Genomic DNA, 72,089 nt, shown 5'->3' on the forward strand with positions numbered 1-72,089 from the left:
CTTATTATTGTCAATATTTTGTAATTCATGTTTGAAAATTATTGTTCATGTCTTTTCACTACTTACCTATTGAGAAATGGATTTTGGTGAAATATGTGTGCATTTAAGTTTGGGTATGTGGGTATGGGTGTGTATATATACCCACATGGTTACACATACAAACATATATGAGTAAATGTGTGTTTACCTACTTTCTATAGATCTTTGATAACAAATCCAAATGCTTTTCTTAGAAAACTGATACAAATACTTTCCCCCCCCATTCAACCACTTCTATTCTTATTCTAATCAGCAATTTTATTGTACTAGTTAGTAATCTAGTACTAGATAATAATCTAAACAGTAATTTTGTTGGTGGAGAAGCTTTGTTTTATCTAATTAAGGTTATCCATTTTATCTTTGCAGTTGGCTCTATCCTTTATCTTACTGAACATGTATCTTTTTTACATATAACTGAAAAAAAGGTATGTAAACTATTTTTCTTCTGATTTTTATGGTATGATATTTAATATTAAAGTCACATAACCGTATAGGTTTAATTATAGAATATGCTGTAATGTATTATTCTAAACCTAATTTCTGGCAAAGTTGTCTAGTTTTCCCTGAATTTTTTTTAAATTAAAGAAATACTATCATGAGTAATTTATATTTTCCAATCCATTAAACTCTGTTACTGAGTTCCATTGTTTCTGATTTTCCCCCTTTCTAACATATTCTATTAATCCACCTCTCTACTTTTTAACAAGCAACAAAGGAGTTAGGTGGGGCAATGGAATTCTGGAAAGCTTTGGAATCAGGAAGACCTGAGTTCAAATGTGACCTCATACAGTTACTAACTGTGTGACCCCAGGCAATTTTTTAAATGTCTGTTTGCCTCAGCTATGAAATGGAGATAATAATAGCACCCACTTCCCAGGGTTGTTATGATAATTAAATGAGATAATAATTGTAAACTACTAAGCATGCTTCCAGCCAGAGAGTAAGCATTAAATAAATGCTGTTCATTATTAGTAATAATAACAAAAAGTTGGAGGCCCTTTCTCCCCAAATTTTTGCCATTATTTCCCTTGATATTCTAGACTTTTGGTTCAAATTATTATGAAAGTATTTTTAATCAAGTTCTATAAAGGATTTCTTTGATAATTTGATTGGAATACTATGAAAACTGTAAATTTTCTTTGGTCATATTATCATATGTTTTATTGCTATTGTTAAATTGACATGGAATGTTTGTGAGCATTGAATATTTCTCCAATTACATAAGTTCTTCATTTCTTTAAGGAGCATTTTGCAACTGAATACGCACATAAACACATGAATATATGCATGTATGTATATATTTTTATTTATTAGAAATGGGATTTTCGGTTTTATTTTTGCTTCTTGGATCTTATTATTATACAAAAATGCTGTAGAATTCCAAGGGCTTGCAAGATTGCTGAAACTATTATTTGTCTCAATTAGTATCTTTACTAATTTCCTAATATTCTCTAAATAAATGATCATGTCACTAACAAATAGGAGGTGTTTTATTTTCGCTGTACCAATGATTTAATTTGATATACCTTTATTCCTCTTTCCTTATTTCCTTTTTTAACATTTCCTTAACCATATAAAAAATGATTGGGAGAATGATACCTTATTAATCCATTTATTAGGAAAACTTCTGGTGAATCTCCATTTAACATGATGCTATACACACACACACACACACACACATACACACACACATATATATACATATGCAAAACCTCTGTGTCTATTCTCTGTAGATGGTTGTTTGTGAGTAGTTTTTTTTTTTTAGTTGGGAAGTGTGTTTTTGTTTTTTATATAAATGATGAGTGAACTTTTTGAAAGGTTTCTTTGTATCAATTCAGAAACTAATGCAATTTCAAACATCTTTACTCTAATTTAATAATTAAGGTTTCTTCATGTGATCTGTCCTTGAACCTCTAGAATAAATCCAGTTCATTCATAATGAATGATTTCTTGCCTGAATTGCTGTAGTCTATTTGACAATATTTCATTTAAAGACTTTGATTCAATATTCATAAATGACATTGCCCCATAGGACTGTGCTTTATCTGTCCTGGCTTAGTTGATAGTATTATATTTGTCTAATAAAAGAAGTCTGGTAGAGTGCTTTATTTCTCAAGTTTGACAATAATTTTATAGTATTGGTTCTTTATTGGTTCTTGAATAGTAACTTTTAAAAAAAAATGTTTGATAGAATTTTCTTATGTATCCATGAATAACAGGGGTTCATCCAACCACCCATATGGTGGTTCCTTTATAACTAATTTTTTTTCTTTTTTCTTTCTTTCTCCCTTCCTTCTCTTTGTTTTTCTTTCCTTCCTTCCTTCCTTCCTACTTCCCTCCCTCCCTTTCTATTTTTAGGTATGGTTTTATGTTGAATTTCTAAATTTTAAATCTATATTTGGGGCAAGGGCAGAAGGAAGAAAATAGTTGATAATTTCATATATTTTAAAGGAATAGAAAGCTGTGCATAACAGATTTGTAGTCTGTAGAATCAAATATAAATTTCCTTGTTTTGATTTTAAATCCCTTCACTAGCTGGTCCCATACTATTTCCTTTTTGGACTTCACTGCCCTCTCTATACTTTAAGGTCCCCTTACACTGACTTTCTTGCTATTCCTCAAACATGACATACTTTTCACTTTGTCTCCTGTGGCTGGAATGCTTTTTATTTTCCTCCTCATTTCTGCCTTTTGACTTCCCTGGATTCCCTCTACATTCAGCTGTAATCTCACCTGCTATAAGAGGCCTTTCTCAGTCTCTCCTCTCCTTTTATCTCTCCTTTAGTGGTTTCCCTCAGAGATTACTTCCCATTTAAAGTTATATGTAAGATATAAGTAATATACATGCATACACATATTTGTTTGCATGTTGGTGCTACCATTATACTATGAGCTCTAAACAGGACCATGTTTTGCGATTCTTTGTAATCTGAACACTTAGCATACTGCCTGACACAGTAAATACTTATTCAATGTTCACCAACATCAAAATAACTTGCTAATACACAACTAGTGAGAGTCAAAAGCAGTATTCATAACCATGTCTCTCTTGACTCCAAGTTTAGTGTTCATTTCACCATAGCACACTGCTTCTGAATTTACCAAAGAAACACAGGAGCAATTAACTTTTGTGGTACTAAAATGCCCTAAAAATGTTTACACAAGTTAGAAACATCTTTAAATCTTTAAAGGTGCTCCTGTATTACAGTAATACTTTTTGCCACTTTCTTTATCTTCTTTCCTATTATGTAAGTGTTTAGCTATGCATTAAAGGCATGTCAACATTGTCCTGGCTGATGAGGAACCTGTCCATTTTAGTACATTGTTGTTGGGAACTTCCTGGTGAAGAAGCACCTTCTACTGAGAACATTCACTTCTCTAGCTCATTAGATAATATGCTTCTGTATTGCATGCAAAATATAATTTAATTGACCAAATACAGTTATGAATCACACTTAAGGAGCACTCCTGTTATGAAATGAATTATGTATGTAAAAAGCATAAGTGGCCTCATCTGTAACATGAGGTTACCAATCAAAGGGTAAGGAAGCAAATAATCCAACAGTTCATCATGACTCTAAAAGTGAGCAGCAGGAGCAAGCTGTTGAAAAGAGGAAGTGCTCCAGGGTTGAATCACCTCATTGCTGAGACTTCTAAGACTTTAAGGAACTGCTTGAAAGTTGATCTTTGGCTATTGTCCTGAATGGCATACGGGGGAAAGGTGGAACGACAGTGAAAGAGGGAGCCTCAACGATGATCTTCAAAGAAAAATGATGTTGATTGGAAGAGAGGGAAAAGTGAAAAAAAATGTAATCTACTGTCATAACTAAATATTCATTATGGATTTTTCTGTAGGCATCCTGCTGCAAAAGCTGGCACAGATGGCACAGGAAGCACAAAGATCATGGGGTATGGAGATTGCCCCAGAAGTCTAGTAGATACCTTCCTTGTGAGCTGACTATGTCACAAAGTACACCTTGGATGTTCAGTGCCTTTTCCAATATTGTGCAAATATATTGTATTCCAGAGAACCTGCTGAAAATGATAAGGACATAATATACCAACATGACTAATATCTGTTTACTGAATGAATAGGGAAATAAGTCAGTGTGAGAAAGAATGTGATGTAAAGGTACTGGTACCCCTTACTAGAAGTATTGTCTGTAGCTTGGCTCATAAGAAATTCTTAATCAACTCTAAGAGAAATGGAGTGTAAAGATGAAAAAAAAGTAAATAAATACAGGCCTAGCTCACCATAGTACACAACAGATGACACCAACCTGGCAATAAGAGGATCTTCAAGAGAGTGAAAACTTAAGAGAAATACAGTTGGTGGGGAGAATGGAATAAAAATAAACAATAACCAAATTAAAAGAAGAGAAGAAAAAGGAGAAATCTGAAGATACCAAAAAGGAGAATGGGTACAAAATTATAGTTGGTTCTGCTATAAGATAATATGTGCGTTCCTAAAAAGCACTGTGTTATGAAAAGTCAGGTTTAAAATATAACCAAAAAAGCATACAACTTATGGGGAAAATGGAGTTACCAGTAAAATACAATACTCTAAAATTTTACAAGTGACACGTAAAAGATATAGGAACCTAATAAAAGCTGTAGCAGAGTTTTATGCATTTTATATGATTAAGAAATAAATAAATGCTATAATACATAGTTCCAGCATCTGTGGCCTGGGCCTAATGCTCAATCTGCATGTCAGTTCTCATGAGGCCTGGGCTGAAAAAGTCAACAGCTACTGCCCAAGGGCCAACGTCATAGGCTGCAACTCTGGGGCCAGGAAGCCAGGCCTCGGTAGAAGCAGGGGTAGGGGCTTAGAGTGGAATGTACCAGTCCTTCCAGCCCAAATTAGGAAAAAAAATCATCCTGTCCAATTCATAATTCAAAATGACTAATGCTTGGAAATGATAGACAAATGATTCTCAGTTTTGAGTATTAAGTGAAACATGGCAAATAAATATGAAAAAACATAAGTGCTACAAGCCCACAAAATGTTGAACAAACAGCAGTTGTTTGCTGTATCATTATTAATAAAATGGCAGAGTAAGACCTGAGATGGAAAACTACTTGGGTATATATTTAGATGAAGCAGTTATTCAGTGCTCACTATATGATAGGCATGATAATAAGTTCTGGGGAGAGCAGCATAATTTTTAAAAAGATAGTCTTTACCTCAAGCATACATTCTAATGGCAGAAGACAATGCTTAAAGTAGAATCAGAATCATGGGAGGGGCAATGGAGAGCATCTTTTCAGAAGCAAGGCTGTTGAAAGAAGTGAAGTCTAAAGACGTAGGGGTGGAAGCAGGACTGAAACAAGCATAGTTTAAGAGTCTCCTGAAATGGCATTCCTCAATCAAAAAAGAGGGCCACAATGCAGAGGCATCTCCAGGATGGAAAGGTTGCTAGTGAGGAAATGCAAAAGTCCAATAAATGAGGCATGGATTCAGGAGTAACAAAGAAATCAGAGCCTAAAAAATATCAGAGGAGTTCTATATTCACAAAATAGATTATAAAATCCCAGAGTTGAGAAATAAACATTTAAAACAGCTAGTCAAATTTTCCCATTTTACAGACAAGAAAACTGATTAATTAAAGGATGAAGACACTCAGAAGATCTCTAAGAAGCTACAGAAAATGGAATTAGGCCAAAGCTGAGATGCCCAATTTGTTACATGACAAACTATTGTCAAAATCAATATAAAATTCTGGTATTAGAGCAAGCCCACCTGGCCTCAAAAAGGAGGGTGTGGGTAAAAGTCTTGGGAACACCCAGTCTTTTCAGTCTAACAATCAAATTTTAGAGCCAGTTGGCCAAGATTATGGGGGAAAAAGTGGTCAAGCTATAGCTAGAAAGATTTTATAGGGCCTCATTAAAAATAAAGGAGAAAGAGAGAGAGAACAAAGACTCACGATCTCAGGAATAAAGACTCACTGGAATAGCTGAAAGACCCAAGCTTTTAAATATGTAAAAGAGAACTTGCCAGGAGGTAAAAATGAACCACAGTATAGAAAAGGGGAAGAAGAAATAGGAGAAGAGAAAAAAATAGCAATGCGAATCCAATGGTGTTTATAATGAATTGATACACAATAACAGTGAAATTTTGTTTGGTGGGGATTAAATCAATTACAGTTAATTAATACATGCACATATAATAATCATTTTTCTTCCATGAGTATAATAAGATGATCTTTCTTTTTCAGTTTTTAAGAGGAAAGTACTTTACTATCTTATTTCAGTGCTATATTTCCTAGTGATGTCTTAAAGCACCACCCAGAGGTAAGGCAATCATATTTCCTCCCCTTTTCTTTTATTATCCCTTCAAAATTTTTATCAGTGTTCATGTACACTGTGGGGAGAAACCACGAGTAGGATTTCTGTCACACTGGAAAATATTCTGATCCAATCATTGAGAAGAAGCAATAGAAATCTAGGTAGTCCTTGGCATAGATTTCTCTATTCACACTCTCTGCTATAGTCTCTATCTTGGAATTTTTGTAGCTAAGGCCAACAAGGAAATTACATACTAATCTCTGCTTTTGGATGAACTGTTACTATTGTACAGAGGATTCCACTGTAGCCCCCCTACCCAACTGGAGGATCACCATGCCTCCAGAGGATTTGGCAAATACTGTGGGCTGAACATAAGAAAATTGTAGTCAAGAGGCTTTGGTTGCATTGTTTTCTTGGTGGTGAGGTATATGAAATATTGGACAAATTGAAAGGTCAAACCATAAACAACTGTTTCCTCCATAAACTTGTCTCTCTCCACCATTCGTGGTCAAGACCGGCAAAGCCATACTTTGAAGCTTGAAGATACTTTCTTGATTTGTCTTGTAGTGAATGTGACATACAAAATGGATTATGGCTTTCCTTAGGTCTGTGAAGCATTTCAGATTACCATCCCATTTTCCTCATGATAACAAATTTAGTCTATATTTAGCTTTTTTTTTCACATCATAGTTTCTGAAGTTTTTATAGCTTTGTAAAACAATAAAAAATAAACAGGAAAAAAGATTTAAAGAAGGACAAATAAGAGTTCAGCAGATTTTCCAAAGGAATATAAATTTACCCTGCTTTTCTTTCCAAACCACATCTTGCATTTGATTCTTCTCAAAGTATTTGGAGGAACCAAAACGACAGGTTAGTCTGGATATAATATTTCTTTTGGAGAGAATTTACTTGCTTTTCTCTCTTCTTTTCTTTGATCTTAGAGAAAGTTTGCCAACTACAAATCCTAAAACTAAACCAATATGGCAAGAAAGGCTTTATGTTTGGAATACTTATCAATATTTTTAGAATGTTCCTGAATATTTCTTTGTCCTCTAATATATTGCTTTATAAATAATTTTGAATCTCTCTTGTGTTGATGGAATAAAAGTGTAATGAGATACAATTGTAATCAGTAGTATGTGTGAAACCAGATTATAAATACCTGTGGAAAAATGCAAAAAGCAGAATTTTGGACTTAGTAGTATATAAAAATAATCCTCAGTTAGCCCGACTTGAAGAAAGATTGTGAAGGAGGTCAAAATATCATGATTTGACTCCCATGATATTCTATCTCTGTACCTTTTTCTTTATTCCCCATGCACCCACAATGCTTCAAAATGCCAATCCAAGAGGGGTTATTGGTATTTGGTGGCACAGAGGATAGATAAATCATTGAGCCTGGGATCAGGTGTAAATTCAAATTAGGCCTAAGTTACTTTCCACGTGTGTTACTCTGGACAAGTCACTTAATCTATTTCCTCAACTGTAAAATGAGGATAATAATAGCACCTACCTCAAAACTCAAAAAAACAAATCCCAAAGCTTTTTATTGTTTTAAACATGATAACTGGCAAATAGTAGGCATTATGTAAGTGTTTATCTCTTCTCCTTCCCCCTACACTTTATACTCAAATTTTGGAGAAAATTCAGAATGTGCTGAGTGGTTTAGTATAACAGAAAGTGCTCAAATTGAAAATTAATCTATTGACTCCATGAAAAAAAAAATAAAACAAAGGGAATGAATATTCTCACATTCGCCCCCTGAGGGATGTGTATGAGGCAGATTACTCCTGGCAGTCCATAAACTCAATCAGTCTAAACTGGTACAAGCTGGTCTAAACTGGTTCATGATTTTAGTCTGATTCAATCTGGTAGAACTCCAACTCTAATTATAATTCTAAAGTACCTAAGTATCTAATTACTTTATTACCTAATTACCTGCCTAAGTACCCTAAGTTCCCAAGTGTCAATATCCCTAAGTACTTAAATGTCTAATTACCTAAATGCCTAAGAATCTATGTACTTATCTGGGTGCCCATTTGCCTAAAAAAGTAAGCCTTTAATTACCCTACTATCTATTTAATTATATATTTAAGTACCTATGTTCAATCCAATTTAAGCCTAAAAGTGTTTATTCAGGTTAGAAACTGTTATTGAAGTGTCTCTATTCCTAATTTCTTGTTAACTAATTACTGAAGTACTAATGGTGCTGTTATTTTTCGGTTGTTTCAGTCCTATTAGACACTTCCCGAACCCATTTAGGGTTTTCTTGGCAGAGATATTGAAGTGATTTGCCATTTCCTTCCTCAGTTCATTTCACAGATAGGAAAACTGAGGCAAACAGAGTTAAGTGACTTGCCCAGGCTCACACAGCTTATAAGTGCCTGGGGTCTGATTTAAACTGAGGAAGATGAGTCTTCCTGACTTCAGGCCCAGCACTTTATCCACTTTGCCACAAAGCTGCCCAAGTATTTGATTATCTAAGTACCTAGACCCAATCATAGATTCTTACCTTTTTTTTTTTTAGCTAAAAGTTCCCTTTTATTACATTGAATTCATTAATACTTTTCTAGACATTTGTAGTTTTTCCAGGAACTATTGGATTATGATCATGTTTCTGTTTACAAATATAACACATAATTTATAGAATAAGATTTCATACTTTCTACAATGCCAAACCCCCCAGGTACCTTTCCTAGTTATGGTCTGTTCTCTATGCTTACTATCAATCAGCTAAAATATGCAAATAAATACCTTTACAAAAATATGAAACAGATTTATCAAGAGGAAATGCAATCATCATCGTTACTCTTGTTGAGGAAGGAAAACATCCTCTGTATTCCAAATACCTAGCAATGATAAAAGACTACATACTTCAGTTTTGGTGTCAGCAACCACTTCATTTCATTTATAGGTAGACTGTTATATTTGTGCTTCAAGTTTTCTGGGATTCATTTTGGTATTATCACCCGACTTGATACTTGATGCTCTCAGATAAATACTTAGTACAAAATCTGACCAACAAAAAAATCTTTTCCTCAGCACTACGAATATTGCCTGTATTTATAAATAAAAAATCCATGTGTATGCTATAAACTTGTTTCCTGTTGTAAGTTAATTTTTATATTTCAGTTTAAGATCTATTAACCAAATCAATAATGTGACATTTGCCTAATTTACAGTTAATTAAGAAGGTTATATTAGACTAGTCAAAGTATAATCTTCTAAACAACTTTTAAAGCCAAAATAATTGTCAGGGCATTTCATCCAGCATTATTTATAAAGACAGTATTTTTAAAAAGCATAACCTATTTTAGTTGAATTACCTACAAAAATGACAACAAAAAATATGCTATAGTCTTTCTAATTAGAAAAGAGGTTAATTTACAGAAGTTTTAAAAGCAGAGACTAGATACAGTAAGTGTGATTGGCTCTTACTTGTATATATATACTATGACATCACATATTTAAGAAGTTTTCTGTATTCAACTTAGAAGGTATTTCTTCCCAAGAAATTGGACTTTTCTGTCAAATGCACTTGATCGAATAGGTGAATTTGGTTCATAAAACGGATTCATTGCAGACTTTATATATATATATATAAATATATATATAACAGACCACTAAAGAAGTTCTTAATTGGATCTTCTTGTCTTACATCATGAATCTCATATGGCCTTCTGTAATTAAAGCAGCAACAAACCACTCATTGAATTTGTCCACAGCTTTCAGGTACATATTGTTAGACAGTCACATATTTTCATCTACTAGGTCAAGGGCTGCATGAGGTATGACCTGGTTCAAATGACGATGATCATCCTTAGATTCCACTCTTTCGGTGGTAAAAATTCCATTTCAAAAACTGAATTATCATGATGGCCTACAATTACAAAGTAGAAACTTCCAGACACTGTCTCCACTGTACAGGTTCTGTGGGCAGGACAGGGCACCTACACCGACTCCACCAGCCACCAGCTTCCCTCAGTCAGACTCCAGCTAGAAGCTGGAGTAAGTAATTCTTGTGGCACTCCGTGGCCTTCAGTTTCTTTCTCTTTAAATGCTTCTTCACAATCCACCCTCCATGGTTAGTGTTAATTTTGTTCAGAGCTAATTTCTGCTTTAACCTATCCTTCATCTTATTCTTCCATCATCCTTCTTTTTCTTTGCTATTTCCCTATTGAGGAAAATGTATTCCACTCCCTCCTCAACTATGTTTCGGCGTACTCTTCCCTTTTTTGACCAGTTCATATGAAAGTGAGGTTTAAGTTGTCCCTACTCACCTCACCTCTTCCTCTATGTTTAATTAGGCTTCTACTTGTTTGTCCAAATTATATAAGATCATTCCCCCAACTTTTCCTTTTCCTCTTTGCTCCTAGTATATTTCTTTCCCTCTAACTTTCCTTTTTTTTTATCTTAGATATTAAAAATAATCAAAGAAAAAACTCCTGGGCCCTATGTCTTAATAGATGTTCCACATGACACCTGATAATGACAGGGTTCTAAGGGACATCTATAATATATTGTTTAGTTCCTCATGATTCTTTGGTCATGTTTACTTTTTTCATGTTTTACTGATGGCTATGTTTATATTTCAAAGCTTCTACCCAGCTCTGGACTTTTAGTTATTAATGTTTGAAAGTTTTCTATTTTATTCAAAATTTATTTTTTTTCCTTTTATAAAGCTGTATTCAACTTTGCTCACTAAGTTATTCTTTGTTTTAAGCCTATACCTTTTGTCTTCTGGAATAATGCATTTAATGTTCTCCACTCCTTTTATTGATGGTTGCTAAATTTTGAGTGACTGCTTCCTAGGACTTGATTTTTTTTTTCCTTCTGCCTCCTTGTGTTACTTTTTCTTTGATGGAGAGATTTTTAGAATTAAGGAGTTTTTAATTTTGGGTTTGACCTTGGTTTTAAGACATCAGGTTGTTGCTTTTTTTTTTAATTTCTTGAAATATAATGATTAGGTTCTTTCATTTTTCTATTACAACTATTAAGTAGTCTAACGATTCTTAAATTATCTGTCTTTAATCTATTTTTTCCAGACTAGTTGTTTTTGATGAGATTTCTCATACTTTCTTCTATATTTTCAAGTCTTTTATTTTGTTTTAGCATTTCTCTTGTCTTACAAGGTCATTAATTTCTATTTGTTTCATTGAGATATCCAAGAATTCTATTTCTTTGGTAATGTCTTGCTTTTGTTGTTTTTTATTTCTTTTTTAAAGTTCCTAATTTTCTTTCTAGGCTATCATTTCTTTTCTAAAATTTCTCCTAGCACTCTCACTTTTTTTCCAAATATTCTCTCTAGCAACCTTCTTTAATTTATCAAATCATTTTTTGTCTTCCCTCTCTTCCCCCACAAAAGACCCCAGCAACTCTGTTTTATCTCTTCCAGGAATTCTAGTTGAACTTCTGCCACACTAGGTTTTGCTCTAAGGCTTTGCTGTAGATGTTTTAGAGTCATTCTTTTCCCCTAGATTAGTATCTTAAGCATCCCTGTCATAAGAGCAGCACATTATGGTTAGATTTCTGTTTGTTTGTTTTCTCATTTTTCCAGCCTTACTACATGACATCAGTCTCTGTGTTTGAGCCAAACTCTGAACACTTGTACAAGGAATTATTGGTCCTTGGTCCTGTTCTGTGTTCTCTTAGGGAATTATCAACTCCCTCCTCAGTTCCTTGTCCAACTCAATTTCATGTGACAAATACTTACAACACAAAGCATTAAAGCATTTTTGTGTATGTGTGTATATGCACACACACATACATATACATGTAAAACATATACATCTACACATAAACATGTGCCTATACACATATAATTACATTTCCATATATGCATACACACATACGTGTGTGCATATGTGTGTTTGTTGTTGTCCAGTTGTTTCAGTCAAGTCTGACTCTTTGTAACCTATTTAGGGTTTTCTTGGCAGGGATACTAGAATAGTTTGCCATTTCCTTATCCAACTCATTTTATATGTGAGGAAACTGAAGCAAACAGGGTTAAGTGTCTTACCCAGGATATCGTATCTAGTAAGTTTTTGAGGTCAGATTTGTTCTCAGAAAGATGAGTGTTCCTGTCTCTAGGTCTAGCACTCTATTTACTGCACTATCCAGCAGATACACACACACACACACACACACACACATACTTACATACATGCATGTATATATGATAGTATATGACTGTATTATATATAAATATATATACACATGCATATACACACATGTACATATATCTATATATCATCTGAGGAAAGAACACTTAGGAAGAGGAACAAGAAAGCCTTCAAAATATACTTAACGAATTTTATAAATCTAAAGTGTTGTGCAGACCTAGTTTATCATAAAAATTAAACTTTTTAACGCTAAAATATTTTCTGCAATGCTACATGACTGCAATTCAGAGAACGTTACAGTGTCTGAAGAATGAAAAATGCAGGTGACCAAAAAGACAATTGAGAACTCTATGGTGAGCATAAATAGAATGCAGCACATTACTAGTAATGACTATTATATTTGAAGTTATATAAAAAAATATCACATCTACGTGATATATGATTAAAAAGAGAAGCTGCCTAGGCATTTTGTAAGATAGAGAGATGACAGATGGACAATCAGATGCTACATTGATACCCATGGAATGTTAAAAGTCATAGCAGAAAGCCCATTTGGTCAAATCACTATGAAAGGTGTTGGAGAACATATTTTAGGGTAAGTTAGGTAGTGCAATAGATGAGTACTGGGACTGGAAGACAAAAGACTGGAGGTCAAATACTGCCTCAGATAAATAGATTTGTGACTCTGGGAAAGTCATTTAACCTCTGCCTCAGTTTCCTCATCCATAAACAATGATAATAGTATTAATTTCAAGGGTTGTTATTGAAAATCAAATGACGTAACATTTCTTAAATACTTTGTAAACTTTAAAGCATTGTATAAATCCTATTATTAATCATTATTACTATTATTATTCATGCAGGATGAGATTACTGTGATAGCACAGATGAGTTGTGATATGTACCTTGGTTTGGCGTATACACAGTAAGAATATCACAGGTCCATTTTGACATATTAAATTATAAGTAGTAGCATTACCATTTCACACTTAAAGCTAGGAAGAAACTTATAGGGCATATATTTCAATAGTCTTATTTTATAAAGTGCAAAAATAAATATCAGAGAGGAAGTATATTGTCCAATGTCACACAGACAGCTGGTGGTGGGATTGGAATTTCTATCCAGGTCCTCCAACTCTAAATGCAGTGTTGTTTTCACTGGGCATGGTGACCTCAAACTCTTCTTGTTTTGTACACTCCAACATGTATCATTTACTCTAGCTAGGGATTCTGGACAAGAAGTTTATGTTCTGTTGACCTTTCTCAAGATACTCTTTTATCCTCAAGTTTTGTTAACCTGATTTGTGTAGAAAAATTGAAAACCTGTGCTTCCTTCCACCCCCATCAGTTTAAGGTTGAATGGATAATGTCTAGTATAATTTATTATGCATAATGGTCAATTTCTAAATGACTGTTATGGTTTTGTTCCAAACAAATGACATCTGGACTTTCAAGGAAAATATTTTCTTTAGTGCTTGTCTTACATCTCCCAACCCCTTCCCCACAACCTGTATATGTTTGTTTAAGAGTTTGCAGACTTCTACTTTTCCAATGGAATAGATTTATTATTTCTAGGTTGCTATAAATTGCAATGTGTTTTCTCCAGTCTTTTTTTTAACCACGTTGCCAATCTCTTTCCCCCGTGGTTTCTATCTCAGAATCATTACAGTGTCATTTGACAAATGGCACTATTTGGGCACGTGCAAGGGGAGCCCTCCTGTGCCATTTTGATTTTATTGTGGCCAGCTGCTCAATAGATAAACAATTCAAGTAAGGGTTGATTTTGCACAATAAGTAGCAGCTATGGTTACTAATAATTAAGAAAATCTTTTGGTTATGCCAGAATTATAATAACTAGTAATGATTTTTATCATCACTTACAACGAAATAGAAAAAAAATCCACCATTTCTTGAATGTTTATTATGTACAAGATGTTGATCCTTCCCACTATAACACCTCTGACACTTTAATCTGTTTATATCTAAGCAAATCACTCAATCACTTTGGGTTTCAATTTCCTTGACTGTAAATTGAAGACGCTAGAGAAGATGGTCTCTAAAGTCTCATTCAGCACTAAAGCTTAGATCATATAAATACACCATTTAAAATAAAAGATATAGCCAATCATAAAGTAGCTATTTAAAGATAAAATAAAATTAATTGTTAAGATAAATAAGTTCAGAGAAAAGTAAATGAAGTAGAATGACATTAAAATGTATACAAATTGCTACATAACAGTCATAGGTGATTATCCCAACTATACAGTATAGCACACATTTAGGTATCTAATACATGGAATCTACAGAAACATTTCAGATGAAAGCATGCAGAAACACATAGAAACATGATGCATCCTGTATAACCAACAGAACATATGAGAATAATGCATACACTAGACTAGAACTATCTCATGCAACACTTTAGATACAAAATTTAATGCAATATACCAAATGCATAGTTCATACGAAGAAATATAATAGTTACAAAAATGGCAAAAAGTAAAGTTATAACATTGCCATATTAGCACCCATAACAAAGAAATATAAATACAACAGACATAGCATATGCAAGTCATGTACAGAGTATAACAAGACAACATACAGTTTATGCACAGTTCTTTCATATGCTTCTACCGCTGAGTATCATCTGGCTATGTGCATGACAGCTGTTCCCATAGCTCTTAAAGTATCATAAGCTAATCTGGGTATTAGCCCAATAGTCCTGGCACTTCTATTGTGACTGATTGTTGGCACTGCATCCTGCATGTCCTTTAACCTCTCAGTCTGCCAAGGTTCTTGTGGCTCAAGGTGACTGTAAGCATCTTCAGTCCCACTGGTCTGCAATCTCAGTCTTGAGCTATGCGATGGCCCAATCTATCACTTTGGTTTCCATCCTCCACCGTGACATGTAAAGAAGTCAATGTCAAGTCAGGACAGACTCTGCTGACTTTCCTGTTCCACCAGTGGATAACAACTACTGAAGTAGGTTGTGCTAAGTGGTCCTGATAGATTGCTTTGACACACAAATTGACTGACTCAGCAACTGCCCCATCCAGTCTGCTGGTTGATGGCTGCAGCCCTGTGGCAGGTGCTCATCCAGGTCAGGGCATGACTCATATACATTAACAAGCCAACCCTAAGATGGTTATGATGTGCTAGTGAATCAAGCCTAAAGTGGCCAGGATAAGAGAATGAATCAAGGCAAAGGGGTCTCAATAAACTCTCATCAAGAACATAATATAGATCTACAGTGTTGGCCTCTTTTGAGGCAGTGCATTCCAACATCGAGAGCCACACATGAATCCCTTCCTCACAGGAATCTGGTCCAAGACCAAAGCTTTGTCCATTTGACTTACTGTTTATGTTTATATAGCTTAAGTTGTATGTATTCCCTATACCATGTAAATGAATTCTTATGGGTGAATGTATGTAGACACACAAGGTTCACAAATGATATATGATACACACATGTGTGCATGCATGTCACGATGCAAGCATGCGTGTGTACACACATGTGTATATAGACATATATGTATGTATATGTGTCTAGTATAGGGTTAGAATTAAAATTAAGATTTATAAAATATATATTTATAAAAGATTAATAAAATTAAATATATGTGTGTATGTATACACATGTATATGTGTATACATACACACACATATCCAATTATTGTTATACATACAATGCATACACAGAGGTATATAATTTGTTATTTAGTTGTTTTTCAGTTGTTTCTGACACTTCATGACCCCATCTGGAGTTTTCTTGGAAGAGATACTGAAATGCTTTGCCATTTCCTTCTACAGCTCATTTTCCAGATGAGGAAATTGCCCTGCCCAGAGTTAGTTAGTGTCTGAGGCCAGATTTGAACTCAGGTACTCCTGACTCCAGGCCCAGCACTCTACTGTGACACTTAACTGTGTGTGTATGTCTGTATACACATATTATACACATATATAAATACATATACACATATGTACATGTGTATATTTAAATACATGTATATATGTACATTCTTGGATAATCTCTGAACACCAAAATTTTTTGACAGAACTCTATCACCTCATTAAAGATGGCCATTGCTCTATGAAAATAATTTATGTTTACAGAGAACCTTAAGGTTTATAAAGCACCTTTCGCACAAACAGCTTATTAGGTAGAATAGGAAAATATTTTGAAATTCATCCTCAGTTATTATGCATGTGTTTAATTTCTACCCATTCCCTTAGAGTGCTGGATTCATTGACAGAAGGTCTTTTCTGAGTTTGAGCCCTGCCACTTAGTAATAACCTGTGTGGCCTGTGATAAGTCACTTCACCTCTCTCTAGTTGCTCATCTATGAAATTGGGATAATTAGACTTTTCCTTTCTCTCTCAGGAGGTAATACTCTATAGTGGAAACCATGTTAAATCTGGAGTCAAAGGACCCATGTCTGAAACCCAGTTCTTACATTGTGTGACCTGTTATATATTACTTCACAGCTCTAAAATTCAAATTTCTCACCTGTAATAAGAAACATCAAGATGGTACAGTGGATAGAGTACCAGGCCTGGAGTTCAGAAGAGCTGAGTTCAAATCTGACCTAAGACATTTGCTAGGTATGTGACCCTGGGCAAGTTGCTTAATCTCTGTTTGCCTCACTTTACTCATCTATAAAATGAGTTAGAGAAAGAAACAAAAAAAACCCCACTCCAATGGGGTCATGAAGACAAGGAGACATGGCTGAAAGTTAGTTAACTTAACAAGAAGAAAACATCAGACTTGATGAGCTCTGACATCCTTCTGGGTTCTAAATCTGTAATACTGTAAGTTCTGTGAGGATCAAATGAGATGTATGTGGCATACTTTGTTGAATTTAAATCACTAGATATGTCTAATATGCAAGGCATTATTCATTTGAATTTTGAACAGATTTTGCGAGCAATTATCCTTGAGCAATCCCTCTTTCATTAAACAGGCCTTTTTGATTTGAAAATATTTCCTAATATTCCATTAAAATGCTTCTTGGGAGTTAGAGATAAAGGCTTAGTATACTGGGTATGGAGCTTTTGGTGTTTGTTTCAGTTTTCATTGGGCTCTGACATCTGGACATCACCTCAGACTACATCAGCTTTCCTTTGGGGATATAAATCCCATTTTTCATGGTCAAAGCATATTTGAATATCAAGGTTGCTACTAAAGAGAGCTTTCATGTTTTTCTTTATGGTGAACAGCTATGGAACAGCTGCTTTTTAAACAGTTGGTTGGTGGGCTAATGAAATGCTTAGAAGAGCTGACTTAAGTCATGGTGCCTGCCTGAAAGGACTTGTGGAACCACAGGTGCAGAGATAGAAGCTAGCTACAAAGAACAGTCAACTCTAAGAAGGCTGGGTAATAGTAATCTGATGGATCCTTTTCCCCCTTCCCTTCCCTTCCCTTCCCTTCCCTTCCCTTCCCTTCCCTTCCCTTCCCTTCCCCTTCTCCCACCATATACAGTTCAAATATATCAGAAGTATCATCCCTTTAAGATTTCTAGTATTACTGAGTAATAAGGAGGTCTACTTAACTCTCATTTATGTATAAAGAAATTGGAGTGTCACAGGGAAATAATGTGTTTGAGATCACCTCTAGGCACGGTCAGTACCCACACATGTGTACGTATGCATTCATGTATATGTATGCCTGAACGTATATACACATATATATGTGTGTATAATACACAGATGCATATACATATGTATGTTATTGAAACAAATAGCAATAATCCTTTCAGCTTACTTTTGAATTCTGGCTCAATAAATCTCCATTGGTAAATTTTAATTGGAAATTCACAGTACATAGACATCTGAGCCATAACTAGGGCAGAGGGATTGAATCTCTGTTCTTCCGAAGCAAAATGTGGAGGACACTGGCAGTACTTGCCCTCTGTTTGCAGCATAGAGACACCTGAGCTTAGCACCTAGTTAGCAAGAATAATTAGTTAAAATGGGAAGATAACAGATGGAGAGCTGCCTTTCCCACTGTGGCCTGGCTCAACCACAGATAAGTTCCTCTACAGTACATTGTACCCTCTCCCCAACCTTGAGGTGTCCTGCTAAACAAAAGCTTCCTGACATTCCAGGTTCTCAACCTACAGAGATCAGTGTCCCCACATAGTGGTCTTCTAGATCACCCTACTTCCATCCCCAGGTGCTAAACTTGATAATGATATCTCAGATAAACATAGTGCCAAAATAATGTTTTGGTCAAATACCTAGGCAATTCAGTGTTAAAAATGGTAAAAGCTGATTGGAGTCCCATAGAGCAAACAATTTGGTGATTGATTAAATTTTCACTTTCTGACTGATTGCATTGGCATAATATACATAATCTCGATACCTCAAGAAAGTAATTTTGATTTTGATTTTGATTCTTGTTATATTGAGGCTGCTAAGTGGCATATTGTGTTGAGCACCAGGATTGGAGTCAGGAAGACCCGAGTCTAAATTCAGTTCCAGACACTTAATTGCTCTATGACCCTGAGCAAATCACTTAACTGCTATTTGCCTCAGTCTCTTCATCTATAAAATTGGGATAATAATAGCATCTATTTCCCGGGGTTATTATGAGAATTGAATGAGATAATATTGGTAAAGTATTTAGCACAGTGTCTGGCACATAGTTGTTTGTCCTTCATTTTCAAGTAGTTCCAGAGACATCATAGGGTGATCGATGTCTTGCATTTCAATTGGATTTAAATAAGGCAGATCATCAACTCCATTCTATCTTCCTGAATCATTGAAGTCCAGTGGCAGGACAAAAGTCAAGATGACTTTGGTATCTTCAACGTCTGGCTGTGCTCTAAGTACTTCATGGTACCAGCCATCTTCATGGCCACTGGAACAAATTGTTCTTATGCACCCAGTCGGTTGAGGGAAGTTTCCACATGCTTGGAGTAGACATCTCCTTAACCCACTTATGGGTTAGAGTCTTGTTGGTTAACCTAAACCTGGCTTAGCCCATCTGCAAAGATAGTTTACTGGGCTGTGACCATTGCATATGCTACAGCTTTTGGAAACTATAGGTGAGAGTTGGGTGAAGGTGGGCACCAAAGGTGGATGAGCAGGCCCTGAAGAGGAGCAAGCCCTCACACCAGAGGTGCTAGTCCTCAGTGAACACCCCATACACCTCCTGACACATACTAAGTGCTGTATAAATGTTGGTGATGGTGATGATGATGATGATGATGATGATGATGATGATGATAATGACAATTCTGTGGGAGAAGAAGTTTTGTATGTATTAGCCAGGAAATCTAAAATATATCCCTGGCTCTGATATTAACAAGTTGTTTGACCTAAGGTTAGTCATTTTATTTCTCTAAAATTTTATCCTTACATGGAAAATTATGTAGGTCCCCTTAAGTTTTATAGACCCATGATTAAAAAAAATACTATTTTAGTGAGATCTATTGTACACTATCCCAGCCAAATCACATCTGGATTATCACTGACAATTCTTAATATACATTTTAAGAAAGACGTTGATAAGTTCATCCAGAAGAGGGCAGCTAGCATGGACTGAGACTTTGAAACTGTGTTATACAATGATTAATTAAGGAGACTGGGGATGTTTGACCTAGAGAAAAAGAAGACTTAGGAGAAACATGATGGCTATCTTCAAATATCTGAAGTGCTGTTGGGGAAAAAAATGATTAGATTTATTTTGCTTGATTTCAAAGGGTTCAAGTTTAACATTAGCAGATATGAGCTCAATACAAGGGAAGACTTCCTAACCACCAAAGTTGGTCAAAGGAGGAATTTATTGCCTCAAGTTGTGGTCAGTTTCATAGGAATGGAGGTCTTCAGTAGATGGAGAGTTACTTGGAAAAAGATGAGGATGCAAATCCTACCTCTGAAATTTATTAGTTTTATGATCAAGTCAGTTACTTCTCCAAGACTTGGTTTGCTCATGGGGACAGCAAGGGGCATATGCCAATGGGGAAAATTTCTGTAATTCCTAGCATTGGATTCTTATAAGCTTTACAAAACTAATTCTTTTATTAAGGGAATTTGTTCTGTGAATTTGGACTCAGTCAAAGAGTCACACTAGAGGACCTAGAGGGTCACATGTGAGGGTCTCAAGGTTGCAGTTTCCCCACCCTTGAATGTAGGGTAAACTTTTTTTAAGTCTGTTCTTTAATCCTATTCAAGTTATTATTTCAAGTAAATATCAGTAATAAAGTCAGATTTTATTTTGGCTTTATTCAATATCAACAGACCAACTTTGTTCACCTTATAACTTGCAAAAAGAAAAGTGCGTGCGTGCGTGCGTGTGTGTGTGTGTGTGTGTGTGTGTGTGTGTGTGTGTGATTGGAGAATGTGGAAGTGTAGAGGGACTAGGGAAAGGCAACAAAGGTTGTAAGAAAAGCGATTAAATGCAAAAATGAGTTAAGTCCAATGCAGAGGTATTTTCCCTTCATAAATTACCATACTGATGTACATTCAATACTAGCATATTCAAGCTATAAAAGCAATGCAATGCAAAGAATTTTCGTGGGTGGAAAAAGCTGACAGAAAAGATCAAGCAACAGAATCAGTAGCTCAGGATAGCTTGATAATGGTCCCAGATTTCAAACAGATACTTAGTTACATTCTTTACATAGCTTTGAGCACCCCAGTGTTACATCTCACAGAAATGGTACACTCATTGTGCTGATATTATTTCTAAATGGAATTTGGAGAGGCCTCCCTAAGTGAAATTCTGGCAAGGAAACAAGCCTGTCATTTAATGTCCCTGTCATTCTGTCTTCTTTCATGTGATTGGATGCAGATGGTACTTTGGAAAGTTTTCCAGGGCCCTTATCACTCCACCTACCATCAGCTCACACTCAGTCCATGATGGTAGAAACATTGGCCTGACCATTTGGTGATCTTGACATATCTTTCGACTTACATCTTTTTCTCTCAATTTGCTAGTATTTGATATGAACAAGGAACACCCAAAGGGTGGCAGACTTTAAAATAGGGTATAGATGAATTACTGGGAGGCTTTATTTGAACATTAGATTAACTTATGGTTACCATATCTAGTGAAATTGAATTGGATAACAAATGACTTAAAACCCTACACATTTCAAGTCAGAATATATTTAGATTGGGAAGCTTCAATAAGTACATACTATTTAGTCTTATATGTTTGCCAAAGTCCAAAATTTATATTTGTGACAACTACATTAGATGGCTTCAAACTTGAAGGACATAATAATGCTTAATCTTTGACCAAAGACATATGATATTTTTCATTTTGCTTAAAGCTATTGTTTAAAATGTGACTTTTTCACTGTATTTGAAAACACAGGGGTGTTAAAATGTAGAAAAAGTTAAAACTATTGATATTTCACCAATTGTGCTTTGCCCTTTTTTTCCTCCTCTCCCTCCCCTAACCCAGGCCATAAATTCTTTTCCTTCTTAGGACTTCCTTAAATGAACTGTCTCCACTATTATGAAGTAAGTTCCTTGAAGGCAGGGGCTGTCTTGTACTTTAGGTCCTTATCACTATCTGCAGTGATTGCTACATATTATTATTTTTTTTAATAAATGATTTCATTCATTTTTTAAAGTCTAAAGAAAACAATACACCACTACTTAACGGGGCATTTTATGACCTGTTAGTTCCACAATATACTATATTATTACTCTGTTCCAGATTCCTGACTTTATAATGAGTCATATGTTTCAAGGTACCAATTGAAATAGTTCTCTTGAGATTATAATTAAATCTTCTTTTATTAAGAATTGATATTGTATCTTAAAGACAAATTTCAGACAAGTCTTCATATAAACTTAAATATCATTCTAACCTAACTCACAGAGAGCATATTGACATTTTTATTAACAAATATCAAAAGTAACGACAGAAGCAGTCCACATTTGGGGCTAGTCTTGAATTTTTGTAATTTGAAGTAGTGTATCCCTTAAATATGCACTCAAACTTTGTTCCATTCATATACATTTGTGTTGAATACCATGTCCTATGAATCTGAATATGCCTCAGGGTGTGATTTGCATTGAAATGTACACAAATTACTGTTACCCCACCTTTACTCCATGCTCCTAGATAAGACAGTGGCAGATAGTAACCAAAAGTTATGATCGAAGGCTATTTTTCAAACAGAAACCTTTTCCACCCATTACCCTTTCTTTTGAATCAATGATAAACTTTCTATCAGTACCACCTCTTCACTCTTCTTCCACTGTGTAAAGTGGAATTACACAGAAAAGGAATGGAATACTTCTATACCACCTTTAAAGACTGTCATCCCCTGTCATTTATACTCAAATGCACTTAAACACAGTTTCTTGATGAAATAAGTATGGAAGTAACATAGCATTAAAACAATTCACTTTCAGTTTTGTGTCTTGGTTTAATTTTAAAGAAAGAAAATACCTAATTCAGATAGATAGATAGATGATAGATGATAGATAGATAGATAGATAGATAGATAGATAGATAGATAGATAGATAGATAAATTCTGTAACTCATGCTGCCCTCAAATAATGGCCCTTGGACAATGTGCTAAGTTTTAACACCTCTAAAATTTACATACATTTTACTTTTATTTTAATATGTCATGAGCTTCCAGCAATATTATTCTTTTGCCAGACCAAACCAGAGCACAAGTAAAAAATCAATTGAATTTTAAAAGCAAAGAAAACATTTCTATCTATACAGGGATATAACCTTTCAAAGAAATAGAGAACTCATCCGTATAGCCTGGACAATATTTGTAAGCCTATATCCAAAAGTTTGCTGGAGATCTTTCCAGTTAGTTAGTGTAAACTGACCATTAAATTTATACCTCAGCAAGCAGGAAACACCACAAATGGTTGCTGTCCGTCTCCAAAGAGGATGAAAATGACATCACCATGATAAAGTGAAATTTCAGTGTGTCCGACTGTGGCTGATCAGATCAATATGAGCTCGGAGTGCTCTACCACAGGTTGGGCACAGCTAGTACATGTGAATATTTGGGGTGGATATCCCAAATTTGTGCATCCTGCATTTACTTTGTGCTGTCTCAATTCTGCTTTGCTCAAAGAGCACAGTACTCTTTCTGATGTGGGCACGCCATGCTGAGTCAAATCCAAAGTTCTTGAGATACACCTTGAGAGTGTCCTTGTATGGTTTCTTCTGGCCACCATGTGATTGCCTGCCCTATGCGAGTTCTCCATGGAATAGTCTTTTTGACAAGCATACATTCTGCATTCAAAAAATGTGGCCAGCCCATCAGAGCTGAACTCTCTGAAGCATAGTTTGAATACTTGGCAGTTCAGCTTGAGCAAGGACTTCAGTGTCTGGTACCTTATCCTGCCAGTTGGTTGATGTAAACTGATTGTTAAATTTATACCTCAGAAATCTGCAAGAACTACAAATAATGACTTGATTTATCATTATTTTTTCCTCCTGAGAAGTTGGTTGTCTAACATGCACTAGCACACTGCTGCTAACACTTATCTACATTTGAAACTACTTCTTTCTGTTTCCACAGAGATAGTACTGTCATCTATTCTTCTGGTAATGTTATCTGTTGGACTTCTTTTTGTACTAAGCTGGGACCTTCCTTCTCTGTTGATCTGTGATCTATTGGTATTGTATGTTGGACTATCTTTTCCATTGTGATCCTATCTGCTGGTTTACCATTGAATCGTACCTGCTATGTAGCCTCTGCCTCAGAGAGATTTTTTTCTGTGATGGCAAATAGCACAGGGCTGTTTTAACTCTTTTGTGATTCAGACCTAAAACCTTATTCAAACAACATCTGTCTCAGGGAGCAGTTCCCATAGTCTTCCTCCTGTTTGGGTTGGCATGAGAAAATTCCTTCAACTCTCTTCATTTTTCTAGAAACTAGAATTGAGTTATTTTATGGGAGCTTCAATTTAATAAGACTAAAGAGGAGAGGTACATCAACTTCAAGCTCCATTCAAATCTCTGCTTCCTATATAATTCTTTTTTTAAAAAAATAACCATATGAAATAAATGAGTAATTGGATAGATATCTATTCAATGGATAACTTTTTATTATTTTTACTATAATTTTTATTTGTTGCTGCTATTTTATTTAATGTGATTTGGAATGGATTTTTTAATGTTTTAAAATAATTTAAAATATATTTTGCAATAGTTTTTCTCTCTCTAAATCTGTATCTCTGATTCTGTCTCTCTGAACCTATTTCTCTCTCTCTGATGCCGTGAAAACTTCTCTTTTAATACTTCAAGAACCTTTAAGTTTCCCATTATGGCTATTCTCTGTATCAGTACAAAGTACGTTCCACACCCTCTAAAACTATGAAAGGTTATATCCCTATATAGATAGGCATATTTTCTTTGCTTTTAGATTTTAATTTATTTTTTTTTATGTGCCCTCTGGCTTGGTCTGGCAAAAGAGAATAGCTTTGATTGAAGCTCCTGATTTATTTTTTAAAAAATAAAGTAGACTCTAGAGATCTAGTTGATGTCAGGAGATTATTTCAAGTGAAAAAGTTCAATGAAACTGCTTGCTTGACTGCAGTTGTTTCATGTCAGTTTAAAACTTGTAAAATCTAAGATTCTTTTTCCCTTCTTCTTTTCTTTTTCTTTTTTCCTTCATTTCTTTTTCTTTCCTTTTTCTTCTTTCCTTCTTTTTTTCTTTCCTTTCTCTGTTTCACATAGATGGGAAGTATAATCGTCCCTCATGGGCTTGATCCCACCACAGGGTAAGCATGGACATTTTGATCTGTTCCACTTCCATACTGGATGGATTTATCTCTCCTTAGCCAACCTGGTAGCTCTCCCACTACTGGAAGCTCACTCATTTTGGCACAAGACTTAGTCATCCAGGAATACAGGTACATACCACCATGTACAATTTTATTTTCTAGCCTGAATGCACTAAATGAAGACTTTCTTTAAATTTTTAGTTTCAATGTTAATTATATTTTCTCAATGTGTATTAGAATATGAGCCCCCTTTAGACCTTTGCTCACTACGCCCTCTTCTTTGGGTTTCTAAATGAGGTGGGCAGTTAGTCACTAAGCACTTAGTAGGTGCTTATTATGCATCAAGCACTATGCTAAATACTGAGAATACAGAGAAAGTCAAAAACATAGTTTGTAACTCAAAGTAGTTCACATTCTAATGTGAAGACATGTAAATAACTATATTCATATATGTGTCTCATGTATAGACATTTTATATGTATATGAGATATACACATGTGTATATACATATATACACATACACACATATCTTATATACCCTCCTATGTAGAACAAACATGTATAAGATATATACAAGTATATTTCAGAGACATTGTAGGTTTGATTCCAGAATACCACAATAAAGCAAATATCACAATAAAGCTAGTCACAAGAATTTTTTTGTTTCCCAGTGCTTATAAAAGTTATGTTTATATTATACTGTAGTCTGTTAAGTAAGTAATAGTACTATGTCTTATGAAACAATGTACGTGCCTTAATTAAAAATATTGACAAAAATAAGAGCTATTGCCCAATTGATAAATGGTCAAAAAAAACAGGCGGTTTTGAAAGGAAGAAATCAGAACTAACAATAGTCACATAAAAATGCTCAAAATCACTACTGAAAAGAAAAATGCAAATTAAAACAACTCTGATATACCGCCTCACAATGACAGAAAATGAAAATGAAAAATGGTAGAAGGAATGTTTAAAAAAAACTGGGACACTAATGCACTCTTGGCAGAGTTTTGAACTAATCCAACCATTCAATTTGGAACTAAGTTCAAAGTGGTATAAAACTTTACATACTGTTTGACTCAGCAATACCACTACTATATTTGACTAGATTTGTATCCCAGAGAGATCAAAGAAAAAAGGAAAAGGAGCACTTTTTAAATATATATCTCAGCTCATTTTGTGGTGACAAAGAATTGGACATCAAGGTGATAGTCATCACTTAGGGAATGGATGAACAAGTTGTGGTATATGATTGTGATGGAATATTATTTCCTATAAGCAATGACAAACAGGATGATTTCAGAAAAACCTGGGAAGACTTATATGAATTCATGTGAAGTGAAGAGAGTAGAACCAGAAGAACGTTATATACACTAAGAAATATTGTGAGTATGATCAACTGTGAAAGACTGAGATACTCTGATTGAGATAATGCCTCAAGACAATTCCAAAGGACCCATTGTGAAAAAAAAGCTATTTGCCTTCAGAGACAAAACCGATGAGTTATGAATGCATATTAAAACATCTGTATTTTGCTCTTTTTTCTTTTCAATTTTGTTTGCATTTTCTTTTGCAACATGGCTAATACTGTGTGTTTGTGTTTCACATAACATGTATAATTGATATAAAATTGCTTACTTCTTCAAGGACAGGGAAAGGGCAGAGGAGACAGACAATTTGGAAATCAAAATTTAAAAAATCATAGGTTTTTTTACATGTAATTGGGAAATATTTGATAAAGTAAATAAAGATAATATTTTTTTAAAAGTATCTCTGAACTCACATACCAAAGCAATGATCATTTTTCAGGGTATTGATTTACTTCTTCTCTGAGGTAATAATAAATAAATAATTGATTAATTAGTAATAATGAGTATAGCATTTATATAGTATTTATAGTTTTCAAAGCACTTTACAAGTGTTATCTCATTGATCCTCACAATAATTTTGTGGGGTTGGCATTATTATTTCCTCCATTTTACAGGAAAGGAAACTAATGCAAAAGTTATGTGATTTTCTCAGGTCATACAACTAGTAAGTATCTAAGGGAATATTTTAACTCTGGACTTTGTGACTCCAGGAGAAGCACATCAACTGCACCATATTGCTCCTTTCAGGTAGACATTTCGGAGGTTCTCCCCTCAGTTAAACAAATTATAATCCATTTCAGTTTATATCCTTTTAAGAAAAATATTGGAATAGTTACAATGCTTGATATATTATGGGCTGAGAGAGAGCCTTCGAAGAAGGTATATATTTGGATCAAAACTCAGAGCAATTTGCCATGGAACAAGTTCTGAGTTTGAACCTGAAGAAATTGAATTCAAATTGAGTTCTGGTTCTGCCACCTGTGTGCAGGATAACTCATTCCACTTCTCTTTCTGTTTCCTTATTTGTAGAAATGAAAAGATTGAAGTAGATGTTCCCATTGCAGGCTGTATCCATGTTTCTAAGAACCTAGATGAGTATTTTCTAGCAACGATACTGCAGAAATAGGATTGTGTTGATGGATAGCTATCACTAAATCCTTTTCAAAGAGAAGGGTGGTGAATCTGATAGAATTCAATATGTGTAACAGAGGCTTTGATCATTGAAGGGAACTTCCAAAAGCATGAGTGTAACTAAGTCACTTATTAATAAACTCCAGTGGCTCCTTATTGTTGTCAAATTCCAATATGAACTCTTCCATTTGGCTTCTAAAGTTCATCATCACTTGACCCCTTCTTACTTCTTTAGTCTTCTACAATTTATACCCATGTGTGCTATAATCCAGTGATACTGGCCTCCTTGTTGTTTCCTGCACAAGATCCACATGTCCCAACTCTGGGCATTTACACTGACTATTTCCCATACCTGTAATTCTCTGCTTCTTCATCTCTACCTCCAGGGTAACCTGGATTCCTTTAAGTCTCAAGTAAAATCCTATCTACAACAAAAAAGCCTTTCTGGTCTGCCTCAAAGCTAGAGCCATGCCTGTTGGTCATCCCCAATTTATTCTCTATGTATTCTGTTTGCACAATGATTTACATGCTGTCTCCAGTATTAAAATGGTGAGCTCTTTGAGAACATACATTGTCTGGGCCTTGCTTTGTATTCTCCAAACTTAGCACAATGTCTGGCATACAGTAGAAACTTAATAAGTATGATAATAGCAAATAAGAATATTCTATTTAGGAGAAATAAATCAATAATGCTGCTCAGTAAAAGTGAAAAGACTTTATTAGAGAAGTGCTTACCTTACAGGACACAGGCAGCATCAATACTTGATGAAAAGAAGAAAGACTAAAGCTAAAGTGTGTGATTATAAAACAATTGGAGTAAATGTATTAAAAGCCAAGAGAAAAACATATCTGATGACACAATGCACTCAAACACACTTGACATGGTAAGCTGACATAAAAAAAAAAACCCAGCCAAAAAACATCGAATTAAAGGGGTGGGACATGCACAGAGGGAGGACATTTAGGGTATGAATATAAACATTTCAGTTCTTTTCTGACTCAATTCTTCCTCCCATTTTTGAAAACTTCAAGTTGAGCCAGCCAGCCTACATTCTATTAAAGTTGGTAACTTCATGTAAAAAGGAATGTTCCTTGGACTACAATGAGGTTCCCTACCCACTTTCCTTTGATTAGGTTACAGATGACAGTTTAGAATAGAATAGCAGACCATGGCAATATGGAAAAAAGCATAAAATCTAGCATTTATATATTTCCAACTCCTTGTCACACATCAGAGGGATTTTAAAAGGATTTGGTGAAGAATTTATAACTCCAACACGATTGCATTTGCAGCAATAATATTGAACTGATGAAAAAATGGAAAACCGTTCAAAAATAGTATAGGGTCTGGAGGTAGATAGGACACTGCACCAAATAAACTTGTTGAATACAAACGCATACATTTCCCCAAAAAATCACGAGAAAAAAGAGCTTGAAAATGCATTAGAATCTAGCCCCACTTTCTCACCATCCAAAAGAGAAAAAATTTGCATTAGAAAGTCAATGTGTTAATCTAGGTTTGTGTAATTTCATCCAAGTTCTAGATCCTGTTAACTGTGTGACCTTAGGTAAGTCCCTGAATCCTTCTCTGTTTCACTTCTCACAGCTCAAAATATGAGTCAGTTAATTTTATTTTGGGAATTCAGTCACCTCACCCTAATGGCATCAGAGTTAATGAATTTCAACATTGAGAACCATTGTAAACAGAGACATTGACATTTTGTTAAGAACATCTAAGAAGGTCACTTTATGCTCCTTTGCAGTTAAATCAAAATTACCATATGTCCTGGTTGATATTATTTTTTCTTTTGATACATAAATATCCATGACATTTCTAATAAATGTCAGAAGGATGTGAACACGGATACAGAGCTGTTGATCCCAAATGCCAGTAATATGTACTTTTTTGCTGCTCAGGGCCACCTGTCTTCAGTTTGGTGATCTCAGTGGAAGAAGCAAATCCAACTTGGTAGAGATCCTGATAACAGCAGCAGCTGTACAACTTCATTTTTCTTCTTATGAAAAAATTACCACACAATTACACACACACACACACACACACACACACACACACAAAATACTGCCAACCTTTGGGATCTAAAAAAGTGAAAATTGAACTTTTATTTTATTTAACATAGTATCCTGTTAACATTATGGAATCACAACCATCATCCTTTTTCTATCTAAATTAAAAGAACAGAATATCTATGCAATTCATAGTTGTGCATAAAGGCCCTGTTTGGAACTTGGGTAATTCTAGTCTAAATCTCACCAGAAGTTCCAAGTTCCCTCATTTTCTGAAAACTCGAGATATTGTACCAAATGTCTGTCATTTTGGCTAACACATGTAATTAGGTTTCAACCTATCTCAGTTTTTGTCTCTAAGTCTGACAATTATAAGTTATATGATCAATTAACTTTTTCTGAGCTTCAGTGTCTTTGTTAGTAAAATGCACATAATAATGCACAAGAATGTTATGAGAAAAGTACTCAACACAACTCACAATGCTATACAAATGTAAATTGCTATCATTCCTTTGGCTATTATTTTGCCTCCTCTCCATTGATATGTATATTCATTGATCTTGTAATTTCTGCCCCTTTAATTCCAAAGCATATGCTTTGACCACCTGTTTTTAAAACAGCTGTCAAAGTCTTAAACCAGCATTGATTCAACACATTTAGTTCAAAAAATATTTATTGGTTGATTACTATGCATTAAGCACAGTTTTTCTGTACTTTCTTCAAGTGACAAAATAACTAACTTATGGTTACTTTAATTTGCCTTGAGGCAAAGGCCATTTTGTCCCTCTGTATATATTTCCTCTGTGTAGTGCTTTGAACCTCATCATACAATATGTTTACTTTGTTTTTAGGATAGGTAGAAGAGGGAAAGAAAGGATGAACTAAAGAAAAATAGATTGACAAGGAGGTTATGTTGACCTTAGAAAACCATCCTCTCCATATAAAGAGGATTGTATCAGTAGTAGCAGGACCTTGAGCTGTTTTCAGTAGTGGTGATGGCCTTGGACTAATCTATCTATTCTTTTTTGTTCTATTCCAGAAGCAAACACTTGAGAAGAAACTTAGAAATAAGATTAAAAATTGTGATCATTTAATAAGTTTAAAATCATTATACCACACAAAGATCAAACCTGCATTATCAACTTCACTTAGCACAATGCTGTGGCTTACTGAGTACACGGAAAATAAGTAAGCAGCATATTACAATGAAGGAGATCATAACATAGTAAAAAAAGCTATCTAGATTTGAATTACATAAAATTATCTATTTTTACCTAACCAAAATCAGTTATCTAAGAATAGAAGGAAAAAAATCAATGTTAAAAAAATGTTAGCATCAAATATTTCTGGCAGAAATTGAATATCTAAGATATATAACAAATTGATAACAAATATATAAGACCAAATTCAGTCTTCAATAGCTAAGTAGTCAAAGCATATAAAGAAAAATTTCTCAGGAAAATAATGTTAAACCATTAATTATTAGAAGTAGCTATGTGTTATAGTAAATAGTGTTGGACATTGAATTAGAAAGAGTAGGAGTCAGATTTGTCCTCATAGATTCACTAGATCTGTGACTTCGGGCAATTCACTTATCTTCCTATCCTACTTTCCCCATTAGTAAAATCTAACACACAGGGTTTTGTGAGGATCAAAGAAGATAACACAAGAAAAGTGATTTGCAAAACTTAAAAGCACTCTATAAATACCATTAATGATAAGACTACTTTAAATCATGAATGCTGTGACAAAAGCAAATTAAATGACCATAAGGTTTCACCTCACACCTAGAAAAATAGAAAAGATGTGAAAAGACAGAAATAATATTGGAGGAGCCCACAGGTATGCTGTTGGTATGGGTATTCCATTCTGGAAAACTATTTGGAAATAGTCAAGGAAAGTGTTTATATTCTTTGGTTCATAGATCTGGCCCATCAAAGACACACAAAAAATGACCTGTGTATAACAAAAATATTCCTGCACCATTTGTGTTTCTGGGTCTGTATTAGCAAAGAACTTAAAACAAAGTTGTTATTCATAGTTTACAGAAAGACTGAACAAATTGTGATATATAAATGTAATGGAATATTAGTGGACTTCAGGAAATAATAAAAACATGAGGAGTTCAGAGAATCAAGGGAAAATCTATATTAACTGAGGTAGAATAAGGTACGAAAAACCAGGAAAACAATATACATAATGACTAATATAATGTAAATTAAAATCACAATGAAGCAACACCAAATGCAATATACTGATTAATCTTGGTCCCAGAGGAAAGTTTTCCTTTATTTGAGTGATGGAAAACTATAGGTGTGGATAATGACAGATAAAAAGCTATGGTCATGTAGCATTATTTCACTATTTTCCTTTGTTAATAAGGGAAAAGGTGTGGGAGAAATGGCACATAAAAACAAAAAAAAATCGATACAACACATTTTTAGTGAAATAAAAATGGAATATCTGGAGAAAAAAAAATGTTCCTTTCATCTTTAATGGTTTCTCTCCTGTCCACAAAGACATGATGGTGGCCAACTAATTTCCTCTTTCAGAGTAGTATCTGAGAAGTTTGGTCCAAGGATGGAGGATCTGATAGCAGCAGATGGTTATACAAAGGAGACAGAGAACAATCTGCAGCATGTGGTATGGAACAGTGGTAAACAGGACCAGTGTCAATAAACTGTTGAGCTACTAAAAAAATTAAATCATTGGGAAAGCAATGGAGAAAAGAGATTACAAAGCAGGTGCCATATGGAAAATCAAAGGGTTAAGATTAAATGATCTAGACTGAAACAGGAGGCCAGAGCATCTGAAACAATCAATTTGTGCCCCTACAAGAGCTGTTTCACATACTTTTCATGGTTAAGGTTTTTCCGCTGATAACTCTAGGAACATCTATAATGTTAAGCTGGTTTTAATTCATCTGATGCATTGGATTAGTTAGTATTAATAATGGCTGATATTTACATAATGGTTACTATGTAACAAGGATACTGTGCTAAGCATTTTATAAATATTATCTCATTTGATCCTTACAATAATACTGACGTTTATACTAAAGGTTTATAACCTTCATTATACAGTTGAAAAAACTGAGGCAAAAGGGGATGATGACTTCCAAGATCACACAGCTAGTAAGTTTCTGAGACCAGATCTGAATTCAGGTTTTCTTCACTTCCAGGCTTAGGATTGTATCCACTGAACCACCTAACTACCTCATAGTTAGCATTAACTATTTCTCTTTGACCCTTATCATTTGTAAATTTTTGAATGTTCCTAATTTTTGGCTAACTAAATGAAATCCAAAAGGAGAAATGAGACTTTCCCTTCTTAGAGTACGTTTTAGAAAATGCAGCTAGACCAGATCGAAGTGTAATGATATGGAACTTTTGCAAGTATCTTCACACTGCAGTTCATTGCCAATCAGAACCGTCTTTACCTTTCAAATTTTGTAACTCTTCATCTCTTCCATCATGAATTTGAATAAAATGAAAACAGCACTGTTCTTTATCAGTCATAGTAGAAGGAACTTCAAAACTGGACTTATGGTTGCTATAATCAGCTAAGTAATAATTTTTTGTCCATTTTATGCTTTGTGGTTATAGATTTTTTGTCAACAAATTCACTTTCTGAACACTTGCCATTGAATAAGTTGGGTGGGCTATTTCTTATTAGTTCTAAAATCTTTTCATCATGAATTCTTAGACATTATATCAATAAGAATGCAAACAAATCTCTATTATTAAGACAACCAATTATGTACTCTTAAAAAAAACCATGAAAATAAAGAAATATTAAAAAGGTGGAAACTGCATGAAAAAGATAAAATTTTATTTTATTTTATTCTGTAAGTATATTTTCACAATATTTTATGAGTATTTGACGCATTCTACTGTTGCTCCAAGAAGAAGAGTCTAATTAATGGGCAAAGAAATCACCAAATAGAAATAACTGTAGAAGCATTTCCTCTTATTTAAAACACAATTATAAAGCTTATGTATCATTTGAAACATTTTATTCTTAAAAGTAAAATCATATTTTATTTGTTTGAAAAAAATTTAGAATGGTAAGGAAAACTGATAACACATATGTAGAAAAAGGTATGAAAAATGAAATAGGAATACTTAAGGCTTTTAGAGTTTTAAGAATCTAACTATTTTTGCATCAGTCTACATACTTGTTCCTTTTTTTGTTAGATAACAAACAGAGGGCTGAGCTGGGGTGGGGGGTAGGGTGGTGGGGGAGGGGGGAGTGGGAGAGAGAGAGAGAGATTGCATTTTATCCCAGAGGCAATAGGGAGCCCTATAGAAATTTTGATTAAGGACTTAATCATACCTATGCTTTAGGCATCTATATGGTACAGTGGACAGAGGGTTGCCCTTAGAGTCTTGATTTCAAACCTTGCTTAAGAAATGTATTAGCTATATGACTGCCGGTAGATTACTTAAGCTTTCTCTGCCAATTTCCTCACCTATAAAGTTGAAATGGCAATAAATACTTCACCAGGTTGTTGTAAAGATCAAATGAAATAAATATATGTTCTCTTTGCACACTCTCTATAAATAGAAAATTCTATATAAATGCTCTGTCTGTCTCTCTGTCTGTCTCTGTCATATATATGTACACATGTATGTGTGGGTGTGTATACATACTCATATATACACATATACATAATCACTGATATCCATGTATAGTGTAAGCTGGAGAGAGTACAGACTAAATAATGCAAAAAGACCAAGCAGAAGGTTATTTTAATTAGTCAAGGAGAGAGGGGATGGATTATGCTACTTGGTGTTTGAGTGGTAATAAGAGGATAGATAGTAAGTGATGTAGACAAGGGATGGGTAAGGCCATAATTAGTTGACTTTGGGTAGTAGCTGAGAGTGAAATCTCAAGGATGACTCCTAGGCTGCTAACCTAGGTGTCTATAAGAAAGACAGGGGCCCCACAGTATTTTCATGACCGAACTATATTCTAAAGGAAACTCCACAGTCACAACTAGCAAAGGGATAGTTAATGGATGTGTAATTTCATTAGTGCATGGAACTCTTGAGTGAGGAAAGTCTTTTGACCAATGCAAGTTATCATCGCATTCTCCAAAATTTATAGTCCTAGAGTTTCCTAGATCACTGAGATGTTAAGTAACTTGTCCACAGTCGTGTGGCCAATACGTGTCAGAGGCAGCTGATACTTTCCCCTTCTTGATTTGAGGGTGACTCTCTGTTCACTAAGCCTTTATGTGTAGACTCTCTTTATCATATGCCTATGTGACAGGATCATCTCAAATACAAATGATTATTTTTGGATTCAAATAAATATTTCAGGTAATTGAGCTTAGAGATTCTTGTTGTTGATAAAACCAAAATCTTTGTTGCTTAGGTGCCACAGTTTGAGAACCTTTTCTTTCTTAAGTCAGATCTATACATTCTTTTAGTATTCAAGGCCTCTTACAAGATTTTCTTGATCTTTGTTACCCAGTTCAAAGACATTTACATTGCCAGGTCAAATTTGCCCATTTGAACTGCTCCGCCAAAGTTAGCTCATTTTGAGGAAAGCTTGAGCCTTTTCCATCTGTGTTTGGACCACTAGTTGACATAAAAAATCATATGCTACTTTCTGTGAAGCATGCTAAATGTTTTCTACACTAAATACAATGCCTTTCTTCACAGTTATCCAGCACTGTCTGGCTTTTTTACCTCTTTTGGGAGAGTACAGCATCATAATAAAGATCATAGCCAAATCTTCATAGTAAAAGATTGGCATGCATGCACTGGGCAGATCTATACTTATCTAGATATATCGGGAGCAATTTAAATCAAAGTAATCATTTCTCATTAGAACATCCCCCCAAATTTTTATTCTTTGTAAAATTAGAACAACAAGTTAAATTCTAAATAAATCCATACTACCAATAACTAGAGGACAGAATTTTTTATGTACATTTCGAATATTGAAATGGATTTGGTTGGCATTGGAAATAAGCAAATTTTACTATTACCTTTGGTTGGCCAGCAACAATTTTGGCTCTAATTTAAGGAGTTAACTATGCTTAAATAAACAGAGGCAACAAGGAATAGTGGAAAGAATACTGGCTCTGGGATCAAAGGACCTGGCTTCAATTGCCAACTCTGATACAACCTTGATGACCTTGAGATAGTCAAATAGCCTCTCTAAACCTCACTTTCTTCACTTAGAATATGAAAGTATTGGACGACATAATGTCTGATGTTATTTCTAGCACTAGATCTATGATCCAAGAGATAAGGAACAAAAACTATTTAAATTGCTATAATACTTCGCCTCCTCAAAGTCCCTAAGTTCAAATTTTCTCAATTACTATTCCCCTCCCCAGATTGCTTAAGCATTATTTGCCCTATAGTTTTTACTTCTTAGGTTGTCATTTTTTCTTCCTGTTTCTTGTCCATTCACTTTGCTCTCATTTTCACCAGATTCAAGTTGTCTTTGATTCTCCTTCACCTCATGTCCAAAGAATTTGATTCTTGAAACGTATGCAGTGCCTACTATGGACCAGTCACTGTGCTAACATGAATACAGAAGAAGGAAAAGGAGGAAGAGAAGATGGAGGAGGAGGAGGAGGAGGAGGAGGAGGAGAAGAAGAAGAAGAAGAAGAAGAAGAAGAAGAAGAAGAAGAAGAAGAAGAAGAAGAAGAAACATTCCTTACCTTCAAGACGCTTGCATTCTACCTGAGTCGGAGGGATCATACATACAGATATAAATAAAAAAATACAAACTAATTTCAGAGGATGCTAGGGGTGATGATGGGCTATCATCTCTTGAGTTAACCTTCTCTATTTCTACTGCAGCCACAATAGTTACCGTCTATTTAGAGTATTGCAGTGGCTTTTTTTCAAGAAATATATATATATATATGTATATATATATATGTATATATGCATACATATATGTGTATGTATATATGTGCATCTATGTGTGTATATATTTATATGGGTGTCTGCATGGTATATGGTTGTGTGTGTGTGTGTGTGTGTGTGTGTGTGTGTGTATACCACATCACTATTCTGATTAAGTAAAGCAATCTTTGGAGATTCTTTGTAGTTTAACAGTTACAATTTGAACTTCTCTGTCTTGTATTTACGGCCATCCTCAAACTTCCACCTCTCCAGCTCTATCTCATATTACATCCTGCCCTTCACTCCACTTTTCAACCAAAGTTGAAAATATACCTTGAACTCTCAAGCTTTTGGTCCTTTTTAGTTATGATACTCATACCTATCTTATAAAACTTTGCTCAAATGCATTCTACTTTAGGAAGTCATACTTTCTTTTCCCTAAAATGGCAATGACTTTACCCCTCCCATTTCACAAAACACCTTGTTTTCTATTTAATGAACTTATGTAACATTGCACACTCTAGCTACTTTTATTAGTATCCTACCATCCAGCTAGATTATAAGCTCTTTAGTGCCAATGAAAATGATGATGCCCTGTCTAAATCTTGTGTTTTTTCTTGGTGTTCAGGCTATAGAAGGTTTTAAATAAATAACAGAAGAAACAATAATAAATAACAGGTTAGAAGAGACAATAGAGGTTGTTTAGGCCTACCTGAAAATACAACATCTATCTATATTTATCCATACATATAATATATGTATACACACACACACACACACACACACACATATATATACCTGAAACATAACATCTATAGCATCCTTAATATATATTTATTCATGCTTCTCTTTTCTAGAATTTATTTATTTACATACACACAATATGCAAGCATAGGTAGGTGGCACAGTGGATAGTGTTAGGTCTGAAGTCAAGAAGACTGATCTTTATGAACTCAAATCTGGATTCAAACACTTCCTGGCTATGCGACCCTGGGCAAGTTACTTAACCACATTTGCCTCAGTTCCTCATCTGTGAAATGAGCTAGAGAAGGAAGTGGCAAACCACTCCACTATCTTTGCCAAGGGAAACCCAAATAGCTCATGAAGAGCTGGACTGAAATGATTGAACAATAACACATAAGACGACTTCCATGGCATGCTCAGATTGCCTAACTTGGAAGCTCTCTACATTCCCTATCATGTGAGTGAATGTTAGCCTCCTTTGATTAGTATCATAGACAGAACAAGTTACATCTTTAAAATGGGCTAAATTCAGTCTCTCTTCTCCTGGCTCAGAATAAATGCATAAAAAGTTTTAAGAACATATATGATCAGAAAAAGAAAATGATAGCCATATAGAGAAGATTCTTGTTTGTTGCATCCAGAAAGTGAAGTTCAGAGCTCATGCACAGCCCTGATGTCATGAATTGAACTGTTGGGAGAAGAAGGGAGTACTTACCCTGTTCTCTCTCTCTCTCTCTCTCTCTCTCTCTCTCTCTCTCTCTCTCTCTCTCTCTCTCTCTCTCTCTCTCTCTCTCTCTCTCTTACCCCAGCTCCAAGAAATGAACTGAGGATCATTTGTTTCTGTTCTGTGTTGTTTGTACTTCTCACTCTCAGGTGCTGGCAGTGATGCCCGCTAGACCCTGGAGTTCAAGTCATAACAACTTTAAAGACAGGATTATAGGTGAGATGGTACTTTCAGCCAACCCAGTAGGGAAACTCTGAAAAATGAGAGTGGCTAAGATTCAAGCCCAAAAAGGGTTTGACTTGGAACTGGCACCAGTCTCTATGGAAAATTAGTTAAACTATGAACCTAATCCGTTTGTTCTCCCTAGAGACTGAGGTGGTACAAGGGTAGAGGAGGGACTTTGTTTCCCACATGTTGAGAGATTGTTTGTATATTTGTGATTATGCCTTTTGAAGCAAATATTCTTCTGTAAAAGTTAATTTATCTGTTATGAACTAAACCACACCCTACATTAGAAGGAACACCATCAGTAGTGTTAGACCAAATGGAAAGTGAACATAGTTATTACCCAACCCCAGGAAGATTGGGAGAAAACCAGAGAATTTTGAAGGACTAGAGTAAAATGTAAGATGTCTATTTGGCGTTTAGTCAATGAAGTCTAGAATAATCATCATTACATGCATTATGTCATGCTTTCTATATTATACTATGATGCTTCATTCATCACTCATTCAATTCATGAAATAGGTACAGAATATCTTCTCTGTGTAAGAGCAGTACCAGACATGTATGTAGGTTAAGATCCATTGTACAAGGTATTGTTGGGGACACAAACATATACAAACCATTACTTGCCTTCAGAAAGTTTATGCTACAATTGAAAAGACAATGAATCAATACATAAAGAGATAATGCAAAATGTCCTCGCCTTTTTAAAGAATCAATGATGTAATTAAAATGGGTATTTCCTTAGCTGATCACAAACTCTTCACACTTATTCATTGTATTTCATTTTTACCCATGTGTTTCATAGATAAATCCTTCATAGATAATCTATCCTATGCCATGGATGCTATCTGACTCTTTTATGATTTTATTAATATTAAGACTACATTCAAGTTCTCAGTTATCCTTAATCTTTTCTATATAGCTATCATTTTCTTTTCCTGGTCATATATGCCCTTAAAACTTTTCATGCATTTTTTCCAGAATTTTCCAGTTGTAGATTATATGTACCATTGATATATCTTGCCACTATCGTTTTATGTCAGTTGTCACTCTCATTCTTCAAATAACTTAGTGTTTCATGATTTATCACCAAAGGCTATCACTGGGAGAATTTGTTTCTTTTTATTTTCTTTTTTGGATTAGACCTATGATTTTTATCAATATATGTAATTCAGGTAAGGAATCCCCATTTGCCAAACGAGAGTAATACCTGCTCTGAAACTTAAATTCTTGGAAATTTTCTAGGACACTGAGAAGTGAAGTGGTTTGCCTAGAGCCACATAGATATTTTGTCTCAGAGATAAGACTTAAGCTTAGGTCTTCCTGACTATCCCCCACTACCTTTTTACTGAAGAACACTGGTACCAAAAAAAAAAGGTGTACATAGTAATATTTTACTCCTTAGGATCATTGAAAATCTTTTCTAAGCACCCATATGTGATTGACCCCAAACTTGTCTTCAAATTAAATTTTTGCTCTAATTCACTTTCTACCTGTAATTCTTGTGCAAAGTAAATGACAGGACAATTCACTTGGCACAGAAAATTCCTAGACAAACCAATGTAGGGATATATAAGAGAAACAGGCAAATTCACAGGAGGGGAAGACCCTTCATCAGAATTTAGATAATTACAGGATGATAGATTTAAAATTAAAAGACATCTTAGAAGTCATCCAGACCAATCTCTTAGATGAGCAATCTAAGTCCAAGGAAATAAAGTGTTGTACCCATGGTCACACATCGAGTATAAGAAAAAGCAATGATTTAAATATAAATCCTCTAATTCCAAATCTAGCACTCTCTTTGTAGCATTTTCACACAAAACTCATTTTTCTCCAACGCAACTAACAAATTTAAAAGATACCAGCATAATTTAAATAGATTGTACTCTCTCAGATCAGTGTGTGTGTGTGTGTGTGTGTGTGTGTGTGTGTGTGTGTGTGTGCAATTATCTGAGGTATGCATAGACAGTTATTTTCATTTATTTTGACTACTGGAGGAACTGCAGCTCAGAAAACCCAGTAGTCAAGTCCTCTTCTAATCTAATTTATTATATACTTACTACATTATACTGTCCCACAGCCACATGGCGTCTTAAGAGTATCAGGTTAGACTTTATTCTTAAGACTGGAAGGTTACCTTGAAAACCAAATTGATCCATCCAATACTAACATTTGGAAATGCAGTCATTTACCACCAGGTAATCTGTTTGATTTAGACTCCACAAATATATTTCCCCAAGCACAATCTCATTAGCAGATATCACATCATCAGAGATAGCTTCGCCTTTGATATTCAAAACCTCCTCAATACGCTCAGTTGTTTCTCCCCTCTGATTAGAGAACTGTAGGATACGGCAAAAATCTCCTCCCATACCTTCGCTTGACAGAGGGCTCAGAATTTTCAGCCAACTCTTCATTCGGCTGCTCTACTTGGTTTCAACTCCATGAGTATCATTCCTCCTTCTCCGTCTGCCCCTCTCCTTTGCAGCTTCTTTTTGTATATTGTCTTTCCCTCATGAAATTTTAGCCTCTTGAGGTCATGAGTTTTATTTTTTTTGTATCTTCAGAATTTAGCATAATATTTGTTGATTATTTTTTGGCAAATAGGACATTTCTCATGTCAATCAGTTATAGACAACTGTGAGAGAATTTGAAAGGAAACTTGATTTTAAAAAGCATTAGTTTAAGAAAATAACATTAGATAGATAAATTAACACTTAAATCTTTATAATAAAATCAGATTTTTCAGAGTTGATGCTCACAAATCTTTTTCACTTGTGCTAAGTACCTTGTCCCCCAAAGTTTTTTGTTATTTCTCACCCTCCTCTCTCAAATGTTATAGAAAAACAAACAAAACTCCTCTGACACTGATAAGTTACATATTAAGGCTGAGTCTAGAGGACATTTTTTTTCCAAATTAGAAACTTTTAAATAAAACTACTAATGATGGAAAAAGCTGACTGACTTTGAAGTTCCATCACAAGTCTATTTTTTTCTTTCTTGAAGATAAAACCTGTAAAACAGTGATATTGGTAAGATTTTCACATCAAAGAAGAAAAGTCATAAATACGACTAGTGTGAAGCTTCTAGTTTTCATCAGTATTTTAGCTATAATACAATGCAATCCTAAAAGTTCAGCCTCATTGCTGTTGGTTAAAATAATGCGAAGCTGTGGTGGGTCTCTTTGAGACAAGATTTTATAGCCATGTCATAAAATATATCTGAGCAAAAACACATGCTTTCTTGATCATTAAGATTTTTTCCAATTGAATGGGCCAAATTTCACAATATGGCAGAATTTATTTTTTGCTTTGATAGCTATAAAGAAAGACCAAATAATCCCACACAACTGTCCATTTTAAGAAAGGTTCTATTATTTTTAATTGTCCACTGAGAGTCATGCATAAGCTTCTTGATCTAATGCAGCCTACTCCAAAATATGCTGCAGAATATTAGCTTACCTTTTATTAGTTTCTCTTTATGGTCTAAGTTGATTCTCTATTGTATCTCTTTTAATTAAGTCTGAAAATGATTTCTCCACCTAGACAGTGTGCTTGATGATGAAAATAAATCATAAATAAGTGGCACAATTAAAGACACATCAGGACAACATCAAGGTACCAATAATTTCCTAAAAAAATTCTTCTTTTAACCTATCATGGGGAAAAATATATTCTATAGGACAAGCAAAAATCTGGCAAAGTATGGTATTTACCATGAGTTTTAAATATAAGGTAAATAGCATGAACTCACTATTTTTTAAAGAGAACACAATTCACCTAGTGGCTGTTCATCTGTCTAAACAGATAGTCCCACAGAATACATTTTAAAAATTACTACAGTTAAGAACCTAAGCAGAGTGGTGGGACTGTGGCTGCTCCAATCAGTTAGGGTGGTGACATATATAAACCTCACACTCATTTCACAAGATTACATACACTTCCACCTCCCTGTGGAATCATTGATCTACAACAATGTAGTATAGTGAAAATCGTCATACTCAATGAGTAATTTTGACTTTTGACTAGAGTTTTATTAACGCTTATTCCCCATTCTCTATTCTCCCATCCCCTAAATTCTACCTTTGGCTACATAGTTCCAAAATGAGAAATGTTGGGAAGAAATTTTAGGATAGAATTATTCAGTAAACCCCTTAAGTTAAGTGATTTTAGTGCTGGTTGGCTTATATCAGATTATTATGTTACAGACAGTCCCAAAGTGCTTTTCTGGAATGTGGGTGGCCTTTCAAGTCATTGGTTGATCCAACTTCACTACACATGCTAAACATCAACAAATAGTAGGTCTCATATATGTGGCTATTATTTATGCATTGAAAGATCTCCCTTTTGGTTTACAAATGCCAACTAGGATTTCTTATTACTTTACAGACTGAAATGGTTTCCCAAATTTCAATACTGATACATGTGGTATATTAAAATTTTAACTGAAGGGTCAAGTATTCTGATTAGGAAGAACAACAATCATTAGACTGTATACATCTGCAAGAAGAAGGAACAATTAAAAATTCATAAAGCATTCTTCTGATTTAAATCATACTAAAACATATTAACTGATGATTTGTCATTGATGAAATAGAAATGATGGAATTAAGCTACTTAGTAAGGAAAATATATTTTGAAGGTGACCAGCATGAGGATTTGTTTTGCTGAACTATTCATATTTGTTTCAAGAGTATTAATTTTTGTTTTCCCCTGTGGTTATGGTAGGAGTCAAAAAAGAAGCAAAAATTATTTTTGTTATTAAAAAACAAGAGAAACAAGATGCTAGTAGAGACACTCTTTGAAAAGGGAGATGTATACAACAATATGAGTCACTTCAGCTAGCATCTTGAGCCACATTGATGAATGGGATGGAGAAAGAATGTAAGATATACTTAACCTAGAAGAGGCCAAGGGAGGGTGGAGAGAAAGCTTATTTGGACAGAAGAGCTGAGCTACATTGTTTCTGAATCTAATAAAATTTAAATTCACAGGAGATAAAACCAATTTAGCCAAGATTAGATGAAAAGCAGAAAATGTGGGTGTGGGAGGCTGGAAATTATAGATAGTCTCTCAAATAAAGATTTCGTTTCTCAAGTATATAAATAATTTTGTCAAATTTATAAGAATTCAAATAGTCAAATGATAAGAACAGGCAGTTTGATGAAGAAATAAAATGATATATAGTCATATAAAGTCTCTAAACCATTATTGATTAAAGAAATGAAAATTATAACAACTTTAAGATATCATCTTACGTATATCAGATTGGCTAAAATTATAGTTGTCCTTCAATTGGGGAATGACTAGACAAGTTGTGGTATACAACTATGAAAGAACACTACTGTGCTATAAGAAATTATGGGATGATTGATTTTTAGAAAAAAACATAGAAAAACTAGCACAAAATAATGAAAAGTGAAATGAGTAGTACCAAGAGAATCTTGTAAATAATAAGAGAAATATTGTCCTAAGAGTAAATTTGAATGACTAATTCAACTTAAATATCATAAATACTCAATCCAACTATGGAGGACCTATGAAGGAAGATGCTATACACTTTCAGAAAAATAACTGATAAACAGAAGTACATACAGTTTTACATATTTGTGTATGTATGTGCAGGCACATTTGTACATGTGTTTAATTGTAGTTTTCTCTAGGATGGGGTGAGAAGGGAAGGGATAATAAAAAGTACATAGCAGAGAACAAAAGAAAACTTAGAAGGCAACAGAAAAGTGGGGTAGCTTTGAAAACAATGTGCAGTATTTATTAGTGTTTTTTTTAATTAAACACTTTGAAATGGAAAACAAATTACATTCACAGAGGTTTAGTCTAGAGGAGAGCCTTCTTTCCAGGAGGAGGGAGTTTAGAAACAAAATTAAAAAAAAAAATACACTCTACAGAAACACTGCCACAGTGTCTACTCCTCTATGCCCTGGGTAGTGCTACCAATGGTTCTTGCACTCCCCTCTGTGAATAAGGCAAAGGTGAAAGGTACAAGTGGAAATACACTTTTTAGTAATTCTGAATCTATGTATTTTTCAGAGTAGGAAACTCATACAGATTTCCTCCAGTAATGACGATATAAAATTAATCTGCAGAAGAGATGAGTCAAGACAGTACAGTAAGACCAAGCACTTGTGCTTCAGCTCCCCAAAACTCTTTCAAAACCAACTTCTGAGTGGGAAAGCCAAGAAAATGTCACAATAATTTTTTTTTTCAAATCCAGGGCATATTAGCAAAATATACAGAGATCTGAAGACAAGCCAGGTGCACGGTACAGCAGAAACAGAAGTGACGCTGGGATGTGGAAACAGTAGCACAGATAGGTAGTAGTACAATGCTCAGGAACAATAAGAGGATTAAACATCTTGGAAGAAAGAGATCCCAAGCTATTTCTGTACTAACACTGGGAGCAGAAATAGGTAATATCTAACACATCTGCTACTGAATACCCAATTCTGGGTCAAAATTTCAGAATGGAGAGGAGTGGTCTAGGTCTCAAGAGAACAGGAAACCTACCTGAAAAGGGGCAGAGTACAGACTAGAAAGACCATGAACAGAACTTTTCCCAGATCAGACCACTTTGAAAGTATTCAAACTCATAGGTCTCCCAGACTGAACTATGAAAACAACCAAACAACATAAAAGACAGAAACAGCCTAGGCCATGAAGAGAGCAAAGTTCAACTCCAATATAAAGTTCTAAGTCAAAAGTAGACTGGATAATAAATAAACAAGTAGAACCTGACCTTAAATGGAACCTATAGTGACAGAAAAGCTTAACGCATACACTCAGAAGAAGAAAATGACCAAAAAGGAAATAAAAGCAAAGCCTTCAAAATATGCAGACTGGACAGAAACCTGACAAGAAATCTTAGAAGAGTGAAAAAGACTGAAAATAAAAGGTAAATATATTTCAAAAATTAAATAATGCCAGCATAAAAAAAAATTAGAAAAATAAATGAAAGCTAAGCAAGAATATTGTGGAAAAAAATTAACAACTTGGTAAAAAAGGCACAAGAATATTGAAAAAAACAACTTAAAAATTAGAATTTACTACATGGAAAAAGAAGTACAATATCTCACTGAAGAAACTAACTTCCTAAAAAGTAAATTAGTCATATAGAATCTAATGACTCCATGAGACATGAAGAAACAATAAACAAAATAAAAACGCTTTAAAAAGAAGAAAAATGCAAAATATTTGAAAGGATAAACATTTAACTTGGAAAACCAACTGAAGAGAGATAAATTGTGATTTAGAGAACTACCTGAAATCTACAAAAAACAAAACAAAACAAAGAAATACTAATTCAAAAAATTATAAAGAAAAATTCTCCAAGTATCTTAAAACTAGAGAGCAAAATAGAACTAGAAAAAAGCTCTTTCAGTCACCTCCTTAAAGAAATCCTAAAGTGCCAACCCAGAAATGTACTATAACCAAGATTCAAGGATCCACCGTCAAGGAGAAAATACTAAAAGAAAGAATAACTCAAACACTATGGAGCTACAGCCAAAATTATACAAGACTTAGCAGCTTCCAGTACAAATGAGTGGAAGATATATAATATGACAGTCAAGAAGACAATGAAACTAGGATTACAGTAAAAAATTACTTACCCAGCAAAACTGAGTATAATCTTGTAGGGGAAAATGAATTTTTTTTTAATAATTTGTTGATTGTCTAGACTTTTTCAAAAATTTATTTATTTTTAGTTTTCAACACTCATTTCCTCAAGATTTTGAGTTCTAAATTTTCTCCTCATCTCTCCCCTCCCACCACCCCAAGACACCGTGCATTCTGATTATCACTTTCCCCAATCTGCCCTCCCTTCAATAATACCCCTTCCTTCCTTTATCCCCATCTTCTCTCTTTTCTTGTAAGGCAAGATCGATTTCTATACCCCATTATCTGTATTTCTTATTTCCCAGTTGCGTACAAAAACAGTTCTTAACATTCATTCATCAAACTTTGAGTTCCAATTTCTCTTCCTTCCTCTCTCCCCACCCATCCCTACTGAGGAGACATGTAATTCAACCAAGGCTATACATATGTAGTTATGCAAAAGACTTCCATAATAGTAATGATGTGAAAGACTAACTATATTTCCCTCCATCTTATACTGCCCCTCATTTATTCTATTCTCTCTTTTGATTTTGTCCCTCCCCAAAAGCATTTAATTCTAATTACTCTGTCCTCTCATTTGCCCTCCCTGATATCATCCTCCCACACCCCACTTATCCCCTTCTCCCCTACTTTCCTGTAGTGTAAGATAGATTTTCATACAAAACTGAGCATGCATGGTATTCCTGCCTTAGGCCAAATACAATGAGAGTAAGTTTCACTTTTTCCCTCTCACATCCCCCTTTCTCCCTCTTTTCTTACCTCATTTATGAGAGATATTTTGCCCCATTCCATTTTTCCCTTTCTCCTCCAAATATATTTCTCTCTTACTCCTTAATTTTATTTTCTTGGTTATCATCCCTTCCTATTCAACTCACCCTGTGTCCTCTGTTTATATATGTATGTGTGTGTGTGTGTGTGTGTGTGTGTGTGTATGTGTGTATGTATATAATCCCTCTAACTACCCAAATACTTAGAGTAGTCTCAAGAGTTAAAAATATTATCTTTCCATGTAGGAATGTAAACAGTTCAACTTTAGTAAGACTTGTGATTTCTATTTTCTGTTTGCCTGTTCATGTTTCTCTTGATTCTTCTGTTTGAAAGTCAAATTTTCTATTCAACTCTGGTCTTCTCATCAAGAATGCTTGAAAATTCTCTATTTTATTGATTGACCATTCCCCTCCTTGAAGTATTATACTCAGATTTGCTAGGTAGGTGATTATTAATTTTAATCCTAGTTCCTTTGACCTCTTGAATATCATATTCCAAGTTCATTGGTTGCTTAATGTAGAAACTGCCAGATCCACTGTCATCCTGATTGTATTTCCACAATACTTGAATTGGTTCTTTCTAGCTCCTTGCAAAATTTCCTCCTTGATCTGGGAACTGGAATTTGGTTACAATATTCCTAGGAGTTTCTCTTTTCAGATGTCTTTCAGGAGGTGATCGGTGGATTCTTTCAATATTTATTTTACCCTCTGGTTCTAGAATATCAGGGTAGTTTTCCTTGATAATTCCATGAAAGATGATGTCTAGGTTCTTTTCTTTTGATCATGGCTTTCAGGTAGTCCCATAATTTTTAAATTGTCTCTCAACATTTTCTTCAGCATTTTTTTGGGTCTCCTTTAGCAAGCTTTTGATGATTTTCTTGCATCACTCTCATTTCTCTTCCCAATTTTTCTTCCACCTTGATTTTCAAATGTTCCTGTGTGTCCTGAGACCATTGTATATTTATTTTGGAGGTTTTAAATGCAGAAGCCTTGGCTTTTATGTCTTCTTTTGATGGTATGCATTGCTCTTCCTCATCTGAAAGGATGGAAGAAAATACCTGTTCACCAAGAAACCAACCTTTTATAGCCTTATTTTTTTATTTTCTGGGGCATGTTCCCAGCCTGTTACTTGACTTTTGAGTCCTTTGTCAAGTGGAAGGTATACTCTGGGAACCTGTAAGTTCTCAGTTCCTCCAAGGTGGTATAATCAAGGGAGAGGTCTTTACTCCTTTCCTGGCCTGTGCTCTGCTCTGGGAGCAACCACAAGCTTTTCTCTCCAGGATATGAGAGTAGATTTCCCATTCCTGAGCCTCTACTAGCTCCATCATGCCAGCCAGCACTCCTTCTCATCTCAGGGCTGCTACTCAGGACTGAGACCCAGATCATCTGCCTGATTCCCCCAAAGTATTTAGACTAAACAAGGGCTCCCAAAATGGATGCTGTGCTGCAATGGCTACCACTACCCTGGGGCTGGGGCTTGGGCTGGACCCTGCTCCCTTCTTACTCAGGTAAAAGAGCTTATTCACTGACTTTTGAAACTGTCTTTGGCATTTGTGGGTTGAGAAATCTGGGAACCACAGCTGCTGTCCTTGATTCCATGCCCTGAAGCCTGCTCTGGTCCTTCTGGTGCCATGGCCAAGGCTGAGCTGCACTCTGCTCTGAGCCCAGTGTGATAGACCTTTTCTTTAGGCCTTCCAAGCTGCCTTGGGATAGAAATCTCTTTCAGTCCGTAGTTTTGTGGCTTCTACTGCTCTAGAATTTGCTTACACTCATTTTTTACAAGTATTTTATGGGCAATGCAGGTAGAGTTAGAGCAGGTGCATCCTTCTGGGAAAATGAAATTTAATGAAATACAAGTCTTTCAAACATTCATGATGAAAATATCAGAGTTGAATACAAAATCTGACATAAAAAAACCTAAGACTCAAGAAAAGCATAACAAGATAAAAATGTCTGAGAAAATTTAAGGATCTTCAATACTCTTTATATTTTCACATGAGATGATGATACAAAAAACCCCAAAACACTGTGTCATCACTTGGGTGGTTAGAGGGAGTCCACTTAAAAGATATGGAGATGAGAGTATTTTGTTGTGGTGATCTCAAAAGACTAATGGAAGGGTGAAAAAGAGTGGGTTCACTGGAAATAGAAGTAAGGAACAGAAATAATGGAAAAATTGTCTCACATGAATGAGATATGCAAGACATGTTTATATAATGGAGGGGAGAATGGAGAAAAGAGAGTGGAAAACACTTAAACCTCACTCTCTTTTGAAATGATTCAAGGAGAGAAGTGGGAGGTGGTTGATTAAGAAAGACAGTGGTAACAAACAAAATAAATACTTAAAAAAGGGATAAATGTAAAAAAATAAGATGGAGAGAAAGACGAAGTTAGTTATAATAGGATAAAATCACCCAGAAAATGGAAAAGATTAGTAAAAATAGATTGGAAACCAGAATCCAACACTGTATTGTTCACCAGAAAAACACTTGAAACAGAAAAATGTAGTTAAATAAGAACCTTGAGCAGAATCTATTATGTTTTACTCAAAAGAAAAAAGAAAAAAAAGTCAGGGAAAAAATCATGATCATAGATAAAGTAAAGCCAGAGATAAACATAATTAAAGAGATAGTCAAGGAGAATATATTTTGTGAAAATTTATCACATACAATGAATTCATACCAATAAAATACTTGTATGTAGCAAATAGCATAGCATCCAAATTTGTGAAAGAAAAGTTAAATGAACTGTAGGAGGAAATAAGTAGCAAAACTATAAGAGTGGGGGAGCCTAATTTACCCCTCTTAGCCTTAAATAGATCTAGGCATAAAATAAATAAGAAAAAGGATAATTTAAGGATAATCTAATTTTAGAAAACAGATATGATATAGGTCTGGAAAATACTGAGGAATATAAAGGAAGATACTCTTTTTTTCAGCTGTGCATATTGCCTTCTAAAAAATTCACCAAATATCAGAGCATTAAAATCCTCACAAACCAATGAAGAAAATCAGACTCATAAATGCATCCTTTTCTGTTCTAATGAAATATTTTTATTCAATAAAGGGTCTTATCTTTGGAAAGTAAATAACCGAATCCTAAGGAATGGGTGGCTCAACGAAAAAATATATAATCAATCAGAAATTTCATTAAATACAATAACCTCAATTAGACAACCTAGCAAAATTTGTGGGATGTAGCCAAAATAGTACCTGGAAGGAAATTTGTAACTCTTAATGCATACATTAAAAAAAGAGATAAAGACCATATCAGTGAATTAAATTTGCAACTAAAAAATATGACATTAGGAAGAATAGTAAAACAATGTATTTTTAAAAATCATACCCTGTAAGCAGGCTGGATTTATGCCAAGAATGTGAAACTGGTTCAACATTAGGAAAACTATAGCCATAACTGGCTATATCAGTGACAAAATCAATAAAATAATATGATTATTTCAGTAGATGTAGAAAAAGCCTTCAGAAAAATACAATATTCATCCTTTTAAAAACAGTCCAAAGCATAGGAAAAAATAGACCTTCTTAAAATGATAAGTATAAGTATATATTTGCATTTTTGACCCTTCATGTCTAAATCATATATCTGTTTTGCACTTATCTTGTTATATGGTGTGAGATTTTCTGTTTCTGCCAGATTACTTTCAAATTTTCTGCCCTACTACTTTCAAATTTTCTTAGTAACTCTTGTCAGATAATTACTTTTGCCCCAGTGGCTGAGATCTTTGGATTTATAAAAAAACATCACTTTGTCCATTAGCTTCTCCATATTGCATTCATAATCTTTTCTGTTGGTCAACTACTCTTTTTATTATCCATACAAAACAGGCTGGATTTATGCCCAGATAGTAAAACTAGTTCAACATCAGGAAAATTATAACCATAACTGTCTATATCAGTGACAAAATCAACAAAATAATATGAGTTTTTCAATAGATATAGAAAAAGTCTTCAGCAAAATACAATATCCATCCCTTTTAAAACACTCAAAAGCATAGAAGTAAAAATACTTTCTTAAAATGATAAGTATTATCTATGTAAAAGTAAGAGAAAACATTATCTAAAATGAAGGTAAGTGAAGTTTTACAACAAGATTGGGGTAAAAGAAAAATTTATGTTTTCATGATTACTATTCCAAGTTGTACTAAAATACTAGCTATAGCAATAAAACAAGAAAAAGAGATTGAAGGAATAAGTATAGGAAATGCTGAAAAAAAATTTCATTTTTTTTGCATAAAATATGGGAGTTTACTTAGAGTAACTTAACAGTCAATTAAAATAGTCAAGAAAATTATCAAACTGAACAAAATTCAAGATATAACATTACCCCCACCTAAATCATCAGCCTTTCTATATATTACCAACACCACTAAAAAGAAAAAGATAGAAAGAGAAACTACAATTAAAAAGAATTGTAAACAGTATAAAATACTTGAAAGTGTACCTGCCAAAACATATAGGAGGTATACGAACACAATTACAAAACATTAGTCACACAAATGAAAATATATTTGAACAACTGGAGAAATAAAATTGTTCATGGGTAGATCAAGCCAGTATTGTAAAAAATTACAATACTATCTAAATTAATTTACCTATTCAATGCCATACCAACTAAAATACCAAGGATTTATTTTATAGAGTAAGAAAAAAATAACAAAATTAATCTGGAGGAACAAAAAGTCAAGAATATCAGAGGAATCAATTTAAAAAAATGAAGGAAATGTCCATGTCAAACCATACTACAAAGTACCAGATTTCAAACTATACTTGCAAAGCTGTAATCTTCTAAACAATTTTTTATGGATAAGAAAAAGAGTGACTCATCAACAGAATAGATTATAAATGCAATACAGAGAAGCTAATGGGCAAAGTAATGTTTTATAAACCCAAAGATCTCAGTATTCTGATCTGGGCAGAAGTAATTATCTGACAATGACTGCTAAGAAAATTTGAAAGTAGTTTGGCAGAAGCAAGGAACAAACCAAAATCTCACATCATATAACAAAATAAGCACAAAATAGATACATGATTTAGACATTAAGGGTCATATATGCAAATTTGGGGGCATGGAAATTACCTGTCAAATCTATAGATAAGTGAAGAACTCATGACCAAAAAGCTATGGAGAAATTCACAAGAGATAATTCATCATTTCAATTTCATAAAATTCATAAAATTAAATGTTTTCACAGAAATTAATACAGCACAATCAGAAGAAAGGCAGAAAACCAGGAAAAGTCTTTATAGCATGCTTCTTTGACAAAGGTCTCATTTTCTAAGTACATGGGGAACTAAGCAAAATGTATAAGAATAAAAACCGTTTCCTGACTGACAAATATTCAAGGGAAATGAACAGTTAATTTTCAGAGGAAGAAATCAAAGTTCTTAATAGTCACATGAAAAAATGTGAAACAATAATGAAAACAACCCTGAGGTATCACTTCACTCCACCATACTGGCTTATAATAAAGCAAAATAGTGAATGCTGAGGGGGTGTGTGAAAAAATAGGCATTGCAATGCACTACTGGTAGAATTGTGAAGTAGTCCAAGCATAATGGAAAGTAATCGGGAACTGCACCTGAAAGGGTACAAAACTGCATTGCCTTTGATCCAGCAATGCTACTGTTAAGTCTATGGCCTGATGATATCAAAGAAAAAGGAAAAGGATACATATGTACAAAAATATTTACAGCAGTTCTTTTTGTGGAGATGTAGTGGACACCCTTCGATCAAGGAATGACTAAACATGGTATGGCATATGAATGTGATGGAATAATATTGTGATGGAGATCATTTTAAAATGATCTGGGAAGACTTGTATGGATTGATGGAAAGAGAAGTAAGCACAGTCATGAGAACAATCTACATAGTAACATCAATATTATAAAGATAATCAACTGTAAAAAATTTAGTTACTGTGATCACTAAAGTGATCCTCCACTATTCCAAGGAATTCATGATGAAAAATGTTATCAGCCTCCAGATAGAAAGTTTATAGATTCAGAATTGAGAATGAAACATGGCTTCCTCCTTTTTTCCTTTTTTTCTAGATCGTGGCTAGTGCATAAAAATGTTTTACATGACTTCATACGTGTAATGAATGCTACATTTTATACTTTCTCAGTGGGTAGGGAGGAGTGAAAGGAGGGAGAGAGTTTAGAACTAAAAATGAAATTGAATTAAAAAAAAACTATAACCTCAAAATAATGAAATTAGTCTGCAACTGGTAATCTTAGAGAGATGCCAGGGGTATGTAGAGTTTATCATTTTTTGCTCAGGGTCACACAGAACAGGTATTCTTACTACAAGTAAGAATGAAGTTGTAAAAGATAGGCAGGCAGACGCAGAGACAAAGAGAGAGAGACAGGCAGAGACAACTTGAGAGGGAGAGAGGGAGAGAGAGAGAGAGGGAGAGAGAGAGAGAGAGAGAGAGAGAGAGAGAGAGAGAGAGAGAGAGAGAGAGAGAGAGAGAGAGAGAGAGATGTTATCTTGAGCACTAAGAACATTTCAGATGTGGATTTGTAGTGGATTAGTATTGGGGAGGAGATATGACATGAAAAGAGAAAGGGAGTTACCTAGGCATTAAGAATAAAGGTTTCTTTTGAAGGAGTGTCCAGGTAAGAGGAGGAAAGGCTGAATAGCACAGGGAGAAGAAGCTTTGCGAAATATTTGGGCCCCCAGGATTAAAATTTATGCCATTGAGCATGAAGAAGTTGTCAGCATTGTAATGATGTCATTATCCACTGCTCAGACCTCTTCAGGCACTTTATCACTCTGGCCTGATAGAAACTTTTCTCTAAGAATTTGAAAGCATTAACCCCTTACTTCATCATTCAAGTTAAGTAATGCTTCAACTATACATCAATATGGCTCCATGTCAAAAGGAGACCACTTTATTTTGTAGGAAACACTTGAATATAAAATATTTTCACCACAGCTTTCTCAGTTATTTAAAACAGGTCACTTAGAGTATTTTTCTGGGGGTGAAGAAATTATAATGGAATGCAAAAGCTTTTCAAGTAAAAGGAAGGGGAATAGGAGGACGTATAAAGATAAAAGAGCAGACTCCCATCCATCTTGTCATTGCAAGTATGTGGGCATAAATGCCATAGGGAACCAAAATCCCTGTTTGGATAATAAACAGAAGAGTAATACCAATAATAAAATTCTATTTCACAAACATTTTACGTTATCCTTCTTCTTTCTAACTGTACCTCCTCCAAACCTAAATCTAGCAAACAAACACAAAGTGATATGGGGAGACCATATATTGGATAAAGCACTAGAACTGGAGTCAGGAAGACTTGAGTTTAAATTCTACCTCAGACACTTACTAGTTATGTAACCCTTAGAAAATCTCTTGACCTCATTGGGTCCCAACAATCTCAAATATAAAATGAGAAAGATGGCTTCTTAGATCCCTTCTAACTCTATAACCCTCTGATCTTAGGCTATTTATTTCATAGATATATTTCAAACCTAGTTGATAACCTCTTGATCAATTGTAGCCTATTGCATGAAGATTTCCACATGTGTAATCTTTCCTCTCCAAATTTCACTCACCATGGATGTGTGCCTGAAGTGGGGACCTATGGTGCTCTGAGAGGTAATCTTCTTGTAAGCCAGACACTTGGAGTTAAAAATTAGTTATGTTTCTGTTATTAGTATGCTTCAATATATTTTTAAATAAAACCTAGTTTTTTAAATAATGATTTCAGTGACTATATATCATTTCAATGACTTGGAAGAAAAAAATTAAAAACAAAAGTAAAAGAGAATCATGTTTTGGTAGGTCTATGATGAAATAAGATTATATTTGAAGAGTTTTGCACATAGTAAGAAATTAATAAATGCTTGTCCCTTCTCCTTTTCCTCCATGTTTATGAGTGGTAGCATGACATTGCAATATTTAAATGGGGTTCCAACTGCTTCCATGGATATTATATAGTGGGACCAAGGAATCTATCTGTCCCTGATGAAGAATGGGAAAATATTGAAGATTAAGTCTATAATGACTTCAGTCTTTTGTTTTCCTTATGCTTTCAAGCATCTTGAGAGATAAATTTCAATTCAATTTGACAAATATTTATTAAGATCAAAGGCACTTTGGGGCAGTTAGGTGGCATAGTGGATAGAGCACTGGCCCTGGAGTCAGGAGGTCCTGAGTTTGAATCTGGCCTCAGACACTTGTTAGCTGTGTGACCCTAGGCAAATCACTGAACCCAACTGCCTCAAAAAAAAGATCAGAGATACTTCCTAGTTCTTTGGGAAATAGCTGAAAAGTGGCATATCCCCATTCCTCTAGGAGCTTACGGTAATATATGAACACAAATAATAATGTAATTTGGAATGTGATAACAGAGAACCAATTTGGTATGTATGCCAAATGCATTTGAGGAGAGAAAAGACTTTCAACTGGGTAGACCATGAAAGTTTCCTAGAAGAGATGGCAATTCAAGTAAGCCTTGAATGAAGAGGAGGATTTCAACAGGCAGAGATATGAGGGAATACATTTAGTCAATGGGATTATGGGGCCATGGGGATTGGGGTAGCTAGCTTTTGGAAATGTACTAAGGCAGTGGTATTGAATGAGATCAGGTAGCATCAAAGGGGTCAGATTTGACTTGAACATAGAGTCAGTGAAATGGAGGTGTGGTTTCCAGCTCACATAAGTACAAAATAGTGGATTAGACATTTTATCTTATCTCCATGACCTCTTAAACCTGTCCAAAATGAAAATTATATACCAATGATAAAGCAGCTTAAACTATATAATTGCCTAGGACACCCAGAATCTTAAAGAAGTAAAACCAAACCCATGAAGTGATAGTGGTTAACTCAGCAGTCCTACTTCACCACCCACACTACTAGTAGTAAGGAAGCAACAGCAGAACCAAAAACCCAACACTGACTTATCCATGTCTGCACCCAGTTCCTGCTTTCCTTTTTCAAGTTCCATAGAAATCCCAACTCCAGGCTATGGAAGTTTACCTGGACTTCAATAGCCGGCTTTGTCACCAGCTATCAGGACTAAAAGTCTGTCAGGAGATGCAACCCAAAAGCACCGGCGCTGCAAAGCACTGAACTGCCAGTGACATGGAAAGCAGGCTCTGATCTGTTAAGTGCTGGGACAGAGAATTCAGGATCAGAGGAGGTGGAACAAGTTACCAGAACAGGATACTATGAATTTGCAGAGCAGTGTAACACTCCACAGAGCCTGAGGGGAGAGCACTGCATACAACAGGGACAAGTTCTGACTCAAAAAATCAGTTGGGGAAGAGATGGAGGTTGTCAAATCATGAATTGCCGAGTGTGAGAATAGGCTGAGATCTAGCCAGCCACAAAGGAAATCACAATAAAGGGAAAGGGAGTGATAAGAGAAATAATTTGGAGGGGTTAGAATAAAAGATCATCATTTTTAAAAGTTAAGAAGAGAAACAGGTAATATGCTTCTAAGAAATATATTCCTAAGCAAATAGGTGGACAGTTAAATACACAAGATAAATAGATAGTTTGCATTACTTGAAAATGAAAAACTTCTGTTCACTGACAACATCAACGCATCTAAAAGAAAATGTTCAACAAGAAAAATTTTCTTATCAGATTTCTCTGATAAAACTTTGGTGGTTAACATATATAAAATTGTATCCGCATACACAATACATACATATTTATGCACACATATAACCATATATATATATACATATAAATATATGACTGTATGTGTATGTCATCTATCTATCTATCCATCTATCTATCTATAGTTGCTGTTGTTCAGTTGTGTTCAGTTTTCAAAATTTTCTTTGGTATTTTCTTGGCAAAGATACTAAAGTAGTTTGCTATTTCTTGCACCAGGTTATTTTATAGATGAAGAAACCAAGGCAAACAGGTTAAGTGAATTGCCCAGGATCAAACAGTTAATAAGTATCTGAGGCTGAATGTGAACTCAGGTCTTCCTGACATCATATCCTGTGTCCTATCCATTGTACCACCTAGCTCTCATGTATACAAATATGTCTGCATATGTGTACGTATATGTGTATGTTTTCCTCCCTAAAAATTGTTATCTCTCATATGAAATTGCTTTTGTGGAGAGAAAGGGGGAACAGATACTTGGGATACTGTGGTGATGTAAGGAACGGAAAATATCAACAAAAACTCATTTGAAGAAAAGATAAGAGTGTGAAATAAACCTCGAAAGGTAAGTTGGAAAGGATCCTATGTTATACAAAACAATATTTCTGTATTGAGTGGAAGCTTTCAAACAATACTATACACATACACACAAGAGAGAGAAACTGCAATATATATATATATACATATATGTAATTCTACAAATTATTCAAATATAATTTCCACAGGTAAAGAAATAGAAGCTAAGAAATCTTAGTCAATTTGCCTATTATCTTCCAGCTAAGTGTCAAAGCCAAATTTTAGTCCCAAATCATTTACCTACAATCCCTTGCTCTCTTTTATATCACTCTAAGCCACTGGAGGATTTTAAGCAGAGGTGTGACATGATCAAATCTTTCTATTAAGACAATTATTTGGGAAGCTCACCATAGCCTCTATATCCAAGGATTTTAGTGCTTTTTGTGGGCATTGATTAAAAAATGTCTCCAGTATCTTGCAAAGAATAACTATGGTTCAATAAACAACTTTATTTCACAAATGGAGAAAGCATGGCATAGCTATCTTCAGCCACTTCAAGATGAAATAAGTTTAAGGCCAAGGAGTCCTTATTCTTGGTCTATCAGTTTTCCTCTCTGCCTTTCTACCATGCTATAGAAATTAAAAAAAAAAAAAAAAGAAATGAGAAGCTCTTTTTTTTCTGTTCACTGCTTTAATTTGTATTTGTCCTGTAGAGAAGGCTAATTTGATCCTAAACTACCATCAGTATCTTGATCAGCCCTATTAATAGCAAACCCATTCTGAGATTCCATTCTAATTCTGTGGGAGAAATTCATCTTGGAATGAGCAACATTGTTGTTTTCATTGCAAAAACAACAGCTTGTGGCATTGAAAATTACTGATGAGACATTTTAATGGTGTTGTGTTCACTTCTGCTAATGGCACCATTAATCTTAAGAGTCACTTGGATTTGAGTGGACTCTAGTAGGTCATCCCCTGTATCATAAGAGAATTGATTTAATTATTCTCTAGCCATTCCTGATGAGATGGGTGTCAAGGTAATAATCGATGTCACTGACTGTGACCTTTGACCATAAATAGCCACCCTCACTCTCTGTCATATGAGGTCATGCTGGCATAATTGTGCCCTTGTTCACTAGTATACTTGAGTTAAATGAAAGCTGATGGATATTTCCAATGTTTGGTTCATAAATGATAGTATTTGAGATCTGGTCCTGTGGGTGTGAGTGGAGGATAAGAGAAAAGGAAAGAAAGATTTGATTACATATCCTTTTAAGTTATGCTTGGAAATTTTCAGCCTCAGTTCTTCAAGTGACATATCCTTCAGAGAATAAAATGAATGTCACCTCTCAGTAAAAATGCCTAATGAGAATAATAAATGTTACATGAAACACACAATTCTTTAAATAAATGATGATTACCATTTTCTGTGCTATCACTTCCATTTTGCCATGCCTCTTTTTGACAAGGAGATGCTCTGGCAGGTCCATTGTCCCATACCTTTCTAAATATTTTTGACTGTACTAATATTGTGAACTTACTTGTAGACTTCAAAGGAATTCTGGGTTTGAAAGTTTTAAATTGAAGTCTTTGTCCTGTACATTTATCTGACAATCCAAATAGCCACCATTATTCATTAGTATTGTTTCATTTTCCTTAGCCCATTGCCTTCAAAGTGTTACAGAATCTATTATTCTTTGTGACACAGGTGGGTGAATTCTTCTGATGAATATTTTTCAATATTACAAGAGACTTTATTTTCAGCATTTTCTGGACAGTGACAGTGTTTGTGATTAACTGACAACGGTGACATTGACTTTCTTTTATGTCTCACTGAATGCCAGGAGAGAAATATGGGAGTAACATCTTTAATAAACCTATCCTTAGACAACTTACAATTTATAAATGAATGTTTTGGGTAAGCAGTAATTTTTCTTCTTTCTGAGCATATCCATGGTCGACAGAGGAGGGAAGGAGGTACATTCTTTTTGTAATCTAGCACTATATTTCCAAGATTTCCCCAGATCATAACCTATATTGTTTTTTTATACCTTATGTATTTCATAGATATTTGCAAAGGCAACCAAGTGGGTCAGTGGATAGAGCAGTGAACTGGGAATGAGTAATAAAAGAGTTCAAATCCTACCTTAGACATGAGTAACTGTGATACTTTAGGGAAGTCACTTTATTTCTCTCAGACTTGGTTTCCCCATCTTCAAAATGAGAAGAATAATAATACCTACTTTGGGTCGGTTATTGTGAGGATAAATATTTCTTGGTTTGCTGTGAGGATAAAATGAGTTGTATTTATAAAATACTTTGCAAACTTTAAATGGCTATATACAATGTTTTGGGGTTTTTTTGACATTTGTTGTATCCCCACCATTAAAATGGTAATTCCTTGAGATTAAAGATGGTGGGGTTTTATTGTTGTTGTTTGTCTGTTTTTATTTTCATTATATCTTCAATTGAAGAGCCTTTTGCTTATAGTTCTGAAGAAATGTTTGTTAGTATTCTACTAACCCAACTACAAAGTTACCATAGAGGCTGTGACCAATGTTGTTCTCATCTTCACAAGCACGCAATATGGAGACCTATTACCAGGAGACTCATGTGGGAAGGAGAGATGGTTGTCATTGGGGGCAATCTTGAACTTGTTTGACACCATCTCCAGAACAATTTCCTCATCTTGAAAACGAGGGGCTTAGATTAAATAATTCCTAAAATTTCTTCTAGTTCTAATATTTTAAGGTGTGTGTGGGGGGGGGGGGGGGGTGTGTGCTTGTGCAGCTGAATGAACCAACTGGGTTAAATCTTTGTACTAACTCCCTGTATTGTTAATGTATTTTTGCTTAATTCTAAGATCTTTCTCACCCATTAATAAGTCCATGTGACCTGCTTAAATAACATGAAAGCCTAAATCACATGTGGTGGGAGAAGTTTGCTGAATGAGTGAAGCAGGAAGGGTAAAACAGGAAGAGGCAGAGCTGGAGAGGAAGTAAGAATAAGTTGGTCAAACTAGTCAGAGCTAGGAAGGACACAGTAAGCAGGCAACTAGGATTGTGAGTATTTTGTTTTGTTTTGTTTTTGTAGGAAGGCCTGATAATGTGTATAGACTTTTTGCTTACTATGATGGATTTTTTTTGTTGCTATGATGGATTTGATTTTCTGGTGTTTGAACAAATATTTTAGTTCTTCATAGTCATAATGGGATGCTCTTGTTTTACCACTGCAAGTATAATGGGAAGTTGATTTAATAGCAAATGATTCAAAATTTCACCCTTCTTCATTGCTTTGAAGCTAAGATTGCTTCAATAAAAATAATTAAAATTATAAATTAGATATACATATAAATTTAAAAGTACAAAATTTAAATTATAAAAATATAATTACATATAATTAACAAGTAATTATGGATAACATGAGGCCATATTTTGTTTTACTGATCAGTGTTTCTCTTTTTCACATTTTCATAAACTATGCCTTTAATAGTATAATCTTGAATTATTCCAGGCATCAAGTAGAAAGGTTGCTGGCCTGTATATAGAAGACCCTGCTTTATTCCTCTCCCCCTTCTCCAAATCAGCCCAGCTTTTTTTTTTTTTTCAAGTCAAGTTCTTTTGCCATTCTTCATACTTTCCTTTTTCTTTTCTTTCTTTCTTTTTGGTAGTTTAATGTATTTTAATAGCAAATTTATAGGAACAGCACAGAAGATAGACAATGAAAAAAAATGTACTTGCATGTAGGACAACTCAGTTAGAAAAGTTTAATGAATGGATGAAATCTGTTGCATGATAAAAATACTACAAACACCATTTAGTTGCCATCAAAGAGAAATTTACTTAAAAACAAATGAAATGCTGGCATTGTCCAGAAAAATTTAACAGGTTTACTTATAATTGTTATAAAGTTGAATCACTGCAACTTGTTCATAGAAACATTTTTTTGACCACATTAATGCTTTATGTCTTTGCATTTACATTTAAAATTCACACACATAAACAAAAATGGAAAAAAAAAAACCTTGCCAATAACTATTCTGTCACCTATTTTTTCATTCTCAGTCACATAATTTGGTACCTTTTGACCCTATGGAAAACCAATTTCTAATGTTCAGAACTACCAATAACAGAAAGAAGAGATTTTTTTTTTCTGTTTTGAAAATGAAGAGCATTTTCCATCTTAGTGGAGTTTAAGCACATTCTCTATGTGTGCAGCATGCTAGCTGGATATCTTGCGGCATGATTGTGATGCCTTTGGCTTGAATAGCACATAGGTTGGTGTCCTCAAACAGGCCAACCAGATAGGCTTCCTTTGCCTCCTGCAAAGCATCAATTGCCACATTGTAGAAGTGCAGATCTGTTTTGAACTCCTGAACAATTTCATGCACCAAATGCTGGAAGGGAAGTTTACAAATCAGATGTTCCATGGACTTCTGATAACACCTGATTTCACAGACAGCCACAGTACCCAGCCTGTAGCCAAGAAGTTTTTTGAACCCTCCAGGAGAGGGCACACTCTTGAGAGTGGACTTTGTAGTGGCTTTTGCTTCCTGGGGGCTTTACCATGGGTGGATTTATGGGCAGTTTGCTTGGTACTAGCCATGTTTCTGAAAACTTCTCCTTATACAACTCCCTTCTTTTTCTGCTTGGTCTTGGAGAGTGAGAGGTGGCCCTAGTGTTGGAGAACTACAGTGGGATCTGCAAATACTCTTCATGCTTTTTTCAAAGGTGATTTGCAAACTCAGTTAGCATTTAATAAATATCTGCTTTAGGTTCAGACAATGAAAAGAACAAAATAAGACACTTATTAAGCACTTACTCTATTTTAAGTACAGGGGATGAGCTGTTTGAAGTGACTCCACTGATTTGATTATAGGCAGGGTTTTGCAAGGTTTGGGCTACCTCATCACTGTCACCTCTGATGGATTTCTACTCTCACTACTGTCTCCTTTAGTATATTTGGAAGAAAATCTTAACTTTTCTATCCTCTGTTACCCTATTGCTTTCCTTAGCTGCTGCACTTATTCACTTCTCCTATATATCTGTTTGGGAAGTGTTTAGAAGTGTCCCCTTTTCAGTTTTGGCTTGTTTGCTGAAACTTTCAAATGCTCCTTTATCATTGAAGTCCATCTTTTTGTCATTTATAATAAAGTGGACATTTACATATTGAACTGAACTGCATATGAGTTCTATTGACCTTCAGACTATATTATTCCATTCCCACCAGTGTTTTCTGGTAGTTGTAAAATAGTTTTTTGTTATTCAGACTTCCTTTGTTTTGTATTTGAAGATCACTCTCCTGGTTACTTAGAAAACTTGTTTTTAAATGGAATAATTAAATTTAACTCCTATGTTTCTTAGAATTCGGAGCCTTGAGTTTTTCTGCATGTCTGTTTTTCTGAAGGCAATATATGAATTATTTCAATTGGCATTTTATTTTATCTTTTTTTTTCAATTGTGATTTTATCCTCCCCACTTACCCCCCACTCCCCCCCTCCCTCCCCAAGACTGCATACAATTCTGTATAGATTCTACATATACTTTCCTATTGAGTATATTTTCACTATAGTCATGCTATGTAGTCAGACTAAGATAAATGAAAGAAATCGTGTAACAAATCAGAACATGATACACAAACACATACACATACACAAACATGATCTGCTACAATATGTGAGTGACTTCCATATTTCTCTCTCTGACTGTGGCAGGCATTTTGCCTTGAGATCCTCCATTGGGATTTTTTTTTTTTTTGGTAAGAAGTTCTTGTGTTATTACAAAAATCTAAGTCTACCAGAAAAAACTCTCACACACTGTGGTTGTTGCTGTGCATAAAGTTCTCCTGGTTCTGCTCCTTTCACTCAGCATCAGGTCATATAAGTCCTTCCAGGCCTCTCTGAAGTCTTCTTGTTCATCATTTCTTATGGCACAATAGTACTCCATTACATTCATATACCATAATTTATTCAGCCATTCCCCAATTGATGGACATCCCCTTGACTTCCAGTTTTTGGCAACTACATAGAGTGCTGCTATAAATATTTTTGTACATGTGGGACCCTTTCCCATTTTTATGATCTCTTGAGGATATAGTCCTAGTAGCGATATTGCTGGGTCAAAGGGTATGCACATTTTTGTAGCCCTTTGGGCATAGTTCCAAATTGCTCTCCAGAATGGTTGGATGCGCTCGCAGCTCCACCAACAATGAATTAGTGTTCCAACTTTCCCACATCCTCTCCAGCATTTATCATTTTCTTGTTCTGTCATGTTTGCCAATCTTATAGGTGTGATGTGGTACCTCAGAGTTGTTTTGATTTGCATCTCTCTAACCAATAGTGATTTAGAGCATTTTTTCATATGATTATAGATAGCCTTAACCTCTTCCTCTGAAAATTGCCTGTTCATATCCTTTGACCATTTATCAATTGGGGAATGATTTGTATGATTATACATTTGGATCAGTTCTCTATATATTCTAGAAATGAGGCCTTTATCCCCGAGCTTAGCTGTAAAAATTCTTTCCCAATTTACTACATCCCTCCAGATTTTGGTTGCATTGGGTTTGGTTGTGCAAAAACTTCTCAGTTTAATGTAATCAAAGTTATCCATTTTGCATTTCATAATGCATTCTATCTCTCCTTTAGTAAAGAATTCTTCCCTTCTCCATAGATCTGATAAATACACTATTCCTTGCTTCTCCAGTTTATTCATGGTATCAATCTTTATACCTAAATCATGTACCCATTTGGACTTTATTCTTGTGTATGGTGTCAGGTATGGGTCTATGCCTAATTTCCGCCACACTGTTATCCAGTTTTCCCAGCAATTTTTGTCAAACAATGAGTTCTTATCCCAGAAGCTGGGGTCCTTGGGTTTATCAAACAGAAGGTTGCTATATTCCTTGCCTACTGCATCTTGAGTGCCAAGTCTATTCCACTTGTCTACCTCTCTGTTTCTTAGCCAATACCAAGTGGTTTTGATAATTGCTGCTTTATAGTACAGTTTGAGGTCTGGTAGCGCTAGGCCACCTTCCCAAGCATTTCTTTTCATTAGTCCCTTTGATATTCTGGACCTTTTGTTTTTCCAAATGAATTTTGATATTATTTTGTCCAGCTCTAGAAAGTAATTGTCTGATAGTTTAGTTGGTATGGCACTGAATAAGTATATTAATTTGGGTAGAATTGTCATTTTTATTATATTAGCACGGCCTACCCATGAGCAACTAATGTTTTTCCACTTACTTAAATCTGACTTTATTTGTGCAAAAAGTGTCTTGTAATTGTGTTCATATAATCCCTGGGTTTGTTTTGGCAGGTAGACTCCTAAGTATTTTATACTGTCTACCCTAACTTTAAATGGGATTTCTCTTTCTATCTCTTGCTGTTGGACTTTGTTGTTAGTATATAGGAATGCAGAAGATTTGTGTGGGTTTATTTTGTACCCTGCAACTTTGCCAAAGTTGTTTATTAATTCTAGTAATTTTTTACTTGAATCTCTGGGATTCTCTAGGTAAATCATCATATCATCTGCAAAGAGTGATAACTTAGTTTCTTCTTTGGCTATTTTAATTCCTTGGATATCTTTATCTTGTTTAATTGCTACTGCTAACATTTCTAGTACCATATTAAATAATAGTGGTGATAATGGACAACCTTGTTTCACCCCTGATCTTATTGGGAATGCATCTAGCTTATCCCCATTGCATATAATGCTTGCTGAAGGTTTTAGATAGATACTGCTTATTATTTTATGGAAAGTTCCCTTTATTCCTACATTCTCCAATGTTTTTAGTAGGAATGGATGTTGTATTTTGTCAAAAGCTTTTTCTGCATCTATTGAGATAATCATGTGGTTTTTGTTAGCTTTGTTGTTGATGTGATCGATAATGCTAATAGTTTTCCTAATATTGAACCAGCCCTGTAGTCCTGGTATGAATCCTACCTGATCATAATGTATTAATCTCGTGATAAGATGCTGTATTCATTTTGCTAGAATCTTATTTGAAATTTTTGCATCTATATTCATTAGGGAAATTGGTCTATAATTTTCTTTCTCTGTTTTGTCTCTTCCTGGTTTGGGTATCAAAACCATATTTGTATCATAGAAAGAATTTGGGAGGACTCCTTCTTCCCCAATTTTCAAGAATAGTGTATGTAGTATTGGAATTAACTGTTCTTTAAATGTTTGATAGAATTCACTTGTGAATCCATCTGGCCCTGGAGATTTTTTCCTAGGGAGTTCATTGATGGTTTGTTCAATTTCTTTTTCTGAGATGGGGTTGTTTAAGTATTCAACTTCCTCTTCTGTTAATCTGGGCAATTTGTATTTTTTAAAATATTCATCCATCTCGTTTAGATTATCGAATTTGTGGGCATAAAGTTGGGCAAAGTAGTTTCTAATTATTGTTTTAATTTCCTCCTCATGGGAGGTGAGTTCATCCCTTTCTTTTTTAATATTAGTAATTTGGTTTTCTTCTTTCTTCTTTTTAATCAGATTGACCAAAGGTTTATCAATTTTATTAGTTTTTTCATAAAACCAACTATTGGTTTTATTTATTAATTCAATAGTTTTCTTTATTTCAATTTTATTAATCTCTCCTTTGGTTTTCAGTATTTCTAATTTGGTATTTACTTGGGGATTTTCAATTTGTTCTTTTTCTAGTTTTTTCAACTGCAAGCCTAAGTCATTGATCTCCTCTTTCTCTATTTTATTTATGTAAGCATTCAGAGATATAAAACTTCCCCTAATAACTGCTTTTGCAATATCCCATAAGTTTTGGTATGTTGTCTCACTATTGTCATTCTCTCGAATGAAATTGTTGATTGTTTCTATGATTTCTTCTTTAACCCAACCCTTCTTTAGAATTAGATTATTTAGTTTCCAATTGATTTTTGGTTTCTCTTTCCATGGCCTTTTATTACATGTAATTTTTAATGCATTATGATCTGAAAAGGATGCATTGATTATCTCTACCTTTCTGCACTGGATTGTGAGATTTTTATGTCCTAGTACATGGTCAATTTTTGTAAATATTCCATGTACCGCTGAGAAAAAAGTATATTCCTTTCTATTCCCATTTAATTTTCTCCAAAGATCTATCATATCTACCTTATCCAGAGTTTTATTTACCTCCTTAACCTCTTTCTTGTTTATTTTGAGGTTGGATTTATCGAGTTCAGAGAGGGGGAGGTTGAGGTCCCCCACTAGTATAGTTTTGCTATCAATTTCTTCCTTCAACACCCCCAACCTCTCCTCTAAGAATCTGGATGCTATACCACTTGGAGCATACATGTTTAGTAATGATATTGCTTCATTGTCTATGGTGCCTTTTAGCAGGATATAGTTTCCATCCCTATCCCTTTTGATTAGATCTATTTCTGCTTTTGCTTTGTCTGAGATTAGGATTGCTACTCCTGCCTTTCTTACATGAGCTGAAGCACAATATATTCTGCTCCATTCTTTGATCTTTATCCTATGTGTATCCCCCCATTTCAAATGTGTTTCTTGTAAGCAGCATATTGTTGGATTATGGCTTTTAATCCATTCTGCTATCCATCTCCGTTTTATGGGAGAGTTCATTCCATTCACATTCACAGTTATGATTACAATCTGTGTATTTCCCTCCAAACTCTTTCCCACCATTTGTGCTTTTAGCTCTCCCGTCTCCCTTCCCCTCCTCAATAGTATTCACTTTTCTCCCCCTCCTCCTGCAGCCTTCCCCTCCTTCTTTTGACCCCCCTCCCTTTTAGTCCCCTTTACTCTTATTGCTTCTTTCCTCCCTTTTAGCCACCCTCCCCTTTCTTCCCCCTTCCCCTCCTACTACCTATAGAGCTAGTTAGGCTTATCTACTTAAGATTGTTGTTCCCTCCTTTGAACAAATCAGATGAGAGTACCTCTCAAACAATGCTCATCTCCCTCCCCTCCTTCCCTCTACTATAGTTTTGTACTTCTTCCTGTGATATAATTTGCCATTTTCTGCTTCCCCCTTTCCACACCTCCTATTACATTCCCTTCTCATACTTAAATCATATTTTTGACATGACATCATTTACTTTATGCCCGTTCCCTCTACATATATCCCTTTTATCATAATAGCTGCACAGTTCTCAAGATTAACAGGTATCATCTTCCCTTATAGGGAGGTAAACAGTTTACCCTAATTGAGTAGCAAGGTTTTGTTTTTGTTTTTTCCCCTCTGTTTACCTTTTTATGATTCTCTGGAGACCTGCATTTGAAGATCAAATTGTCTATTGAGTTCTGGTGTTTTGGTGAGGAAGCTCTGGAAATCCCTTATTTCGTTGAATGACTTTCTCCTTGCCTGAAATGTTATGCTGAACTTTGCTGGGTAGTTGATCCTTGGTTGAAGTCCCAACTCCTTTGCCTTACGGAATATTGGGTTCCAATTCTTTCGATCTTTTAATGTCGAAGCTGCAAGGTCCTGTGTGATCCTGACTGTGTGTCCTTGATATTTGAACTGTTTCTTTCTGGCTGCTTGTAGTATTTTCTCCTTCACTTGATAGCTCTGGAATTTGGCAACTATATTTCTTGGGGTTTTGAGTTTGGGATCCCTTTCAGGAGGGGAACGGTGGATTCTTTCGATGACTATTTTGCCCTCTGAGTCTAGTACTTCTGGACAGTTTTCCTTGATGATTCCCTGGAAGATATTGTCCAGACTCTTTTCTTCATCATGGGTTTCTGGCAGGCCAATAATTCTTAGATTTTCTCTCCTGGATCTGTTTTCCAGGTCAGTTGTTTTTCCAATTAAATATTTTACATTTTCTTCTATCTTTTCATTCTTTAGATTTTGTTTGACTGATTCTTGTTGCCTCATTGAGTCATTAGTTTCTACTTGCCCAATTCTAATCTTCATCGTAGTGTTTTCTTCAGTTAGCTTTTCCATCTCCTTTTCCATCTGACCAATTCTTCCGTTTAAGGAGCTATTTTCTCCATTTAATTTTTGTACTTCTTTTTCCATTCGACCAACTTTCCCAGTTAGGTTTTGGGTTTCCTTTTCCATCTGATCAATTTTCCCAATTAGGTTTTGGGTTTCCTTTTCCATTTGATTAGCTCTTCCTTTTAGGGAATTATTCTCTCCAGTTAATTTTTGAACTTCCTTTTCCATTTCTTCAATTTTCTTTTTCAGGGTGATGTTCTCATCAGTGAATTCTTTTTTTATAGTTTTAAAATCGTTGGCCAGTTTTTCTTTTACATCCTTCTTCAGACGTTCCAGGTAATCTAGTTGTGCTTGCGAGAAATTCATAGTTCCATCTGAGGTTTCAGATGGAAGTACAGTCTCAGCTCTAACCTCTTTGGTGTTTGTGTTTTGGTCCTTATCCCCATAGAAAGATTCTATGGTTTTTTCACTTTTCGTCTGCTTTTTCCGATTCATGATGTTGGCTGAGTGTTGTAGCTTTTGGTTCTTTCAGTCAGAAGGTACAGATCTTTAAGTTGAGCTGATGTGTGTCTAGGCTAAAAGCAGGCTTTTGTTTTTTGTTTCCCCGATCAACCCTGGGGTTAGCTTGTTAGGTGTGTGGGAGGGGTGGTCTGGTCTCAGGATATCTCCTCAGCTGACTTGAGGCAAAGGCAAGGTCAGGGGATGGTGATCCCAGCTTCCCTATTGTCTTCCCTTTTCCCCTGGAGGGCTGGGGCACGCCTAGAAGCTAACGCGTGTTCCCGCCCCTCCTAGGGCTCGTCTCCTGGCTCTGAGGCTTGCCTGGGTCTCAGTGCGAATTTTCTCTGCCCTGGGTCGTCTGTCCTTCCAGATCGCCTCCACCACCGTAGGAAGAATCCCCCTTTGCCACTTTTCCAGCCTCTGGTGTTATGAGACCACCCGCCCCCTTTTGCTGTTCCCGCTGATCCAGGATTAATCTGGGGAAGAATTTTATGGTTCCCTCACAGTCATCAGGGGGGAGGAGAGAGCACTTACTGATCACTCTGCCATCCCAGTTCCTGGAAGTTCAAGTAGTGACCCACCGAAGTCCGTCTTCAGGCTGAAGATTTCAAGGGCTGCTGCGCTGATGTCTGGCACTCAGCGGCTCTCACCGGCTCAGCCTGGCTTATCTCCTGCTCCGCTGGTCTCGCCCGCCACTCTCGGGCTCCTCTGGTCCCCTCCGCCCTGCTGCGACCGCGCTGCGCTGTGCGCCGGGGTCTTACCCCGGTGGAACAGATCCCTCCTGTGGACCCTGTGGTCCAGCCTGGGCTCCGAATCCGTCAAAGTCTGTCACCCACTGGATTCTACACCTCCAGAGTCTGGTCAGACTCTCCCCCCGGAGATATCCAGAGGAGTTTTTCCAGGAGCTTAGGTGAGTCGTTGCTTTCACTCCGCCATCTTGGCTCTGCCCCGGCATTTTATTTTATATTAAGAAGTTCTGAACAGTTCTTTTCTACTGTTTCCTTCACTAAATGTGAAGGCCTGGGCAGACCCAAGATGGAGGAGTAGAAAGATGTACATACTCTAGCTCTTCCCCCACAGTCCATAAAATACCTGTAAGGAATGATTCTCAACACATTCTAGAGCAACAGAAGCCACAGAATGATGCAGTGGAGATTTCCAGCCCAGGGTGACCTGGAAGGTGACCTGCTGCACTGTACATGGACTGAAGCACAGCCTAGCCTTGGCCACATAGCACTGGGAGGAGCAGGGCCAGAGCAGGTCTCAGGGGTGGAATCCTCAGCAACAGCAGTGGTTCCCAGATCCCTCAACCCACAGACTCCAAAGACACTTCAGAGGTCAGCAAGAGAGCTTTTTCATCTCTGTACAAGGGAGCAGTGGGTATGGGTGGGGAGGGAAGAAGGAAGAGAAGTTGGAACTAAAAGTTTTAGGAAAAAATATTGAGAAATGTTTTTGCATACAACTGGGAAATAAGAAATACAGGTAATAGAGTATAGAAATTTATGTACAGGATAAGGAAGAAGATGGGGATAAGGGAAGGGAGGGTTGTTAGAAGGGAGAGCACATTGGTGGAAGGAGCAATCAGAATGCAAGGCATTTTGGGGCCGGGGGAAGGGAGGGATGGGGAGAAAATTTGGAACTCAAAATTTTGTGGAAAAGAATGTTGAAAATTTAAAAAACAAAGATGTGAAGGACTTTTGTCCTTTCATGTTTTGGGAGACCTTTCATCCTTGGGTAATCTCTATATATCCTGACTTCAAGATCAGTTTTGCTTGTGTAATGATCATGTGTTCTTTTAACGTTATTTCTTTTTGCTTCTCTTTTACACTTCAGTATATTTTCACTTCAGTATATTTGCATTCTTAATTTACTATTCCCTCTTTTGTTTGTTTCCTAAGTCTTGCCACTGTAGATTGAAGATTTCTGAGTAGACCATAAATTCTGATTACATAATTATCATTTCTCTTTAGAAACACACAGTAACAGTGTATTGCATTTCTATGTTCCTAAATTCTACAGAGTTCTCCATCTCATCAAGGGTTGCATCATTTTCCTTTGAAATTGTTATTCATGGATGTTTGAACTCATTTATTATGTCTAGACCTCATATTTCTTTTCTTTTTAATGTTTTCCCTATTGATTTATCTGCTTAGGTTCAAAATCTTCGAATTTCCTTCTTCCTTAGATCTTTATTAATTTCAGCGTTTATTCTCAGCTCCACACTCAATTTTCCCCTATTGCTCACTTTCTGACTCTATCCACTGTGATGGCATTTTCCTTGGGAACTGGATTTCAAGGCATCTGATCCTCTTACCAAGCAGGTCAATTTATTGTCCACCAGCTTAGGTCTCTAGGTGAAATGACTTGTGGATAGAAAGAATCAACCCCAGATTTTATTTTTGGTATGAAAATTATCATTTTTATTCTTCTCATTTCACTTTGCATTAGTTCATACCAGTTCTAATAGATTTATCTAAAGCCATCCTTTTCATTTCTTAGAGCAAAATAATATTTTATTATATTCATATGCAATAACTTCTCAAATCATTCATCAATTAATGGATAGCCTTTCCTTTCATAATACTTTGATACTGCAAAAAATCTGAAAAGTAGCATGTGGAACTCCAGAGTTGTTTTAATTTTCATTTCATTTCATTATCTTTGCTTTGGAGCAATTAAAAAATATGACTATTGATAGCTTGGATTTTCTTATAATTAAAACTGTATCTTTATGTCTTTTTGAGCATTTATCATTATCAAGTGCCATTTAGAAATGGCTTTTAATTTTATAAATTTTAACTGATTCCCTATATATCTTAGAAACGAGACCTTTATCAGAGAAAATTGATGCAGTGATTTCCTCCTCATGTGCCTGTTTCTCTTCAATTTTTAACTGCACTTCTTTTTTTGTGCCAATTTCAATATTTATATATATATATGTAAGTATTCACACACATACGTACAAACACACATATGCACACATGCATATGTATATATATATATATATATATATATATATATATATATATATATATATATATATATATATATATATACACAAAATCAAAAGTATTCATCTTTCTTTTCTGAATCTTGGGCAGGTAATGTCTTCCTTACTTCTCTAATTTGTTTATGATGTGACATTTTATGTCTAAGTCATGTATCCATTTGGAGCTTATACATGGTGTATGGTGTTTATTTGTACTGATTTCTGCTGGATTGCTTTCCCCTTTTCTCAACAATTCTTGTTGTTGTTGTTGAATAATTAGTTTGCCAAAATATTTCAGAAAATTCACTTCATCAAACCCTGGAGTACAGTGTTCATTTGCTTTTGAATACTGTGTTACATTGATCAACCTCTATTAAAGAATACCAGACTGTTCTGACAATTACTACTTTTTAGTGTTGTGTGAAGTTGGATCTTTCTTTGGCCCCTTCCTTCCCAAATTTTATTTTATTAATTTCTTGAAATTCTTGATCTTTTGTTCCTTCGGATGAATTTTCTTTTTTTCTTCTAGTTCTTGAAAGATTGATTGGCATGGAACTGACTGATTAAATTTAAGTAGCATTTTTTTTTTTTGTATATTGATTCAGTCCACTCATGAACAATGAACATTTCTGCAATTATTCAGATGTTTCTTTGATTAAAGAGTGTTTTGTAATTGAGTTTATACAATTTCTCCATCTGTCCTGACAGGTAGACTTCAGGCATTTTCTTTCTTATTCCAATTATTTTAAATGATTCTCTTTCTGTCTCAATGGATTATGCTGGTAATATACAGAAATGCCAATGAATCATGTGATATTTTATATATCATGACTTTGTTGAAGTTGTTAATTTTTTCCAATTATCTGGAAGT

General features: G+C 35.1%; 2 pseudogenes; both read right to left on the minus strand.

Moving 5' to 3' along the window:
* Positions 1 to 9,812: 9,812 nt before the first annotated feature.
* LOC140507781 (trafficking protein particle complex subunit 2-like) lies at positions 9,813 to 40,636 on the minus strand (annotated as a pseudogene).
* A 20,391-nt stretch (positions 40,637 to 61,027) lies between these two features.
* On the minus strand, positions 61,028 to 61,657 carry LOC140507782 (histone H3.3C-like; annotated as a pseudogene).
* Positions 61,658 to 72,089: the final 10,432 nt, after the last annotated feature.

This window comes from Notamacropus eugenii, chromosome 5 (assembly GCF_028372415.1).
Source record: "Notamacropus eugenii isolate mMacEug1 chromosome 5, mMacEug1.pri_v2, whole genome shotgun sequence".
Taxonomy (NCBI): Eukaryota; Metazoa; Chordata; class Mammalia; order Diprotodontia; family Macropodidae; genus Notamacropus; species Notamacropus eugenii.